At 44.7% G+C, this 72,089-nt stretch overlaps 1 protein-coding gene and 1 pseudogene across 1 annotated transcript; one reads left to right on the top strand and one right to left on the bottom strand.

Moving 5' to 3' along the window:
• Positions 1-61,546: 61,546 nt before the first annotated feature.
• On the top strand, positions 61,547-62,630 carry LOC123169982 (benzoate O-methyltransferase-like). Its single transcript, XM_044587831.1, has 4 exons — positions 61,547-61,691; positions 61,751-61,938; positions 62,108-62,380; positions 62,487-62,630. The coding sequence occupies exons 1-4, from the start codon at positions 61,547-61,549 to the stop codon at positions 62,628-62,630; spliced, it is 750 nt and encodes a 249-aa protein (XP_044443766.1).
• Positions 62,631-63,577: 947 nt separating this feature from the next.
• Positions 63,578-66,227, bottom strand: LOC123164133 (uncharacterized; annotated as a pseudogene).
• Positions 66,228-72,089: the final 5,862 nt, after the last annotated feature.

Here is a 72,089-nt window from a genome sequence, read left to right as displayed (position 1 = left end):
AGGCTCTACGTTCAAATACAACGGGTGCAAAACAGTTGCACACGCGGAATACTCAGGTTAAACTTGACGAGCCTAGCATATAACAGATATGGCCTCGGAACACTGAGACCGAAAGGTCGAGCGTGAATCATATAGTAGATTTGATCAACATAAATGATGTTCACCATTGAAACTACTCCATCTCACGTGATGATCGGACATGGTTTAGTTGATATGGATCACGTGATCACTTAGAGGATTAGAGGGATGTCTATCTAAGTGGGAGTTCTTAAGTAATATGATTAATTGAACTTTAATTTATCATGAACTTAGTCCTGGTAGTATTAGCATATCTATGTTGTAGATCAATAGCTCGCGATGTTGCTCCCCGTTTAATTTTATATGTTCCTAGAGAAAACTAAGTTGAAAGATGTTAGTAGCAATGATGCGGATTGGATCCGTGATCTGAGGTTTATCCTCATTGCTGCACAGAAGAATTATGTCCTTGATGCACCGCTAGGTGACAGACCTATTGCAGGAGCAGATGCAGACGTTATGAACGTTTGGCTAGCTCAATATGATGACTACTTGATAGTTTAGTGCACCATGCTTAACGGCTTAGAATCGGGACTTCAAAGATGTTTTGAACATCATGGACCATATGAGATGTTCCAGGAGTTGAAGTTAATATTTCAAGCAAATACCCGAGTTGAGAGATATGAAGTCTCCAACAAGTTCTATAGCTAAAAGATGGAGGAGAATAGCTCAAGCAGTGAGCATGTGCTCAGATTTTCTGGGTACTACAATCGCTTGAATCAAGTGGAGTTAATCTTCCAGATAAGATAGTGATTGACAGAATTCTCTAGTCACCATCACCAAGTTAGTAGAACTTCGTGATGAACTATAGTATGCAAGGGATAACGTAGACGATTCCCGAGCTTTTCATGATGATGAAATCAGAAATCAAGAAAGAGCATCAAGTGTTGATGATTAACAAGACCACTAGTTTCAAGAAAAGGGCAAAGGGAAAGAAAGGGAACTTCATGTAGAACAGCAAGCAAGTTGCTGCTCAAGTGAAGAAGCCCAAGTTTGGACCTAAGCCTGAGACTGAGTGCTTCTACTGCAAAAGGACTGGTCACTGGAAGCAGAACTACCCCAAATAATTGGCGGATAAGAAGGATGGCAAAGTGAACAAAAGTATATTTGATATACATGTTATTGATATGTACTTTACTAGTGTTTATAGCAACCCCTCAGTATTTGATACTGGTTTAGTTGCTAAGAGTAGTAACTTAAAACAGGAGTTGCAAAATGAACAGAGACTAGTTAAGGATGAAGTGACGATGTGTGTTGGAAGTAGTTCCAAGTTTGATGTGATCATCATCGCACAATCCATATAACTTTCGGGATTAGTGTTGAACCTAAATAAGTGTTATTTGGTGTTTGCGTTGAGCATGAATATATTGGATCATGTTTATTGCAAAACAGTTATTCATGTAAGTTGGAGAATAATTGTTGTTCTGTTTACATGAATAAAACCTTCTATGGTCATACACCCAATGAAAATGGTTTGTTGGATCTCGATCGTGGTGATACACATTTTCATAATATTGAAGCCAAAAGATGCAAAGTTAATAATGATAGTGCCACTTATTTGTGGCATTGCCGTTTAGGTCATATTGGTGTAAAGCGCGTTAAGAAACTCCATGTCGATGGACTTTTGGAATCACTTGATTATGAATCACTTGATGCTTGCGAACCATGCCTCATGGGCAAGATGACTAAGACTCCGTTCTCCAGAACAATGGAGCAAGCAACTGACTTATTGGAAATAATACATACTGATGTATGCGGTCCGATGAGTGTTAAGGCTCGCGGCAAGTATCGTTATTTTCTGACCTTCAGAGATGATTTGAGCAGATATGGGTATATCTACTTGGTGAAACACAAGTCTGAAACATTTGAAAAGTTCAAAGATTTTCAGAGTGAAGTGGAGAATCATCGTAACAAGAAAATAAAAGTTTCTACGATAAGATCGCAGAGATGAAATATTTGAGTTACGAGTTTGGCCTTCAGTTAAAACAATGTGAAATAGTTTCACTACTCACGCCACCTGGAACACCTCAGTGTAATGGTGTGTCCGAACGTCATAACCGTACTTTATTAGATATGGTGCGATCTGTGATGTCTCTTACTGATCTACCACTACCGTTTTGGGTTATGCATTAGAGACAGCTGCATTCACGTTAAATAGGGCACCATCTAAATCCGTTGAGACGACACCGTATGAACTATGCTTTGGCAAGAAACCTAAGCTGTCGTTTCTTAAAGATTGAGGTTGCAATGCTTATGTTAAAAAGTTTCAACCTTGTAAGCTCAAACCCAAATCGGAGAAGTGCGTCTTCATAGGGTACCCAAAAGAAAATGTTGGGTACACCTTCTATCACAGATCCGAAGGCAAGTTATTCGTTGCTGAGAATGGATCCTTTCTAGAGAAGGAGTTTTTGTCGAAAGAAGTGAGTGGGAGGAAAGTAGAACTTGATGAGGTAACTGTACCTACTCCCTTATTGGAAAGTAGTTCATCACAGAAATCTGTTCCTATGACTACTACACTAATTAGTGAGGAAGCTAATGATGATGATCATGTAACTTCAGATCAAGTTACTACCGAATCTCGTAGGTAAACCAGAGTGAGATCCGCACCAGAGTGGGACGGTAATCCTGTTCTGGAGGTCATGTTACTTGACGATGACGAACCTACGAACTATGAGGAAGCGATGATGAGCCCAGATTCCGCGAAATGGCTTGAGGCCATGAAATCTGAGATGAGATCCATGTATGAGAACAAATTATGGACTTTGATTGACTTGCCCAATGATCGGCGAGCCATTGAGATTAAATGGATCTTCAAGAGGAAGACGGACGCTGATAGTAGTGTTACTATCTACAAAGCTAGAATTGTCGCAAAAGGTTTTCGACAAGTTCAAAGTGTTGACTACGATGAGAGTTTCTCACTCGTATCTATGCTTAAGTCTGTCCGAATCATGTTAGAAATTGCCGCATTTTATGAAATCTGGCAAATGGATAAACAAAACTACATTCCTTAATGGATTTATTAAAGAAGAGTTGTATATGATGCACCCAGAAGGTTTTGTCAATCCTAAAGGTGCTAACAAAATATGCAAGCTCCAGCGATCCATCTATGGACAGGTGCAAGCATCTCGGAGTTGGAATATACGCTTTGATAAGTTGATCAAAGGATATAGTTTTATACAGACTTGTGGTGAAGCCTGTATTTACAAGAAAGTGAGTGGGAGCACTACATAATTTCTGATAAGTATATGTGAATGACATATTGTTGATCAGAAATAATATAGAATTATTCTGCAAAGCATAAAGGAGTGTTTGAAAGGAGTTTTTCAAAGAAAGACCTCGAAGAAGCTACTTACATATTGAGCATCAAGATCCATAGAGATAGATCAAGACGCTTGATAAGTTTTTTCAATCAGTACATACCTTGACAAAATTTTGAAGAAGTTCAAAATGGAACAGTCAAAGAAAGAGTTATTGCCTGTGTTACAAGGTGTGAAATTGAGTAAGACTCAAATCCCGACCACGGCAGAAGATAGAAAGAGAATGAAAGTCATTCCCTATGCCTTGGCCATAGGTTCTATAAAGTATGCCATGCTGTGTACCAGATCTATTGTATACCCTACACTGATTTTGTCAAGGGAGTACAATAGTGATCTAGGAGTAGATCACTGGACAGCGGTCAAAATTATCCTTAGTGGAATAAGGATATGTTTCTCGATTATGGAGGTAACAAAAAGGTTCGTCGTAAAGGATTACGTCGATGCAAATTTTGACACTGATCCAGATGACTCTAAGTCTTAATCTGGATACATATTGAAAGTGGGAGCAATTAGCTAGAGTACCTCCGTGTAGAGCATTGTTGACATAGAAATTTGCAAAATACATACGGATCTGAATGTGGCAGACCCGTTGACTAAACTTATCTCACAAGGAAAACATGATCACACCTTAGTACTCTTTGGGTTTTAACCACATAGCGATGTGAAGTAGATTATTGACTCTAGTAAACCCTTTGGGTGTTGGTCACATGACGATGTGAACTATGGGTGTTAATCACATGGTGATGTGAACTATTGGTATTAAATAACATGGTGATGTGAACTAGATTATTGACTCTAGTGCAAGTGGGAGACTGAAGGAAATATGCCCTAGAGGCAATAATAAAGTTATTATTTATTTCCTTATATCATAATAAATGTTTATTATTCATGCTAGAATTGTATTAACCGGAAACATAATACATGTGTGAATACATAGACAAACAGAGTGTCACTAGTATGCCTCTACTTGACTAGCTCGGTGATCAAAGATGATTATGTTTCCTAGCCATAGACATGAGTTATCATTTGATTAACGGGATCACATCATTAGGAGAATGATGTGATTGACTTGACCCATTCCGTTAGCTTAGCACTCGATCGTTTCGTATGTTGCTATTGCTTTCTTCATGACTTATACGTGTTCCTATGACTATGAGATTATGCAACTCCCGTTTACCGGAGGAACACTTTGTGTGCTACCAAACGTCACAACGTAACTGGGTGATTATAAAGGTGCTCTACAGGTGTCTCCGAAGGTACTTGTTGGGTTGGCGTATTTCGAGATTAGGATTTGTCACTCCGATTGTCGTAGGGGTATCTCTGGGCCCTCTCGGTAATGCACATCACATATGCCTTGCAAGAATTGCAACTAATGAGTTAGTTGTGGGACGATGTATTACGGAACGAGTAAAGAGACTTGCCGGTAACGAGATTGAACTAGGTATTGAGATACCGACGATCGAATCTCGGGCAAGTAACATACCGATGACAAAGGGAACAACGTATGTTGTTATGCGGTCTGACCGATAAAGATCTTCGTAGAATATGTGGGAGCCAATATGAGGATCCAGTTTCTTCTATTGGTTATTGACCGGAGACGTGTCTCGGTCATGTCTACATAGTTCTTGAACCCGTAGGGTCCGCACGCTTAACGTTTCGATGACAGTTATATTATGAGTTTATATATATTGATGTACCGAAGGTTGTTCGGAGTCCCGGATGTGATCACGGACATGACGAGAAGTCTCGAAATGGTCGAGACATGAAGATTGATATATTGGAAGCCTATATTTGGATATCGGAAGTGTTCCGGGTGAAATCGGGATTTTACTGGAGTACCGAGGGGTTACTGGAACCCCCGGGGGGCTTAATGGGCCATAGTGGGCCTTTGTGGAAAAGAGGAGAGGCAGCCAGGGCAGGGCCGCGCGCCCCTCCCCCCTAGTCCGAATAGGACAAGGAGAGGGGGCGGCGCCCCCCCCCCCTTTCCTTCCTCTTTCCCTCCTCTTTCCCCCTCCACTCCTAATCCAACTAGGAAAAGGGAGGGAGTCCTACTCCCGGTGGGAGTAGGACTCCACCTGGCGCGCCCCTCCTGGCCGGCCGCACCTCCCCCCTTGCTCCTTTATATAAGGGGGCAGGGGGCACCCTAGAGACACAACAATTGATCATTTGATCTTTTAGCCGTGTTCGTGCCCCCCGCCACCATAGTCCACCTCGATAATACTGTAGCGGTGCTTAGGCGAAGCCCTGCGTCGGTAGAACATCATCATCGTCACCACGCCATCGTGCTGACGAAACTCTCCCTCAACACTCGGCTGGGTCGGAGTTTGAGGGACGTCATCGGGCTGAACCTGTGCTGAACTCGGAGGTGCCGTGCGTTCGGTATTTGATCGGTCGGATCGTGAAGATGTACGACTACATCAACCGTGTTGTGCTAATGCTTCCGCTTTCCGTCTACGAGGGTACGTGGACAACACTCTCCCCTCCCGTTGCTATGCATCACCATGATCCTGCGTGTGTGTAGGAAATTTTTTGAAATTACTGCGTTCCCCAACAGAAAATCGCAATCCGATTCGGCGGATCAAAGGGGTCCGGAATACTGTCGCCATCGGAACAGCCCCCAATCCGGCCATCTTACAACTGGTACAATAACTCGGTCTCCTCGGTCGATGACTCGTCGCCGGAATAAACGACGGTTTCACCACCAGATTCCGATCTATCCTCAGATTCCACTCCGTGGATGACTCCCACGAAGGCACGCTTCATGACAGGCTTAACCCAGGAAGATCTCGCACGCTGAGCCATTTCGACAAGGTCGGTGCAGATGTACAGCTCAGGGCCCGGTTCGCCGATCTTGCCAATGAAAACGTGTATGCCGCCAAAGGGGAACCGGTACCCGTACTCGATTGAGCCGGCCTCAGGGCCCCAGCCTACATCGTCGATGTAGAGCTTGCCACGACGACTCTTGGTCATCCGGCCCACAACGTAGCCCTTAAGTCCTTCAAAGCTGCCCTCTAAGAACTCGAAACCATCGTGTGATAGCCCCACGGTGGGCGCCAACTGTCGTGGTTTTGTCACGGCAGATGTCCTAAGGAAAGGACTTAGTCGTGGAGCCATTGCTACGGGTTAGCTTAAAGGAGTTAAAGCAGACAAGGGACGCAGAGAATTTCTACTGGTTCGGCCCCTTGCGGTGAAGGTAAAAGCCTAATCCAGTTGTTGTGGAATTGCTAGGGTTTCGATGACCAGGGAGCGAATACGCTTTTCCTGAGTCTCGAGTTGTTGTCTGTTCTAAACCGCCGCCGGGTTGTCCCCTTATATACATGGGTTGACGCCCGTCGGTTTACAGAATCCCGAGGTCGGCTCATAAACGTGTCCGGCTCAGTCTCTGGTCTTTCTATCTTACAACACAAGTTTACATGTCAATGCCGGTTTATGTCTACAGGCCTTAAACCGGCTTTGGGCCCTGGGCCTTCATAAATCCTCACCGTCTTTGTCTTCATGGGCTTTAGATACAGTGAACCATTATGGGGTTAAACTGGCCTCTCCTGGCCGGTTTACGCCCAGTAGTAATATCCCCAACATGATCAGAGCCGACAGCTACTGCAGAATGGAAGAGGCTCCAAAAAAACTAAACTTCGTATTGGAAGTGCATATGATAGAGTAATTGGAAGTCATTGTGTCAAACCCATACATGACTCGTCAGCGGCTGATCCCTTTGCAGAAATGACGAGGTTTCGAAAGCGGCCTTACTATTTTTATTTTTAGTTTGAACCTCTCTTATATCCATGTTCAGCTGGTCAGCACGGGCATTTGCAGCTGAATGAGCTGAATTTCATTTCTAATATCAGTTTGAACCTTGTAATATTATAATTTGAGCCATGTATCTCTGGAATTTGAAGCTTGTAATATTTCGGGCTTTTGTGGTACAATCGTTGAAATGGCATCGTATGAGACTCATAGATTGGTAGTACTATTTTGACCTCAATATGCAATAGACTTAGATTTTATTAACCATTCACGAGCAGGGATCCAACCGAAAGGAGAGGAATGGCAAACATCGTCGCAACAAGATGTAGATGATTAGATGCTCGTTTCTCCTAGTTTAGTATGCATGTAATTGCTTACTTTGGTGTGTGGAAATGTTATGTGTGTAGTCACTTATGTAATTGTATGCTTAATTTGGTCATGCAATGTTGTGCTTATAAGTATATATGTTGATGTTCTGTAGATAAAGCATATCACATCGCACACGGACCACACTAGGGAACTCGTCGGTCATGAATTCATCAATCGCAGGCGGTTGCATACAAGCAAGCGTTTACCCACAACACACACGGCTTATTCCATCACAAACAACTCGGATGGATCAACTGTATGCCATGTATCGCACACGCAACTCTAATCTGATTCGTGCTTGATGTCTCCGCCATTCCTCGCACAGTTCATCTTATTTGCCACGTATCACTGTGTCGGCCTCTGCTCGCGTCCCTCAGCGCGCTGTGCTTGCCGTTAGGCGCCACGGCGCGCTCTGCTCGTGTACCTCCACGCGCTCGGCTTGTGGACATCTTTCCCTTGCGTGTTCAACTGCTATACGCATTGTAACACCCCAAGTGTCATGCTACAGCAATCCCCTATTAATGGTGCCATGTCATCATGTTACTGTTGCTAATCTTCACTTGATCCAAATCACAATTCAAATTCAAATCCAATCTAAAGTCAGAAATTCATATTTGTCAGACATGAAATCTAAAATGTTCATCTTATGCCAAATAATTCATAGCAAATATTGGTGGTGAACCAACATTTTGCATAATGTCTAAGTGCCCTAAACTGGATAAACAATGGCTAAAACAAATGGATTAAATGCCTTTTATTTATAAAAATTGTAAACTATTTCAAAAGCCTCACAATCTTTTTATGGCAGTGCCCAATAATTCTTTGAAATTGTTTTGGCCAGTGGCATATTTTTGCAAAATCAATTGTGGCTAAAAGGAAAGGCAAAAGCTGCTGGAAAAAGAAAAACAAAAGGAAAAGTAGAGGGGAGAGAGAGAAATCCCCTGTCCCACTTGGGCTTCAGCCCGCCCGAGCCACCTGGCCCAGCTAGGCCGGCCCACGCCCCCCTCCCCGGTCGCTCTCCCCTCCCTCCTGTTCCACCGACCTAGTGCACGGTCGAGCGCGCGCAGCCGCACCAGCTCGCCGGCGTCGAGGGGATAAGACCGCCCCGGATGCCTCGAGTTCCCCCCTCACCTACCGCCACTCCCACTCCTCCCACTCGTCTGCCCTCCTCCCAGATCCATCCCCCTCGCTCTCCCTCTCCCTCGCTCTTGCTTCCCCTCTGCCAGAGCTCCTCCGAGCAGGCTCGTCGCCGTCGATCCCGCGGCCACCGGCCGCCCCGCGCAAAGCTGGCATGTCCACGAGCTCCGCCACGTTTGTCCTCATCGCATGGGGCCAGCCGTAGCTGCGGGGGAGCACCGCAGGCCGTGGATCGAGCCGCCCCCCTTCCGCCTTGGTCGCCGGCGATCTTCCTCCTCTCCGGGGACACCTGCCGCTACTAAGCCTATCACCGGCCTCTGTGTGCCGCTCGGTGAGCCCCTCATCCTTCTTCCTCTCTCTGGGTGCTCTTGCGCATCCCCTAGCTACCTTTTCCCCGAGCACCCAAACGCAGCGCCGCGGAGCTCGTCACCGGCGTGTCTCTGGTGACCAAATGGTAACGGGCCAGTGCCCGTTGCACTCACCGCACCCCGCAGATACTCCCCAGCCTCTTCCTTTGCTCGCTAGCGCATCGTAGCTCCGTTTTCGTCGAGCACACGTGCACGCCGCCTCCACTCGCCGGTGCCGATTCCGGCCAAGTCAGGCGATGCTACGACCACCACTGGACGCGGCGCTGACGGCTCGTTCGAATGAGCCTAGCCCCGCTCCTCCACGAGCCCTGTACGCGTTTTTCGACGAGGGCAGAGCCGCGCCGCCGCGTATCAGCGTCGCCGGCGTTAAGCCGCTGGCCACCGCCGACGGGGCTGGCCTGGGGCCACCCTTGGGTCACTGCCACCAGGCCCCGCATGCCCCGTTGACTGGGTCAACCCAGTCAACGTGCTGACTGGGCAGCCCAGTGCCACTGACATGTGGGCCCCGCGCTAATTAATAGGTTTTATAAATAATTAAAATGTTAATTAATCTATTAACTAGAGTTAATCACTAAATACTCACTCACGCATGGGGCCCACATCCCTAATTAGTACGGTTAGTCAAATTAATCCACTGTTAGAGCCACAGTCACTGACATATGGGTCCCACTGGACCCACAGGTCATGTTTGACCTGGTCAGCGAGTTTGTTGGCTGCTGACATCACCCCACGCAATGCTCACGTCATATTCCTTTTCTATTAATTCTTTTAATTTAAATAATTTCAAAAAACTGATAAAATTTGCAAAAATCGTAGTAATTAAACTGTAACTCCGACGAAAATGTTTTCTACATGAAAGTTGCTCAGAAAAATCCAACTAATTCGAATACGCGGTCCGTTCATCTGTCCCATGCCTGGAAAATGCTGGGAAAAATGTCAAACGTTGTCCGAAAAATGTCAAACGCAGGGAAAACCGTCCCCTCTCTTTCATCTGTCCAAAAAATGTCAAACGCTGGGAAAACATTCCCGGATGTTTTCCCTCTTCGTCTGTATCACCTAGCACTACGTTAGTTCACCCCTAGCACCGCGTATTACCATGTTATGCATTATGATGCTTTGTTTGCTTTCTATTTATTGTTTCTTCCCCCTCTTCTCTCCGGTAGACCCCGAGACCGATGCTGCCCCTGTGATCGACTACGTCGACGACGACACTTGTTCCTTTTTAGCAGAGCTTCCATGCAAGCCCCTTTGATCATCCCGATACGCCCATTCCATTCTCTCATGCTTGCATTAGATTTTGCTGTTGTAATTGTTTGCTCCTATTCTGATGCATAGCCTGCTTTTGTATCTGCTGTTGTACCTTACCTGCTTATCCTAAACTGCTTAGTATAGGTTGGTTAGTGATCCATCAGTGACCCCCCACCTTGTCCTTGTTGCCCCTGCTTCATCATCGAAGACCCGATCAACGGGATTGATGTGACAGCCTGGATTTTACCTTCTCTCTTTTTCCGGACTTGCCTTCTCTCTGTTTCCGGAGTTGGTTTTTGCCTTGTTTTGATTTGGGTTTTGGAATCATTTCAAATGGACTTGTCACTTGGGCATATCCTTGAATTTCACCCAAGTGACCTATCTACTTTATTCCTCTGATAAATCCCCAAAACAATCAAATGAATATTTTTCATAAAAGAAAAATATTCATTTTCTCTCTGAAATTCAATTCAGAAACTTGTGCTCCAAAGCAACCCCAATTTTTCTTGCTCCTAAAAATCTGAAATAATTCCTGAATATTCTTTGAACCTTGGCACACCTTCCCAAGCAAAACTATTGCATGACATTTTGTAATATTTTTGCTATAGAAAATCATTTATATTTCTGGACCAGAAATGCACTTTGTACAGCAAGTGCATTTTTCCTTGATCTTTTGCCCCTGATCTTTCTTGAGCTTAAACACCCTCCTAAGAAAACCTAAACCCCAGGAGATCAGCTCTTATGGCCTTCTAGAAGATTGCTTAACTTGGCGACCAAGTTTCTGGTCAGAAACTTGCCAGCTTAGTTGAGTCAAATCTGGTCGGCCTAGGTATGAGCTATCAACTTTCCTAGAACTAGCACTGCATGGACGAGAGTGTAGACAAGGTTTGGCAGAGTTTGGGCATCGTCTTGACCATGCCAGCGTGGTGACCGCGTGAACACACAGTGCCTGGCAGCGTCTCGACGCACTCTGGATGGCGCCTTCCTCTCTCTTCCGCGCGTGCTCATTCCAGTGCTCGCCGACGCCTTCCTCGCCGCGCCACCAGCCCCGACCCATCACCCCTAACCTCTCCCTGGCGCTCGCCGATGCTGGAGCCGTCGCAGCAAGCATGGGCACATCGTGGCCAAAAGCCACAGTGCGTGCGTGCACTTGTCCGCTTCTTCCACCGCCTCCTGTGCTCGTCCGCGAGCGTGGGCAGCTCCTATGTTGACACTGCGCGCTTGCCCCCTCGCACTAGAGCTTTTTGTCGCCGTTCGCCGCACGTCCAGAGAGCTCCGGTGGCGACACGTCCCACCCCCCTCGCTTCGGGTATTTATAGCGCCCCCCTCCTCCATTCCTAGCCATGCACCACCCCACACCACCTCCACGAACACGTAGACGGGCCACAGCTCGGTCGGGCAGGCCACTGGCCGTCGCCCCGAATAGAGAACTCCGGCGACCCCCGCAGCAGGGCCACGGCTCTCCGGTGCCTCCCGAGCTCAAGCAGCTGCTTGGGCGGGGCATTGGGGGTCTATTGGTGATGCCTGGATGCGCTGAGCCCTCGGAGCCGCCCCTAGCCGTCGTCTTCAACCACTCCGGTGAATCCCGTCCGCCGCCGAGGCTTGCGAGCTCGACCGCGAGCAGCTCCGTCCACCCCACGCCAAGCCACGGGTACGGGCAGGTGCGCCACGAGCCCCGCTTCAATCCTATCCCTCTAGCTTAGCCCCAAATCCCCTCGTCGCCGGCGTGAGCTCCGGCGAAGCGCCGCCCCTCTCTGATCTCCCTGTCCCCCTCTCTCTCCTGACGTGCGGGACCCACCCGTCAGCCTCACCACTCGCGCCCGAAGCGGTACGAGTGGAGGCGCACTCTCGCTTTACGCCTTCAACGTCACCCCCCCCCCCCAGGATTTCTGTTTAATTCAAATTTATTCAGAAATTTGACTAAACTTTGACCAGCCACCATTTCTAAACCATAAGTCCAAATGATTTGATTCTTTTTGCATTGTCTTTGTTTCAGAAAGCTCTAGCAGCACACCAAAAGGTGGATTTTTCCTTACCGTCCAGAATTTCTGGCAAATTTTAGAATGGTTTTTGATAAAAAAAAATTGTGGTTTTTAATTATTTTTAGAAGGAGAAGCTTCTCTTGAAGCAAACCAAGAGGGGTGTGATCCTACTCAACACTAAGGCAAGCCACACGGGCATTTGCATGGTGTCATTTCAATATCTATGATTTTCTACTTGAATATGATTCTTTATTTGCATTTAAAATTTGATATATAAATATGTTGTTGATTGCTAGTTAGTTTACCATGCTTGATATGCTTGATTTAGTTACTGGTTAAATGCATGAACTTGTTTGGCCAAGTGGAATAAGATTTTGCACTAGTTATTTTGCTATGGTAAATAATGATAGTTCTTTTATGAAGTGATATTTTCATTTAAATGATGAACTAATAAAAAAATATTGCTTGGTAGTAAAAAAATGAGTTATAACCATAGAAGTTTTGATCTTGAGTAATGCAAGATAATTATATTGATCCATGTCTATGGTGTGTTTGCGTTGCATGATGATTAGATGCATGGTTATGGCATAGTATCATTGTTATTTTATAAAAAGTTTTTTGTCAAAGTTAAATTTGATTAAGTTCAACTTGAATATGATGTTGATCACATCATGGTGCCACTAAACCGGGTTTTTATTCAGTGCGACCACATTTACCTTGTGGGAAGGTCTTGATTCGGTCCTTTGTTGTGCCTCTCACCGGTGCCTCCCGCGAGGGAAGGTTATGGGCGTGCATACCCTGGCCCGGTAAGCAAACATAACCTTGTGTGCTCGTTTTTGTTTTTATGGTACCTTGTCCCCGTTTGGGACCGTTTTGCCACGACGGTGGCCGTTGGTGTCTTTGGTAGACACGGGGCCACCCAAAACCTAGCCCCTGAGAGGGAGTTGGTCGGAGTGGCCGGGAGAGTGCCATGACAAAGGGAGGGTTTCGTCGGAATGCTTTGGTCCACCCGAATGGGAATGCGAGGCCAGGGTTCCGTAGCGTGGGTAAAGTGTGCTACCTCTGCAGAGTGTATTTAATCTATCGATAGCCGCGTCCTCGGTCATGGGCATAGCTCGGAAGTAAGTCACACCATGGATCAACTTTTAAAATTTATATTGCAAACTAAATGATTGTTGTGACGCATTGTTGTTCGTGCAATTCATGAACACGGGAGTTGTTCATGCGTTGTTAGTTTCAGTTGTGACCCAGGTATGGTCACCGCTTGGTTACGAGGTAACCGTCTGGTAAGCGAGTCCGTGAGACTCGGTGCACGTATTGGTTTTCTTTGTATCTGTTGTAGTTCTTGCATTGCATTAACCTGATTAATTGTCATGATATTGTCTGTCATCGTGCTTATGTTAGTTGTGAGCTTGCAAGTACATTCAATGTATTGACCTGGCATGTCATGCCAGCTTTCATGCAAGTCGGTTCGCATTGGAGCGCATTTCGCGTCTAGGTCGTGTCCACGTCGGTGTCCCTGTGCTATGGAGTTCCACTTCATCGTTCTTCCACTGCCGTGTAGTTCGCGTGATCGAGGCCCCGTCATGTTCATTAAATAATGTACATACTGTTCAGTAGCACCGTGTGTGCTGCTTGGCCTCGTATCTTGATGTATAGTCAGACTTATGTAATCCGCTAGCATCAATAAAGCGGTTGTTTATGTACCATGTTGTTGTGTGTTACCAGAAGACTAGATCTCTGGGCTGGCAATGCAAGGTAAACCGGTTGCTCTGAGCCGGGGTGCCACAACTCTTGTTATCAGAGCCGCACTGATTGTAGGACACGCTAGACCGTTAGTGCGTTAGTGAAACGGTAGATAGCTTCGTTTGAGTCCCGGTAGTCATAGAAATTGGTTGTTGCATTGCATGCATGTTTATTTGTTGTTATTACTAACCGTATGGTTTGTGAGTGTAGATGGCTCCAGTACCGATCTTGTACCATCCTGAGCCAGCTCCGTACACATCGCCGCACCTGCTTCAGCACGTGTGGCGACAACTCTACCCAGAGGGTGCTGATCCAGAGTATCGGGTGTATCGAGAACATCTGGCCGGTGCATTGTATGAGTATTATTCTGAGGTCACTCTACACCACAGTTCCCCTTTCGGCGCTTACACTCATTCTACTAAGGGTGGTCTTGCTTCTATGCCATCTCCGGCGGCTCAGTTTGCTGCTATCGAGGCTCTTGTAGACTTGCGCTACAACGAGGTTCGCATGCACACCCACCCAGGTTTCTTCTACTACCCATCTCTGCACGAGAATGGGCGTATCCGCTTTCCTTTGATTAATTCGGCGTGCGATCGTCCCACTAGCCACCTTTCTCGCTATATCACTGCTAGTTATCTCCTTAACTACGAGTTAACTTAGGAGCTTTCACGTGCCCGGACAGCTCTCGCGGCTGCTCGTATTAGGAACCCTCTTCCCACTGTCATCTACACTACTCCAGTTCCTCCCGCCTCCGTTCCCCCGGTGACTTCGCAGGGTACCGTTAACCCTCTGACGGTGACCCCTCGCAGTGCTCCTGCTGCGTGGGCTTCCCTTGTCGCTACTCCTGCCGCTCCTATGCTTACATCCCATCCCGCGCCTGCCCCTGAGGGAGAGTCCTCGAGGTAGCGCCGTCGTGTTTCTCTTAACCCGGAGGTCTCTACTATCAGTTCAGGATCTGGGTCCGGCTCAGGAGAGGAGCCCGCGGCAGTGCAGTCCGAGCAGTAGACCGCTAGAGTATCGCTTTCGTCATGAGTATGATGTATGGGTGTAGTCGCACGTGTCATGATGCTTAGAGGGTAGTAGACCCGTTGTGATGTTTTCTTTCATGTTAAGTCTATGTATAATTATGTTGGAACTTTTTATTCGCTTTGGTTTTCTTTCGCTGTTTTTCTTCTAGGATTTGTCAATGGCTTTCCTCCCACGTTGGATTTTTCTCATCACGGTTGCTATGCATTGGAAAAATAAATAATAGGATTACACGTGGAGGCAGCAGCAGTCAAGCTTGCGAGGATGTCCCTGTCCGTCGCTCCGCAAGACAGGCATGACATTCCCCCGAGCCATACCAGCCACCTCCGTCTCCACCGCCACATCCGCCTTCCACTGAGCAAATTTTGCGGATGTTTGAAGAAAGAAGGAGCAACGATCTGCTGGAAATATTGAAAAGTGTGCAAGTTATGGTTTGGCAGAATGGAAACCAGAATGGCCATCACTCCAAACTGTTAGATTTTCAGCGAACCAAGCCTCCCAGCTTCAGTCAAGCTATTGATCCATTGGACGCCAATGATTGGTTAAGAACCATTGAAAGGAAACTAGAGATTGCTCGCACTGAAGAAGGAGACACGGTTCCCTTTGCAACGCGTTATCTCGAAGGAGCTGCCGCTATATGGTGGGATAATGCCAAGGCAATCTAGCCTGCGAACAAGGAAATTACTTGGACAAAATTCAAGGATCATTTCCGCAAGTATCATATTCCCACCGGAATAATGAAAATCAAGCAGCGCGAATTCCTCGCATTCACTCAAGGCAGCATGACAGTCAACGAGTATCTGAATAAATTCAACCATTTGGCCCGCTATTCTCTCCATGATGTGGCCACAGAAGAACGGAAGATCGACAGGTTTCTTGGAGGACTGAATCAACATCTCAGGTGCACTCTCAGCATGTTTGATTTCCCGGACTTCCTGACTCTGGTGAACAAGGCCCTCATCACAGAAAGGGAACACAAGCTCCTCCACGACAACAAGCCTGCTGTTAACGACCACAAGCGCAAATTCGAGCCGAAGAAGGATATGCAACCAGTGCAAAAGGCTCATACTTGGCAACAAACTTAGCTGGAGTATAAACCCAACTGGCAGCAGAATGTCAACAAGACTACCACTCAAGTCAAGAATGTCATGACCAGCCCGGTGCACGAAGATTGTCAGCGCAAAAATTCATGCTTCAGCTGTGGTCAAACCGGACACTACGCCAGGCAGTGTCCCAAGAACAACAAACAAGCAGCCCCATTCCATCTGCAAGTCAACTACATGGAGCCGTATTCCGCCCCAGATATGATCCAAGGGCAAATCCATCATATCTCCGCAGACGAAGCCCAAGAGGACCCGGAAGTCGTCATTGGTATGTTCCTTGTTAATGACATACCCGTCGTAATTTTATTTGACTCTGGGGCTTCCCACTCTTTTATTTTGCGGAGTTTTGCTTCCCAAAACAATTTTCCTTGCTCGATTTTGGGAAAACACATGCTGGTACAATCCCCGGGATCCCTACTCAGAAGCAATCTCGTCTGCCATAATTTGGAAATTGACATCAAGGGCGTCAAGTTTCCAACATCGTTGATAATCATCGACTCCAACAAATTGGATATTATTCTGGGCATGAATTGGTTAACCCAATACCAAGTATGCATCAACTGTGCGACCAGAGAAGTTACCCTGAAAAATATGGAAGGTCGCACCACAAGTTTTTATGCCCGCAAGCGCATACCCCACGAAAGATATGGTTTTCACAGCCGTGGCAGAAGAAGTGGAATTAATTCCAGTGGTCAGTGAGTATCCAGATGTATTTCCTGAAGAATTATCAGGCATGCCACCGGACAAAGAATTGGAGTTTGCAATTGACTTGGTGCCTGGAACCACCCCGATACACAAGAAATATTATCGGATGCCTTCATCAGAATTGGTGGAATTGAAGAAACAAACTGGATGAGATGCTGCAGAAAGGATACATCCGTCCCAGCTCTTCACCATGGGGGTCACCAGCGATATTCGTGGACAAAAAGGATGGCAGTCTACGAATGTGCGTAGACTACCGACGGCTGAATGACGTCACCATCAAGAACAAGTATCCACTGCCAAGGATTGACGATCTGTTTGATCAACTCAGCGGGGCCAAAGTATTCTCCAAAATTGATTTGAGGACCGGATATCATCAGCTCAAGATAAAGAAGGAGGATATTCCTAAGACCGCGTTCACCACTCGGTACGGTCTTTATGAGTATACCGTTATGTCCTTTGGCCTCACCAACGCACCCGCCTTCTTCATGCATATGATGAATAAGGTGTTTATGGATTTCTTGGACAAATTTGTGGTGGTGTTCATTGACGACATACTCATTTACTCCAAGAGCAAAAATGAAAACAAGGAGCATCTCCGAGCAGTTTTACAAAGGCTTCGTGACCATCAACTTTATGCCAAATTCAGTAAATGTGAGTTTTGGCTCCAGCAAGTGGGATTTCTCGGGCATGTCCTCTCGGCAGAAGGAATCTCAGTGGATCCAAGCAAGGTGAAGGATGTACTTGGTTGGTCCGCACCCACAACAGTCTCAGAAATTCGGAGTTTCCTTGGACTAGCCGGATATTATCGCCGTTTTATTGAAGGATTCTCCAAGATCGCCAATGACTGAGCTCCTAAAGAAGGATAAGACGTTTGAATGGACTGAGGACTGCGAACGGAGTTTCAATGAGTTAAAAATCAGGCCGACATCGGCACCAGTATTAACTCTTCCAGACATCTACCGCAGTTCTGATGTCTACTGCGACGCATCCAGAAAAGGGCTTGGATGTGTACTCATGCAAGATGGCAAAGTTGTGGCTTATGCATCCCGACAACTGCGGCAACACGAAGGAAATTACCCCACTCATGATTTGGAATTGGCCACGGTGGTGCACGCTTTGAAGATCTGGACACACTATCTGATTGGAAAGAAGTGCCAGATATTTACTGACCACAAGAGTCTCAAGTATATATTCACTCAGCCCGATTTGAACCTTCGACAACGAAGATGGCTCGAGTTGGTTAAGGACTACGACCTCGGAATAAATTATCACCCGGGCAAAGCTAATGTAGTGGCTGATGCCCTCACCCGCAAACCAATCAACCTTAATGTTCTAATGAATTCCTTGCCTCCTGAGCTTTATGAAGAAATCACGCAGCTAAATTTGGTGATCATCGATGGCCGTCTTGCCAACATATTAGAAGTTGCCCCCACTCTCGAAGAAGAAATCCGCAGTGCTCAAGCAGATGATAAGTTATTCAAAATATATGTCCAGAAGATGCACCAAGGGCATGCACCGGATTTCTCTAAGGATCAACGAGGTTCACTAAGGTTCCGAGGAAGACTTTGCGTACCCAATCAAGAAAGTCTGAAAAGGAAGATATTGGCAGAAGCACATGAAGTGCCATACTCAATTCACCCAGGTGGTACCAAAATGTATGAGGACCTTCGTCAGATATTCTGGTGGGATGGAATGAAGAAAGATATCGCATACTTTGTGGCCTGTTGTGATATATGCAACAAGGTAAAGGCGGAACACCAAAAACCCGCCGGACTCCTCCGACCCCTACCAGTATCCCAATGGAAATGGGATGATATCTGCATGGATTTCATCACCGCATTACCAAGGTCTCACCGAGGAAACGACGCAATATGGGTCATAGTGGACACCTTAACAAAGGTGGCACATCTCCTTCCCATCCGGACCACATACCGTGCAAATCAACTCGCACAGCTGTATGTGTCCCGAATCGTTAGTCTGCATGGAGTACCCAAGACTATCACCTCCGACAGGGGATCTCTCTTCACCTCCACATTTTGGTCCCGACTACATCAAGCCTTGGGGACCGCTCTGAAGTACAGCACGGCTTATCATCCCCAGACAGATGGACAGATATGAATACGACTGAAATAAACTACTAGAATCTAAGTATAAGGAAAGGATCAGAATAAGTACTAATGCTCTGTATAATACTTTTCCCCGAGCGATGGTTTAGCGGATTCGGAATTGTAACCAAGCATCCTGGGTTCTATACCCGATTCAACACTAGAGCATGCAGCCGATCCTGGATACATAACTATATAAAGTGTGCGAGTAAATCAAATACTCGAAGATATGCTACGGGCATGTGCATTGGCCCAAGGAACCAAGTGGGAAGACTGTCTGCCCTACGCCGGGTTTTCCTACAACAACAGTTTCCAGGCCAGCTTAAAGATGTCACCCTATGAAGCTCTGTATGGCCGGAAATGCCGCACTCCATTGAACTTGTCTCAAACCGGAGACAGCCGCATTTTCGGGACTAATTTAATGCTCGAAGCAGAGAAGCAAGTCAAGGAAATCCGAGACAGACTGCAGCTGGCCAAATCTCGACAAAAGAGCTACTATGATGCCAAACACCGTCAGATCAGCTTCGAACCCAGAGAACACATATATCTCCGAGTCACCCCTATGAAAGGAGTCAAGAGGTTTCAGACCCGCGGAAAATTGGCACCCAGATACATAGGTCCGTTTCTAGTCATGGCCATATCAGTTGGAATTACCACCGGAACTGTCAGAAGTACACAATGTGTTTCATATCTCGCAGCTGAGAAGATGCATCTCGCCACCGGAGAAAAGGACTGATATGGCAGAGATAGAATTGGCTAAGGATTTGACTATGAGGAAAAGCCAATCAGAATATTGGACCAGACAGAAAGGGTCACTCACAGCAAAGAAATAAGGTTTTACAAGGTTCAGTGGGAGCATCACACCGAAGAGGAAGCAACCTGGGAAAGAGAGGAATTTTTAAGGACTGCATACCCAGAATTGTTTTCCCAAGCAAACGAATCTCGAGGACGAGATTCATCCTAAGTGGGGGAGGTTTGTGACAGCCTGGATTTTACCTTCTCTCTTTTTCCGGACTTGCCTTCTCTCTGTTTCCGGACTTGGTTTTTGCCTTGTTTTGATTTGGTTTTGGAATCATTTCAAATGGACTTGTCACTTGGGCATATCCTTGACTTTCACCCAAGTGACCTATCTAATTTATTCCTCTGATAAATCCCCAAAACATTCAAATGAATATTTTTCATAAAAGAAAAATATTCATTTTTCTCTCTGAAATTCAATTCAGAAACTTATGCTCCAAAGCAACCCCAATTTTTCCTTCTCTTAAAAATCTGAAATAATTCCTGAATATTCTTTGAACCTTGGCACATCTTCCCAAGCAAAAGTGTTGCATGACTTTTTGTAATATTTTTTCTATAGGAAATAATTTCTATTCTGGACCAGAAATGCACTTTGTACAGCAAGTGCATTTTTCCTTGACCTTTTGGCCCTGATCTTTCTTGAGCTTAAACACCCTCCTAAGAAAACCTAAACACCAGGAGATCAGCCCTAATGGCCTTCTAGAAGATTGCTTAACTTGGCGACCAAGTTTCTGGTCAGAAACTTGCCAGCTTAGTTGAGTCAAATCTGGTCGGCCAGGGTATGAGCTATCAACTTTCCTGGACCTAACACTGCGTGGACGAGAGTGTAGACAAGGTTTGGCAGCGTTTGGGTGTCGTCTTGACCATGCTAGTGTGGTGACCGCATGAAGACACGGTGCCTGGCAGCGTCTCGACGCACTCTGGATGGCGCCTTCCTCTCTGTTCCGCGCGTGCTCGTTCCAGCGCTCGCCGACGCCTGCCGCGCCGCGCCACCAGCCCCGACCCATCACCCTTCACCTCTCCCTGGCGCTAGCCGATGCCGGAGCTGTCGCAGCAAGCACGGGCACGTCATGGCCAAAAGTCACAGTGCGCGCGTGCAGTTGTCCGCTTCTTCCACTGCCTCCTGTGCTCGTCCGCGAGCGTGGGCATCTCCTGCCTTGACACTGCGCTTTCCCCCTCGCACTGGAGCTTTTCGTCGCCGTTCGCCGCGCGTCCAGAGAGCTCCGGCGGCGACACGCCCCCCCCCCCCCCCCCCCGTGCCCGCTCCAGCTATTTATAGCGCCCCCTCCTCCATACCTAGCCACGCACCACTCCACACCACCTCCACGAACATGTAGACGGGCCACAGCTCGGTCGGGCAGGCCTCTGGCCGTCGCCCCGACCAGAGAACTCCGGCGACCCCCGCAGCAGGGCCACCGCTCTCCGGTGCCTCTCGAGCTCAAGCAGCTCCTTGGGCGGGGCATTGGGGGTCTGTTCGTGCTGCCTGGACACCGCTGAGCCCTCGGAGCCGCCCCTAGCCCTCGTCTTCAACCACTCCGGCGAACCCCGTCCGCCACCGAGGCTTGCGAGCTTGACGGCGAGCAGCTCCGTCCACCCCAGGCCAAGCCACTTGTACGGGCAAGTGCGCCACGAGCCCAGCTTCAATCCTATCCCTCTAGCTTAGCCCCAAACCCCATCGTCGCCGGCGTGAGCTCCGGCGAAGCACCGCCCCTCTCTGATCTCGCTATCCCCCTCTCTCTCCTGACGTGCAGGACCCACCCGTCAGCCTCACCACTCGCGCCTGAAGCGGTACGAGTGGAGGCGCACTCTCGCTTTACGCCTTCGACGTCACCCCCCCCAGGATTTCTGTTTAATTAAAATTTATTCAGAAATTTGACTAAACTTTGACCAGCTGCCATTTCTAAATCGTAAGTCCAAATGATTTGATTCTTTTTGCATTGTCTTTGTTTCAGAAAGCTCTAGCAGCACACCAAAAGGTGGATTTTTCCTTGCTATCTAGAATTTCTGGTAAATTTCAAAATGGTTTTTGATAATTGTTTTTATGGTTTTTAATTATTTTTGGAAGGAGAAGCTTGAATTGAAGCAAACCAAGAGGGGTGTCATCCTCCTCTACACTAAGGCAAGCCACACGAGCATTTGGATGGTGTCATTTCAATATCTATGATTTTCTACTTGAATATGAGTCTTTATTTGCATTTAAAATTTGATATATAAATATGTTGTTGATTGCTATTTAGTTTACCATGCTTTATATGCTTGATTTAGTTACTGGTTAAATGCATGAACTTGTTTGGTCAAGTGGAATAAGATTTTGCACTAGTTATTTTGCTATGGTAAATAATGATAGTTCTTTTATGAAGTGATATTTTCATTTAAATGATGAACTAATAAAAAATATTGCTTGGTAGTAAAAAAATGAGTTATAACCAAAGAAGTTTTGATCTTGAGTAATGCAAGATAATTATATTGATCCATGTCTATGGTTTGTTTGCGTTGCATGATGATTAGATGCATGGTTATGGCATAGTATCATTGTTATTTTATAAAAAGTTTGTGTCAAAGTTAAATTTGATTAAGTTCAACTTGAATATGATGTTGATCACATCATGGTGCCACTGAATCGGGTTTTATTAAGTGCGACCACATTTACCTTGTGGGAAGGTCTTGATTCGGTCCTTTGTTGTGCCTCTCACCGGTGCCTCCCGCGAGGGAAGGTTATGGGCGTGCATACCCTGGCCCGGTAAGCAGACATAACCTTGTGTGCTCGTTTTTGTTTTTATGGTACCTTGTCCCCGTTTGGGACCGTTTTGCCATGACGGTGGCCGTTGGTGTCTTTGGTAGACACGGGGCCACCCAAGACCTAGCCCCTGAGAGGGAGTTGGTCGGAGTGGCCGGGAGAGTGCCATGACAAAGGGAGGGTTTCGTCGGAATGCTTTGGTCCACCCGAATGGGAATGCGAGGCCAGGGTTTCGTAGCGTGGGTAAAGTGCGCCACCTCTGTAGAGTGTATTTAATCTATCGATAGCCGCGTCCTCGGTCATGGGCATAGCTCGGAAGTAAGTCACACCATGGATCAACTTTTAAAATTTATCTTGCAAACTAAATGATTGTTGTGACGGATTGTTGTTCGTGCGATTCATGAACTCGGGAGTTGTTCATGCGTTGTTGGTTTCAGTTGTGACCCAGGTATGGTCACCGCTTGGGTACGAGGTAACCGTCTGGTAAGCGAGTCCATGAGACTTGATGCACGTATTGGTTTTCTTTGTATCCCCCTCTCGATGAGAGGATCGATGGTGATGACGATGGCGACGATTTCCCCTTCCTGGAGTGATGTTTCCCCGGCAGAACAGCTCCGCCGGAGCCCTAGATTGGTTCTGCCCAAGTTCTGCCTCGAGACGGTGGTGCTTCGTCCCGAAAAGCTTCTCTTCATTTTTTTCAGGGTAAAAGGCACCATATAGTAGAAGATGGGCACCGGAGGCCTGCGAGAGGGCCCACAAGGTCGGGGGCATGCCCACCACCCTTGTGGCTGGCTGGTTGCCCCCCTCTGGTACTTTCTTTGCCCAATAATTTTTATATATTCCAAAAACATGCTCCGTGAAGTTTCAGGACTTTTGGAGTTGCGCAGAATAGGTCTCTATTATTTGCTCCTTTTCCAGTCCAGAATTCCAGCTGCCGGTATTCTCCCTCTTCAGGTAAACCTTATAAAATAAGAGAGAATAGGCATAAGTATTGTGATATAATGTGTAATAAGAGCCCATAATGCAATAAATATCAATATAAAAGCATGATTCAAAATGGACGTATCAACTCCCCCAAGCTTAGACCTCGCTTGTCCTCAAGCAAAAACCGATATCGATAAATATGTCCACATGTTTAGAGATAGAGGTGTTGATAAAATAAAATACGGACATGAGGGCATCATGATTGTCTTTAGAACATCAACATATATTGTCATATAGTTTCTTATGTTAAAGTAACAATTCTTTCACAAGGTAGAGTATATATGAATCAGAAATTTCATTGAAAACTAACAAACTATGATCTCAGTCATTGAAGCAATTGCAATTTATCATAACATTAGAAAGAGTCAATATAAGAGCTTTTCAGCCAGTCCACATACTCAACTATCATTTAGTCTTTCACAATTGCTAACACTCATGTGATACTTATGGGTACAAAGTTTCAATCGGAGACAGAGAAAGATAGGGGCTTATAGTTTCGCCTCCCAACCTTTTACCTCAAGGGTAACGTCAAGAATAATACTTCATGAAAACCTACATCCGGGTGGATATATATATATATATATATATATATATATATATATATATATATATATATATATATATATATCCATGTCTCTCCAACACATAGAGCTTGCCAAAGGAACAAGTGTAAAAAGGAAACGTGAAGATCACCATGACTCTTGTATAAGGGTAGAGTATAAAAGTAAAAGATAGGCCCTTCGCAGAGGGAAGCAGAGGTTGTCATGCGCTTTTATGGGTGGGTGCACAAAATCTTAATGCAAAAGAACGTCACTTTATATTGCCGCTTCTGATAAAGACCTTTATTATGCAGTCCGTCGCTTTTATTTCTTCCATATCACAAATTTGTATAAAGCTTATTTTCTTCACACTAGTAGATCATGCATATTTAGAGGAGCAATTTTTATTGCTTGCACCGATGACTACTTACTTGAAGGATCTTACTCAATCCGTAGGTAGGTATGGTGGACTCTCATGGCAAAACTGGGTTTAGGGATGTTTGGAAGCACAAGTAGTATCTGTACTTGGTGCAAAGAATTTGGCTAGCATGAGAGGGAAAGGCAAGCTCAACATGTTGGATGATCCATGACAATATAACTTCTATTCGGATATAAGAAAACATAACCCATTATGTTGTCTTCCTTGTCCAACATCAACTTTTTAGCATGTCATATTTTAATGAGTGCTCACAATTACAAAAGATGTCAAAGATAGTATATTTATATGTGAAACCTCTCTTTCTTTATTACTTCCTATTAATTGCAACAATGACCAAAACTATGCCTGTCAACTCTCAACAACTTTTATTCATCATACTCTTTATATGTGAAGTCATTACTCTCCATAAGATCAATGTATGAACTTTTTATTTCTTTTTATTCTTTCTTTTGTTTAGTTCCCTCAAGATCATAGCAAGAAAGCAAAGCCCTTAACTCAAAACTTCTCTTTATTATATATCTCACAGACTCAATTACAAAGATAGAGATCAAAGCAAAACTCAAAGCTAGATTATACTAAAACTTTATTCTACTAGATTAAGATATAACCAAAAGGATCAAACTAAGAAAAACGATAAAGATAGAGGTGTGATGGTGATACGATACCAGGGCACCTCCCCCAAGCTCGGCAGTTTCCAAGGGGAGTGCCCATTGCCATGTATTTAAGTCTCTTTCTTCGGAGGTGGTGATGATGGAGTTGTTGATGAAGCAGGTTTCTTCCTCAGCTTCCGCTTGAGGATAGAATTTTCCTCCTTTAAGTCATCGATCTCCTGCTCAAGACCTTGTATCTTTTTACATAGTTCCTGTTTGTTTTCCTGCATGAGACTAAAAGGGATAAAGTCGATCTTAGGTTTCTTTGCTTTATTAAGGAGACTTGACTTTTTGAACTCCACGTGCATGTCCCCCGGTTGAGGTAGTGGGACTTCATCTTCATCTGAGCTTGTCTCCTCCTTTCCCTTAGGATCATAGTCTTCTTCTTCCTCCGTGGTCCAACCACAACGGTCCAAATCCCTGTAGACTTTGGGGTCTGCAATGTAATCAGCTACATAGCTTTCTCCCTTCAAATCCTGGGACGACATATTGCTCTAAATCTGCTGCAGAAATAGCTCAAAACAAAAACATGAGATTTTGTCGTGGTACGGTGGCCAAAACCTTCGGGGGATTATATAATGTTTTTTTATCGACCAAAAGAAGTATCGTGCAAGAAAACGGAGTCTGGAGGGCACACGAGGTGGCTACAAGGTAGGGGGCGTGTCCAGGGGGTAGGGCGCGCCATCCACCCTTGTGGACGCCTCATGTCTCTTTCAGACTACTTTTAGTTTTCCTAATTTTTTAAATATTCCAAAATGGAGAAAATTTATCATTGGAAATGTTTTGGAGTCGGTTTACTTACCGTACCATATACCTATTCCTTTCGGAGTCTAAAACATTGTGGAAAGTGTCCCTTATGTACTCCTCCGGTGTTACGGTGTCAATTATATTGGTCTCAACATTTATGGGAGTACCTGAGATATAATGTTTCATTCTTTGACCGTTTACCACCTTTGGATTTGTGCCTTCGGCGTTGTTCATTTTGATGGCACCAGAACAATAGAGCTCCTCAATAATGTATGGGCCTTCCCATTTGGAGAGATGCTTTCCTGTAAAAAAATCTTAAACGATAGTTGTACAGCAAAACATGATCACCTACATTAAACTCACGCTTTTGTATCCTTTTGTCATGCCATCTTTTAACTTTTTCTTTAAACAACTTGGCATTCTCATAGGCTTGAGTTCTCCATTCATCAAGTGAGCTAATGTCAAATAACCTCTTCTCACCGTCAAGTTTGAAATCATAATTGAGCTCTTTAATAGCCCAATATGCCTTATGTTCTAGTTCAAGAGGTAAGTGACATCCTTTTCCATAAACCATTTTATACGGAGACATACCCATAGGATTTAAGAACGATGACATGATGTAGACAAGATCCATTTATCTATTGCGGCAGATATGGATCCCATCTTTTTATCCTTAGTAGCAACGATACATACGTGTCGGTTCCCTTTCTGTCACTGGGATCAAGCACCATAAGATCGAACCCACTACCGGACATCTCTTCCCATTGCAAGATAAATAGATCAAGTTGGCCAAACAAAACCCAAATATCGGAGAAGAAATACGAGGCTATAAGAGATCATGCATATAAGAGATCAAAGAAACTCAAATAAATTTCATGTATATAAAAAAGATATAACTGATCATAAACTCGAAGTTCATCGGATCCCAACAAACACACCGCAAAAAGAGTTACATCATATGGATCTCCAAGAGACCATTGTATTGAGAATTCAGCGAGAGAGAGGAAGCCATCTAGCTACTAACTACGGACCCGAAGGTCTACAAAGAACTACTCATGCATCATCGAAGAGGCACCAATGGAAGTGGTGAACCCCTCCGTGATGGTGTCTAGATTGGATCTGGTGGTTCTAGACTCTGCAGTGGCTGGATGAATATTTCATCGACGCTTCTCGGGTTTTTGGATTTTTGGGGCATTTATAGAGCAAAGAGGCAGTCCGGGGGCACCCGAAGTGGGCACAACCCACCAGGGCGCGCCTGGGCCTCCTGGCGCGCCCTAGTGGGTTGTCCCCTCCTCGGGACTCCCCCAGGTGCAACCAGGGCCCAACTTCTTCCTTTTGGTCCATAAAAAATCATCATAAAGTTTTGTGGCATTTGGACTCCGTCTGATATTGATTTCCTGCGATGTAAAAAATATGGAAAAAACAGAAACTGGCACTTGGCACTATGTCAATATGTTATTACCAAAAAATGATATAAAATGACTATAAATGATTATAAAACATCCAAGATTGATAATGAAACAGCATGGAACAATCAAAAATTATATACGTTGGAGACGTATCAGCATCCCCAAGCTTAACTCCTACTCGCCCTCGAGTAGGTAAGTGATAAAAACAGAATTTTTGATGTGGAGTGATGTTTATCATGTCATAACATATTCTTTTCCTTATAGCACGGGCATTTGGACTTTTATGTGATTCAAAGAAATAGTCTAGTTTTGACATAATAATTTAGATACTCAAGCATATCAACAAGCAACCATGTCTTTCAAAATATCAATGCTAAAACAAGTTATCCCTAGCCCATCAAGCTCAAACATTGATCCATTCATGAAACACACTTGAATATTAGCTACACCCAATACTTAAGCATGATCATATTGCCTCTTAGATGGTGCTTTTATAAGAGAAGATGGAGACTCAAATTCAAAATAAAAATTGAATAAAGTAAAAGAAAGGCCCTTCGTAGAGGGAAGTAGGGATTTGTAGAGGTGCCAGAGTTCAAAGCGAAAAATAGAGATAAAAAGATTTTGGGAGGTGTATCCATCCCACCAAGGAAAATGATGCAGAGTTCCGAACACTTTCCATGCTAGATATGCCATAGGCGGTTCCCAAATAGAAAATAAAGTTTATTCCTTTTTCCACCATACTTTCACTTTCCATGGCTAGCCGAATCCATGGTTGCCGTCCATACCAACACTTTCCAAGGAATTTATTATTTGACAGCATAAAGTAAATTCATTTTTTGCATTTCGGGATTGGGCATCCCTAAAACCTTTGCTTACTCTCGTGCAATGACAAGTGAATAAACACTCATCGTGAGAATAACACATCCAGCATGGAAAATATTAGCCACCCGTTACCGTTTCGCGAGTGAAACTAACACACAAAAGAGAAGTTTATTTTGAAAATTAGAGATGGCACATGCAAATTTCTTAGAACGGCAAAAGAATACCTCATATAGGTAGATATAGTGGACTCATGTGGCAAAACTGGTTTAAAGGATTTTGGATGCACAAGTAGAGGTCATACTTAGTGCAAAATGAAGGCTAGCAAAAAGATGTGGAAGCGACCAACCAAGAAACGAATAATCTCATAAGCAAGCATTAAGCATAATTAACAGCAAATAATGCACCATAAGTAGGATATAATTTTCATTGCATGATTATTGACTTTCGTGCATGCATAGGGAATCACAAACCTTAACACCAATATTCTTACTAGAGCATAATTACTCATCAACATAACTCACATATCACATCATCATATCTCAAAACTATTACTAAGAATCAAGTTTATTTTGTCCAATGATCTTCATGACATTTTTACTTTATCCTTCTTGGATATCTATCACTTTGGTACTAATTTTCATGTGTTGCTTTTCATAAGCTCAAACAAATATAAGTGAAGATCATGAGCATAAAACTTTTCTTTCTCTCAAAATAATTTAAGTGAAGCAAGAGAGAATTTCTTCAAAATTTTACTAACTCTCAAATAAATCTAAGTGAAGCAAGAAAGCATTTCTTCAAAAATACTAAGCACACCGTGCTCAAAAAGATATAAGTGAAGCACTAGATCAAGTCCTAGCTCATAAAAGATTTAAGTGAAGCACAGAGAGCAATTTTAACAAGTCATGATATAATTTTGGCTCTCTCAAATAGGTGTGTCCAGCAAGGATTGATGAATTTAAAACACAAAATAAAACAAGCAAAGACACATATCATACAAGACGCTCCAAGCAAAAAACATATCATGTGACGAATAAAAATATAGTTTCGAGTAAAATACCAATGGTCGTTAGAAGAAAGAGGGGATGCCACTCGGGGGCATCCCCAAGCTTAGTTGGTTGCTCATTCTTGGATAATAGCTTGGGATGCTGGGGCATCCCCAAGCTTAGGCTCTTCTATCCTTGTTTCATCCATCGTAAGATAACCCAAAACTCGAAAACTACAATCACACAAAACTCAACAAAACCTTTGTGAGATCCGTTAGTAAAAGACAGCAAACCACTAATATAAGTGTTGTGTCAAACCAATTCATATTTTCTTTTGTATTATGTCTACTGCATTCCAACTTTTCTATGGCAAAAACTCATCAAAGAAAACCATAGAGCCATCAAAATAATCACACAACACAAAGAAAACAGAATCTGTCAAACCAGAACAGTCTCTAGTAATATGACACTTTCGAATACTTCTGTAACTCCAAAAATTCTGAAAAATTAGGACGACCAGGAAAAAATTTATATTGATCTTCTTCAAAAATAATCAGGGCAAAAGCTCTTTTTTGTGATTTACTAAAATTATTTTCGTGAGCGCAAAGTTTCAGTCTTTTTCAGCAAGATCAAACAACTATCACCATAGAAGATCCTAAAGAATTTACTTGGCACAAATACTAATTAAAACACAAAAAACAAAATCATACCAGTAGCATAATTGTGCTAACACACAAGAACAGAAAGCAAAAAGCAAAAATAAATTTTATTCATTGGGTTGCCTCCCAACAAGTGCTATAGTTTTACGCCCTTAGATAGGTGTAAGGCAAGGATCTATGTTTTGTCATCTTTGGTTTGAGATCCATAAGATGCCCTCATGATTGACTCATAAGGTGGCTTAATTCTTGTTCTAGGTAAGTTTTTCGTACCTTTCCTCAAAGGAAATTAGAACTTAATATTACCTTCTTTCATATCAATCACGGCGCCGATAGTCCGTAAAAACAGTCTACCAAGAATAATTGGACAAGACGGATTGCAATCAATATCAAGAAAAATAAAATCTATGGGCACATAATTTCTATTTGCAAGAATAAGAACATCATTAATTCTTCCCATAGGCTTTTTAATAGTAGAATCCGCCAAGTGCAAATTCAAGGAACATTCTTCAAGATTGGTAAGACCGAGCACATCACATAAAGATTTAGGAATTGTAGAAACACTAGCACCCAAGTCACACAAAGCAAAACACTCATAATTTTTAATCTTGACTTTGATAGTAGGTTCCAACTCATCATGAAATTTTCTAGGAATTGAAACATCCAATTCCAATTTTTCTTCCAAAGCTTTCATCATCGCATCAACAATATGTTTAGTAAAAGCTTTGTTTTGTTCATAAGCATGGGGTGAATTCAACATGGATTGAAACAAAGAAATACAATCAATCAAAGAGCAACTATCATAATTAAAGTCTTTGTAATCCAAAATAGTGGCTGCATCACTAACTAAAGTTTTGACCTCTTGAAACCACTTTTAACAATTTTCTCAACGAGATTTTCACCCTCCGAAATATTGGGACGCCTTCTACCTAAAGTTGACTCTTCTCGAGTCCCTTTTTCATCAATCTTATCTTTTCTAAACAAGTAATCAATAGAAGAAACACCAATCATTTTAAGATCTTCATCATTTTTATCTTCTAACGAGATTGGTTTAGCGGCCATTTGATTTACTAAGGTAGCTTGTGCATCGGATATTTTTCCTAGAAAACTTTCAGCAATAGCATACTTAGATTGGAGATTGCACACTTCTCTACTAATATCATCAAGTTGTTTTGTGATAGCATCAAGCACAACGGAGTGCTCCTTAAGTTCTTCAGTAAAATACTTATTATGCTCAAATTTTGTAGTCATATATTCCTTGGTAATTTTCTCAATTTCAAGCAAAATATTCGGGTAAGGAACCTCATAATATTTTCTTTGAGGTATCATGACTACGCAAGCAAGAACGCACACAAAAACAGATCTGGCAAGAAAACGGCGAATGGAAAAAGAGAGGCGAATAAAACGGCAGATTTTTGTGAAGTGGGGGAGAGGAAAACGAGAGGCAAATAATGTAAATTGCGAGGAGATGATATTTGAGATTAGGAACCTGGTTATGTTGAAGATCCTCCCCGGCAACGGCGCCAGAAATTCCTTTTTATGTCGCTTGAAGCTACGTCGGTATTTCCCCAAAGAGGAAGGGATGATGCAGCACAACGGCGGTAGGTATTTCCCTCAGATATGAAACCAAGGTTATCGAACCAGTAGGAGAACCAAGCAACACAACGTAAACAGCCCCTGCACACAAATAACAGCCACTCGCAACCCGGCGTGTTAAAGGGGTTGTCAATCCCTTTCGGGGTACGGCGCCGGAAACAGCGTGCGGACAGGAGAAAGTTGTAATAGATTGAAATAATAGACCGCAAATACAATAAAGTGCAGCAAAGTATTTTTGTATTTTTGGTTTAATAGATCTGAACAAAAGTGCAAAGGAAAAATAGATTGCAAGCAAATATATGAGAAAGAAGACCCGGGGGCCGTAGGTTTCACTAGTGGCTTCTCTCGAGAAAAATAGCAAACGGTGGGTAAACAAATTACTGTTGGGCAATTGATAGAACTTCAAATAATTATGATGATATCCAGGCAATGATCAATACATAGGCATCATGTCCAAGATTAGTAGACCGACTCCTGCCTGCATCTACTACTATTACTCCACCATCGACGCTATCCAGCATGCATCTAGTGTATTAAGTTCATGAAAAAATAGAGTAATGCAATAAGAATGATGACATGATGTAGACAAGATCCGTTTATCTATTGCGGTAGATATGGATCCCATCTTTTTATCCTTAGTAGCAATGATACATACGTGTCGGTTCCCTTTCTGTCACTGGGATCAAGCACTGTAAGATCGAACCTACTACGGGGCACCTCTTCCCATTGCAAGATAAATAGATCAAGTTGGCCAAACAAAACCCAAATATCGGAGAAGAAATATGAGGCTATAAGAGAGCATGCATATAAGAGATCAAAGAAACTCAAATAACTTTCATGGATATAAACAGATATAACTGATCATAAAATCGAAGTTCATCGGATCCCAACAAACACACCGCAAAAAGAGTTACATCATATGGATCTCCAAGAGACCATTGTATTGAGAATTCAGCGAGAGAGAGGAAGCCATCTAGCTACTAACTACGGACCCGAAGGTCTAAAACGAACTACTCACGCATCATCGGAGAGGCACCAATGGAAGTGGTGAACCCCTCTGTGATGGTGTCTAGATTGGATCTGGTGGTTCTGGACTCTGCGGCGGCTGGATGAATATTTCATCGATGCTTTTAGGGTTTCTGGATTTTTGGGTATTTGTAGAGCAAAGAGGCGGTCCGGGGGGCACCCGAGGTGGGCACAACCCACTAGGGCGCGCCTGGGCCTCCTGGCACGCCCTGGTGGGTTGTCCCCTCCTCAAGACTCCCCCAGGTGCAACCAGGGCCCAACTTCTTCCTTTTGGTCCATAAAAAATCATCGTAAAGTTTCGTGGCATTTGGACTCCGTCTGATATTGATTTCCTGCGATGTAAAAAACATGAAAAAACACCAACTGGCACTTGGCACTATGTCAATAGGTTAGTACCAAAAAATGATATAAAATAACTATAAAATGATTATAAAACATCCAAGATTGATAATAAAATAGCATGGAACAATGAAAAATTATAGATACGTTGGAGACGTATCAGGTGCATATCAGGATGTAATGTTCCATCTCCTGCATAAGGATTAGCTAGCAGTTTCTCTATCATACCCGATGGAATTTCATAATAACTATTTTCAGTAGGTGCAGTAGGTTGAGGAGCAACTCTTTACTCTTCCGGTCGAGGTGAATATACCCCGAACAAGCCCCTCAAAGGATTATTTTCCATAGTAACAAGTGACAGTAAATTTCAGCACACTATATAAATGTTTCCTTACCAAAGGCGCTTCACTCCCCGGCAACGGCGCCAGAAAAGAGTCTTGATGACCCACAAGTATAGGGGATCTATCGTAGTCCTTTCGATAAGTAAGATTGTCGAACCCAACGAGGAGCGGAAGGAAATGACAAGTGGTTTTCAGCAAGGTATTCTCTGCAAGCACTGAAATTATCGGTAACAGATAGTTTTATGATATGACAAATCGTAACGGGTAACAAGTAATAAAAGTAAACAAGGTGCAGCAAGGTGGCCTAATCCTTTTTCTAGCAAAGGACAAACCTGGACGAACTCTTATATAAAGCAAAGCGCTCCTGAGGACACATGGGAATTATCGTCAAGTTAGTTTTCATCATGCTCATATGATTCACGTTCGTTACTTTAATAACTTTATATGTCGGTGGACCGGTGCTTGGGTGCTGCCCTTTCTTGGACAAGCCTCCCACTTATGATTAACCCCTCTCGCAAGCATCCGCAACTACGAAAGAATAATTAAGGTAAACCAAACCATACAATGAAACATATGGATCCAAATCAGCCCCTTACGAAGTAACGCATAAACTAGGGTTTAAGCTTCTGTCACTCTAGCAACCCATCATCTACTTATTACTTCCCAATGCCTTCCCCTAGGCACAAATAATGGTGAAGTGTAATGTAGTTGACATTCACATAACACCACTAGAGGAAAGACAACATGCATCTCATCAAAATATCGAACGAATACCAAATTCACATGATTACTTATAACAAGACTTCTCACATGTCCTTAGGAAAAAATGTAACTACTCACAAAGCATATTCATAATCATAATCAGAGGAGTATTAATTATCATTAAGGATCTGAAAATATAATCTTCCACCGAATAAACCAACTAGCATTAACTACAAGGAGTAATCAACACTACTAGCAACCCACAGGTACCAATCTGAGGTTTTGGGACCAAGATTGAATACAAGAGATGAACTAGGGTTTGAGAGGAGATGGTGCTGGTGAGGATGTTGAAGGAGATTGACCCCCTCTTGATGAGAGGATCGATGGTGATGACGATGGCGACGATTTCCCCCTCCTGGAGGGATGTTTCCCTAGCAGAACAGCTCCGCCGGAGCCCTAGATTGGTTCTGCCCAGGTTCTGCCTCGAGACGGTGGCGCTTCATCCCGAAAAGCTTCTCTTCATTTTTTTTCCAGGGTAAAAGACACCATATAGTAGAAGATGGGCACCGGAGGCTTGCCAGGGGGCCCACAAGGTGGGGGCGCCCAGGGGGGTAGGGCGCGCCTCCACCCTTGTGGCTGGCTGGTGGCCCCCCTCTGGTACTTTCTTCGCCCAATATTTTTTATATATTCCAAAAACATGCTCCATGAAGTTTCAAGACTTTTGGAGTTCCGCAGAATAGGTCTCTAATATTTTTCTCCTTTTCCAGTCCAGAATTCCAGCTGTCGGTATTCTCCCTCTTCATGTAAACCTTATAAAATAAGAGAGAATAGGCATAAGTATTGTGATATAATGTGTAATAATAGCCCATAATGCAATAAATATCAATATAAAAGCATGATGCAAAATGGACGTATCAAGTGGCGAATGAACTCGGAAACGTAGTATCCACATAAATTATTCCCGCCTACCTGCCACAAGCACTTTACGAGAATAGAGTTCAATCAAACTGATAATCAAGCATGATAATGGTATTGATGAAAGATGTGCGGAACTAGCTAGTACTACTTACTTTGGGGTGTGTAAATCGCAGCTCGTTCTTCAGACCCGAAACCATTCCGGTGAACTTTTTCCAAACCCTGCCAGGTAAAGGAAATGATTACTTGATACCAGGAAATGAACGAAAGTTGCTGATATGGTGCGATAATGATTGAACTTACTTCTGGAGCATTGCAGTCATGTCCGCATAATCCTTGGGATCTTTACATCTCGAGTCTAAGACAGTTACTACTCCCCCGTCAAGCTTAATGGATAGCAGCACAATAAAGTGGAACTTGCGCACGCATAACTCATCAAATAAATTACTTAACTTCGATTAAGCGAAACCGAATATGCACAAGATAGTAGCACTCACTCGAAGTTGTAAGGAAAGAGTATTTCCCTTTTGTTTTGATGTCGGAGGGACGCTTTTAGCAAGTTTTCCTCAGTATCTTCAACTCTATTTTCTACCATCCGTTCATTTACGGTATTTGGGCTAATGAACCCAATGTCATATATTTGTCCTCTTTTGCATTCAACGATCTTCAATCTGCATAATATAGTGAGGATAATTATATATACATGCAATGAACGAGCTGAGCTAGAGACATAATTACAGAAGTAATACTTACAGACAGTAGCAAGTCATGAGTTGTTTGTCAAGGGCCTCTTGATTGAATAACTGAAATAATTCCACAAATTCAACACGCATCGGGTCGATTCCAATGAGGTCGTGCTCATCTTTAATTCTCACCATCAAACTATCGGTCCCATTCTTCCTGCAGCTTTCCAAATACCAGTCATGCAATCTTCGGATCATCGTTGTTAGATGAGGGAGCTGATCAGGTTTGACGAGAGGCTTCCCGTGCTCGTATCTAAAGATCTCTACTACCTCAGCCGTTTCAAACTGTACATCATCGCCCACGTAATCACCAAGAGTGGTACTGGGCAGTAGCCCCGGATGATTAGCGATATCGCTAGACACCTTGAGCGGGGGGCACGATTGCTTCTCCTGTTCGCCGAGCTGGGGAATTGTTTTCCCACTTCTTCGTCTTACAGCACTGGTAGTACTTCCCGACCGCTGCGCTTCATTATATGTCTTTTTAATACAACAGTCATAGTGGGATTGCGGTGGAGGCGGTGGTGGTCGCTTAAGGGCATCCAGAGTGCGCTTCGCTTTCACCGGATCTATTGTTTCCTTCGGAGGTGGAGGTTTCCGTTCAAAATGGGCCTGCACTTCGACATCCATGATGTCCTTGGTTTCCTCGTCAGTCCTCTCATATGGTAACTTTGGAGGAACCTTGAGGCTTGGACCAACTCTGTATTTCTTCCCGCCTTTTGTACTGCTAGCCGCCGGAGCGGCGGCGGCTCTCTTCCGCCGTTGCTAAGGCGGCGGAGTCCGCTGACGCGCCGGAGGAAGCGGAGGAGGAGGCAGAGTCCGTTGACGTGCTGGAGGAGGCGGAGTCCGCTGACGCGCCGGAGACAGCTAAGGCAGAAGAGGACTCTACTGAAGGGCCTCATCCGCCTAAGTCTGCTGAGGGGCCTCATCCAGCTGAGTCTGCTGAGGGGGCGTCCAGTTTGGAAGCTTAATGTTCTCCTTTCTCCATAGACAGGTACTCCTTAAAGCATTTTCCTGAAGAATATCCCCTTCACCTGTAGGGTAGTCAAGCTCCAGCCCCTCAAATCCCTCCCTTATTTCATCCACCACGACAATAGCATAGCCATGTGGAATTGGACAGCAATGGAAATTTCCCTCAGATCGAGGAGGTAAAACGGAGCCGACCGCCGCCTTCAAGGTCAGGTTCTGGCATTTTGCCATTAGCACACAATGTTCATTCTCCGTGATACTATCAACGGGGTAGCGAGGAGCCGTGAAATCAGGCTGAACGAGCTCTGTGGAAGCCACACTAGTTCTTCCCTGAGATGGTGGGGTAGCTTCGGGGGCACTGTCGAAGGAAGGGTCTTCGTGCCGCTGATATGGTTGGCCGGTAGCTCGCTGGCTCTCAAGTTCCTCTAGTTTCGCTAATCTTGCACTTATCTTGTGCATTTTGCTTGCTTCCTCTTTCTTCTTTCAATCTCGGCTTCTATAACCACCGCTATCGAGAAACCCATGCACCAACGGAACGGAGCCTCATGTGCCTCGTCTTCGTCCAGGGTGTTCAGGACTCCCGACGGCCTCTGTCAGCTTGTCCTTCTCTCTGTCGAGAATGAACATCCCTTCCTATGCTTCCTTGATTGCTTCCTCAAGCTTCGTGATGGGTATTGCAAGTTGATCATTCATCCAAACACACTTCCCTGATTCTGGGTCAAAAGTTCCCCCAACCCTGAAGAACCAAGTCCTTGCCCGATCTGGCCAGTGCAATGTTGCTGGTTGGACCCCTTTAGCAAGCAGGTCTTTCTCAGTTTATCCCATGTAGGCTGGGCTTTGCTGTAGCCACCTGACCCCGTAGTATGTTGATACTTCTTCTTTGTAGAATTTTGCTTGTTTTTTAGTGACCTTTGCTTAGCCTTCTCCGATTTCTTGTAGGCCACAAATGCGGGCCAGTGATCTCTTATCTTCTCATATTGATCGATGAATTCTGGAGTCTCGTATTTGTCGACAAACTTTTTCTTCAAATCTTTCTTCCACTTCTTGAATAGTTCTGCCATCTTCTTAAGAGCAAACGCCTTGACCTTTCGCTCTATAACTGGGTTATTCGGATTCTCCTCTGGCGGTAGGCTGAAATTTGTCATCAGCGAGGTCCAAAGATCATCTTTCAGTCTATCTTGCACATAAGAAACTTCAGGATCCTTCTTATTCCATTCTTGGATGCTGATCGGGACGTTGTCCCTAACAATAACTCTGCACTGATGTATAAAGTTGGTCTTGGTCCGCTTGGGAGCAATCGGTTGGCCATCTCAGGCGACTTCTTCCATAATGAACCTTTCATCCTATACCAACTTTTTCTTCGGGCCTCATCTCCTTACCGAAGTTTGGCTTGATCCGGAGGGCTAAAAGAAGAAAGAAGCATCAATATATCTACATAGAAAACAATTAATGCATCTGGTTAGCAGAGGCTTAATATATATATATATATATATATATATATATACCTCGCCGGAATTTGCAACAGTTAAGGCTCCCTTCTCTGTTCGATCACCGGAGCCGTCATGATCTCCTTCCTCCTCCATTGGATCACCGGAGCCGTCGTGATCTCCTTCCTCCTCCACTGTTGGATCACTGGAGCTGTCATGATTGACGGAGTCCTGGATTATGGGGTCCTCGGGTGTCCGGGCTATACGATATGGGCCGGACTGATGGGCCGCGAAGATACAAGATAGAAGGCCTTCCCCCGTGTCTGGATGGGACTCTCCTTTGCGTGGATGGCAAGCTTGGCGTCCGGATTTGTAGTTTCATTTCTCTGAAAACCGACTCTGTACAACCCTAGGTCCCTCCGGTGTCTATATAAACTGGGGGTTTAGTCCATAGAGGCTATAACAAAAATCATACAGGCTAGACATCTAGGGTTTAGCCATTACGATCTCAAGGTAGATCAACTCTTGTAACCCCTATACTCATCAAAGTCAATCAAGCAGGAAGTAGGGTATTACCTCCATCAAGAGGGCCCGAACCTGGGTAAACATCATGTCCCCCGCCTCCTGTTACCTTTGATCCTCAGACGCACAGTTCGGGACCCCCTACCTGAGATCGGCCGGTTTTGACACCGATATTGGTGCTTTCATTGAGAGTTCCTTTGTGCCGTCGTCGGAAGGATCGATGGCTCATCTTGTCATCAATGACAGCGTCACCTCTGGAGGAGCCCTGGCTCGGACAGATCCTCCAACTCGGCGGTTTTACCATGGGCACTTGCTCGGCCTTTAAGCCAGAGGCGGCCCCTCAAATCGCCAAACATCATCTCTGCATCGGCCTCAAACACTCCAAAAAGATGGATCCGCAGATGTTTCATCCTTGAACGAACTGGTAGATAGCGTCGCCGCCCTCGGAGTCGCCACAGACTATGATCGGATTGGGCTTAAACCCGATCAAAGGGAAATCAAGTCCCCGCCGATCACCCATCTGGTAGCGGTCGTGGAGGAACAAGCCGGGAATACTTCTCCCCCTAAGCTGATAACAAAATATGTTTGGATTTCCGAGCCCTGCAAGCCGGATACCCACCTTCGGGAAGAGACCACAGGTCCTCCGAACCTAGAATCAGGCTTTGAGCCTGAGTCACCAGGACTCTACTGGTCCTGGCCTAGTGACCTCGGACATTCTTCAAACTCCGAATCCAATAATGGGTCGGGGTTCGAATTTTAGCCCACCCACCCACCACAAGCAATATTCTCCAAGCAATTTAGGTCCTCCAGACTTATATGACCTAATGTATGTACAACAGCAACCTCAGGAAACGGTCCATCACTTTTGGGCCAGATTCCTCCTTGTTAAAAACAAGATTAAAGATTGTTGCGACGAGGATGTGGTTTCAGTTTTTTGCCGCAATTGTATGGACAAGGGAATCCTCAATGCCCTCAACCATCACCGCATACTACACTTAGCAGATCTGGAATACATAGTACAGAAGTACTGCGCAATGGAAAGTGCCTGGAAAGCCCAGATAGCCCAGTGGGAACATCCTGCTTTTCAGCAGCCCACCGGACGGGCAAAAAGGATGCACCCTTACGGGGCATCTGATCATCATCTCATTGACAAAAAAAACCAAACCCTTCACGAGACATAGGACTGTCCTTGACGAACTGCTCAACAAGCCCTGTCAGATACAAACGACGTCGGATACCGAACCAGCACACAGCCTTCGGGCATATTGGGTACTCCGGCAGGTGGCTAGGAGCGGCGAGGCTATCCTCACCAACACTACCCCGAAGAAACACTCTTCGGAGGATAACGACCTCAATGTCTTTACGGTCTTTGAGACCTTTTCTTCAAATAATCGGCGCAAAAGGGCATTACGCGACCTTGTCGAAGTCAACCAGGTAGCCGCAATAAATCCTTGGAACGACATGGCGATAACTTTCAACGCCGAAGACGAGCCGAGGGCCAAGTCCGTCCGAGCACCAGCCGCCTTGGTCCTAAACCCAATAATGGATGGCTTTCGGCTCACAAAAGTGCTCATGGACGGCGGCAGCAGGCTGAACCTCATCTATGAAGATACTCTCCATAAAATGCAGATGGACAAAAGCCGCTTTGAACAAAGCGACACCACTTTCCGAGGTATCATCCCCAGTCGAGAAGCCCAAAGCTCGGGAAAAATCAAACTCGACGTCGTATTCGGCACGCCGGAGAACTACAGGTCCAAAAAGTTGCTCTTCCACGTGGCACCCTTCAAGAGTGGATATCACGCCATGTTAGGGCGAGATGCATTCTCACGCTTTCAAGCCATACCCCATTACGGGTACAGGAAGCTCAATATGCCAGGGCCCAACAGAGTTATCACTCTCGCCAGTGATCCGGATATAGCACTCCGCGCCGAAAACAAAACTGCATCACTGGCCCTCGATAAGAGGCCCAAATCCACTTCTTTCAAGCCAGCAGACGAAATAGTCAAGTTTCAAGTACACCCAACGGATCCCAACAAGACAGCCTCCATTGGAGCACAGCTGGATCCAGCGATCGACGCTGCACTAAGAGCTTTCCTGCACGAAAATTGGGATATCTGCGCCTGGCACCCTTCAGACATGCCCGGGATCCCATGCAGACTAGCTGAACATAGCCTCAATATCATAAAGGGGTTCAAACCAGTCAAGCAAACGCTGTGGCGATTTTCCGAACCCAAACGACAAGCTATGGGGGAGGAGCTAGCTAAACTTCTTGAAGCAGGGTTCATCAGGGAGATCAAACACCCGGACTGGCTAGCAAACCTGGTAATGGTGCCAAAGAAGGATAAATCCTGGCGCCTTTGTGTCGATTTCAAAGACCTCAATAAAGCCTGCCCTAAGGACCCCTTCCCGTTGCCCCGCATCGACCAAATCATTGACGCGACTGCAGGGCATGATTCACTGTGTTTCCTCGACGCATACTCCGGATACCATCAGATTAAGATGAAGGAGTCCGACCAGTCCGCAACGGCGTTCATTACCCCGTATGGGCCCTTCTGCTTCAACACCATGCCATTCGGACTCAAAAACGTCGGCGCCACTTACCAACGCATGATTAAAACATGTCTGGAAAAACAAATCGGCAAGACAGTGGAGGCATACATAGATGATGTGGTCATCAAGACTAAACATGTCGAATCATTGGTGGACGATCTACGCCTCACATTCGACAACCTCCGAACATACACATACGGCTCAATTCGGAAAAATGTGTCTTCGGCGTTCCAGTCGGAAAACTACTCGGGTTCATTGTTTCCAATAGAGGAATTGAAGCAAACCCAGCCAAAATTCGATCCCTGTCACAATTGGCAACTCCAACAGACCTAAAACAGGTCCAAAAACTGGCTGGATGTGTGGCAGCTTTGAGCCGCTTTATCTCCAGATTGGGAGAAAAGGCATTGCCACTTTATCGCTTACTCCGACGAACCGACCACTTTGAGTGGACGGATGCGGTAACAGCCGAACTGGAAGAAATAAAAACCTTGTTGGCAAGCAACCCAATCCTTGCCGCACCAAGCGTTAGTGAACCCATGTTACTCTACATATCTGCAACTCACCAGGTGGTGAGCGCAGTACTCGTTGTCGAACGAGAGGAAGAGGGACATAAATTCCCACTCCAAAAACCAGTATACTATGTATCGGAGGTCCTTACACCATGCAAATCCCGATATCCGCACTATCAAAAGGTAGCCTATGCGGCATTCATGGCATCTCGCAAGCTGCGGCACTACTTTCAAGAGTGCTCCATCACGGTGGCTTCCGAAGTACCACTCAATGACATCATAAACAATCGAGACGCCACCGGCCGCATTGCCAAATGGGCTATCGAGCTCTTGCCATTTGAAATAATATACAAGCCACGCCGAGCTATTAAATCTCAGGTGTTGGCCGACTTCATCGCCGAATGGACAGAAGCCGAACTCCCTAAAGAGTACAGCACATATTCCAACTGGGTGATGTACTTCGATGGCTCCAAAATTTTGGCCGGATTGGGGGCTGGTGTCATCCTAACATCCCCTACAGGGGACACAGTCCGGTACGTATTACAAATAATGTATACCGACTCCAACAACGCAGCTGAATATGAGGCACTACTACACGGTCTCCGGATAGCCGTCTCTATGGGCATTCAACACCTAGAGGTGCGTGGGGATTCAAACCTCGAAATATCCCAAATAAATGGAGATTTCGATGCAAAAGATCCAAAGATGACGGCATACCGCGACGCCGTACTCAAAATATCACCTCGGTTTGAGGGCCTCGAGTTTCATCATGTTGCTCGAGAGAGTAATCAGGCAGCAGACATCCTTGCTCGAATGGGCGCTAAACGTGAACCCGTCCCACCTAACACCTTTGTGGAAAGGCTCTTCAAGCCATCCGTGGTATGGCAGGATGAGAGCGGCAATGCTAGCCCAGATCCAATCATACCCTCAGATGCTGAACACAATTCGGATATCGTTGGGGGCTCGGGCACCGAAATGACACCTTCCGCCCATGTAATCATGGTTGTCATTGCTCCATCGACCGAACCCTTCCTGGCCTACCTTAATAGGCAGGAGCTCCCTGATGACCAGAATGAGGCCCGTCGAATAGTGAGACGCTCAAAAGCCTACAAGGTTCATGAAGGAGAACTCTACAAGAGAAGTACTACCGGAGTTCTTCAAAGATGTATCTCCGAAGAGGAGGGACGACAGATCTTGGCTGAAATACATGCTGGTCTCGATGGCCATCACGCCGCAGCTCGGACCCTTGTAAGTAAGGCCTTCTGTACAGGTTTCTTTTAGCCTACGGCCCGAGCAGATGCACAAGCTCTGGTGCAGTGCTATGTTGGATGCCAGCTTTTCGCCAATCAAAGTCACATGCCACCCACCGCCTTGAAAACAATCCCCATTACTTGGCCTTTTGCGGTCTGGGGGCTAGATATGGTCGGACCCCTTAAAGGGGGAAGCCACAAGAAGAAATATTTGCTCGTTATGGTAGACAAATTCACTAAGTGGATAGAGGCCAAACCAGTCAAAACAGCCGAAGCCGGACCGATGATCGACTTTATATCCGGTGTTGTACACCGTTATGGTGTCCCTCATAGTATCATTACTGACAATGGCTCTAACTTCACAGCCGATGAGGTGAAAACTTGGTGTGCTAACTTGGGCATCAAGCTCGACTATGCCTCCATATATCACCCTTAAACAAACGGTCAGGTCGAATAGGCTAATGGCCTGATAACGAGCGGCATCAAACCCGGACTAGTGCGCTCCCCAAAGGAGTCAGATAAACACTGGGTCGAGGAACTCGATTCCGTGCTTTGGGGGCTGCGGACCACGCCCAACCGCACGACTGGATATACACCATTCTTCATGGTGTACGGCGCAGAGGCTGTCTTGCCCTGCGACATTATTCATGACTCACCTAGAGTGCAAATGTATGAAGAGAGAGAAGCCGAGCTTGATCGGCAGGACGATCTAGATGGCCTGGAGGAGGAGTGTGATGTTGCAAAGGCCCGTTCCGCACTCTATCAACAACAAGCTCGCAGATACCAAAGCAGAGAAGTGCGGGCAAAGACTTATAACGTCGGTGAGCTCGTTCTACACTTTCCAGAGAAGAAGAAAGGACAAACTCAAACCAAAATGGGAGGGTCCCTTCATTATCGATGAAGTTCTCACTGGAGGAGCATACCGCCTTCGCAATGCATCGGACAATCGCCTGGAGCTGAACCATTGGAACGCGGCAAGGCTCCGAAGATTCTATGCATAAATCCGGTCATTCGTTCTATTTTTCTCCCTTTCAATCTTTTCCTTTTTCATATATATACGTTTCCCATGGTGTGTTCAGGTTAGCCGAACACCTGAGGGGTGCACATCCTTAAATGTACACACCCCACCATGACTGGGGGCTTCTGTAAAGCTTATTATTATACCAAGCCTAGAGCTCACAATATATGTGTCGTTTGCGGATATACATCCTTTTTGCCATTATATGCACCTCTATGACTTAAGTTTTTGCCAAGCTGGGTTGCCTTGCTCCTGTGCTTATGCCCTACGTTCCCGATTGTTCGGCTAGGGCATAAAGGGAGCACCTCTACGATTGTAACATCCGGGTCATCCGGACATGTACCTTAGACGGGTGAAGCCGAAAGCTAGCGTTCTTAAGGGAATAATTAGTCGACACTCAAACGACAGATTGTTGCCATATTGCAACCATTTTAATCACTGCGAGACAGTTCTTCCGTATTGCGGATCACACGCCCTGGAACGTGTAAACATAATAATGCCGACCCAAGGAAAGGAACCCTTAACGGAACTATTTTCCCTGGAAGATGTTTCTTACATATGTAATATAACATATCTCCCGAACTCGAATTTTTTGTCTGTTTGAGCACGATGACTGGGTTTCCTGGTTTCTGGATATATGTTTACTTCTTAAGTATCCGGAAACACTCCACCATTTTGGTTTGGAGGTTAAAGCCGAAGGCCTGCGATGACAAATTCATTTCAATGTTCAGATTTAAGTAAAGGTTGATCATAAATGTGCATTGATACATTAAGTCAAAAACATATTCCTCCTCTATTCCATCTATAAGGCTGTCTAACTTATAGTCTTCCTGTGAATTTTTTGCCGCGATCATTACTTGATCATAGACTATATTTACAGGGATTTCCTTCCCATCTGGTCCCTTTGTTCCTACCCAGGACATATGATTTGGGTCTAGTTTCATGAAGCGTGTTTTCACCATGGCCCAGGCTTCTCGTGCGCCTTCACGGCAGGCGGACGTCTTCCATAGCTCGAACCGGCGCTGGGCACCTTTGAATAGGTTTGCCAGGCCCTCCATACTTTCTGGCGGGGTATCAGACGGCCATAACGCCTTCACCATATTCCTCATGTCCTTCCAGGCTCGAGCATGCATGGCGGACAACTCCTTTAGCATGTCACCTTGAAATCCGGATACTTCCTCTTCTAGCCGACCAGTTAATAGGCCTGCAACAACATAGCCATGATATTCCATATTAAGGACTACACATGAGCACCTATGCAATTCGGAATAAGAGGAGAGGACATACCGAATATGCCGCCCTTCAGCTTTTCATTCTCCTTCTGAACGGTCGATAACTGAGCCTTTAAGCTCTCTATCTCTTCGGACTGTTTGTCCTTCTCCTCCTCCAGTTTTCTTCCCCTATATGCGCCCGTTGCGGCCTCTTTCAATTCCGCTAGTTCGGCGGTGACTGCATTCAGCTGCGTCTGGCTTGTGCTTAACTCCTGGGCTAGCATAGTGTTCTTTTCTTTCAGAACCTGCATAAGTTATCGATCCTTAAATCTGTCTGCTTTACCGCTTTAGGTCTCGGGGGCTACTGGCACATGACTATGCAAATTGCATCAAAATTTTACCTGTATGTCCTTCGAGAACAGCTGAATGACTCTGGCAAATCCGTCTCGAGCGGCCCGGAAATATGCATCCACCGAACTTAGTGCGGCAAACTCCTCTCCGGAAAAAGCCGGAGCCCGCATACCCTCTTGTAACCGGCGGTGATTCATCACGCTCTCCACTTTGGAATTCGTGACTGATACGTCATCTAAATCCTCTTGGGGAGGCAGAACGGGTGTTGCGTTGGCTCGCGTCCTAGTTGACGAATCCTGCATCGGATTAGTGGACATTTGGCTAATCGAGCGTTTTCCCACCGTTTGCCGCGTACTTCTCCTAATGCCAAGGATAAAAAGGGAGACTTTCAATAATCCGAACTCATGCTTAGGCATGTATTAAGGCATACGTACCGCTTGGGAGCCTGTGAGTTCTCTGTAGTGCTCCCGGTCCTTTTTCATTTCGAACGACGACCTTGTGTAGAGGCCGCCCTTGTGGAGGTACGGTCCCGAGAGCGCTGATCCTGTTAAAATCCAGGTCAGGACATCGGATAAGAATGCAGATATGGATCTTTTTTTAAGAAGCCGCGGGATACTCACGATGCAGAAGGGATAGAGGCGAGGGTAGTCAGCGGTCATAGCCACTTCCGAACCGTCAAGGATCGCCTGGTAGAATACCCCATCATCAAACTCTATATACAAGTCTGGATCCTCGCAAAAGCCAAGATCCTCCTCACGATTGTGATCCTCTGGCTGGGGAGCGGGACAGTGGACGTCTTCGGTCATCTTCCTCCATGACTGTTGAGATCGATAAAGGGAAAATTGGATTAATGTCTGTAAACGCAATAAAATAAGCGCAGACGATTGAAATCTTACCCATTCGACAGGAGTGTTCATGGAATAACCCTCCCGGCAGCTCAAACAAAAAAATCTTCTTTCTCGCCCTTATACAGCTCGGCCAATATTGCGGCCAGTTCGGCTGGGGTATCCGGACCCTTCCTCCCGCACTGGGTCGCGTCGTCTTCTCCGTTATAACACCATAAGGAGGTTACCATTGGAGAGGCTGAACACACCTCTTTATTGCAATCGCCATCACTTTGACTATCGAGAGTTCGGAATGGGCAAGCAACCGGACCTTGCTGACCAACCTCTTTATCTCCACATTGTCCTCTTCCTTAGGACACCGGGGACGCCAGTTGAGGCGCTTCTTTAAAGGGGCATTGGAAAATTCAGGAAGGCCGTGTCGGACTGGGTCCGGTAGTGGGACGTCCTCCATGTAGAACCATTCCGAAGACCACTACGGGTATACCTTCTTGGGAGTCGCGATGAGGTATCCGGAGCCGGCTATACGCCATACTTCGGCGCCGCCCACTTCAAATATGGAACCTCCTTGATGACGGGCAACAAGGCAAAAGAATTTCCTCCATATCTCAAAATGAGCCTCGATGCCTAAGAATAGCTCGCGGAGGGCAACAAAACCTGAGATGTGCAGGATTGAACCTGGGGTGAGGTTGTGCAGTTGGATGCCGTAAAATTCCAACAGGCCCCGGAGGAAGGGGTGGATTGGAAATCCCAGGCCTCACATCAGAAATGGGATGAAGCACACCCTCTCCTCCTTGTTGGGGTTGGGGAAATTCTAAGCCATCGCATCATGGCCGGTTGAGTACAAGCCCGCCCGAACGGAGACTAGATCCGTGGGGGCATATAGCCATGCATACGAAGTCGACTCAGTTGAAGATAGGGCATAGAGAAGCTTTGCCAATAGCCCTCCTGAGGGCCGTGGGGACGTGAAGAGGAGGCTGGAGCACCGTCCATGTCTGGAGATTTTGTTGGTGGCTAACTTTGGCGGTTTTTCCTCTGCGCGATGGGAGACGACATTTGGGATCTTAGTCCCCTTATATATATGCCGTTCGAGCGTAATGAGGGGCCTATTTGCAAAGGGCCATGGACCATTCACATTCGCCTAGAGCACGGAAATCGAGGCATCCACAAAAAGGAATCATAAAGGCAGCACATCGAGGTCAGAGCCCAACTTTTGTCAAATCCGAAGTATAATAAAGAACCCGCCTTGCAAAGCCGAAGACACAAGCCGGACACTGTGTCATCATTGAAGGCAAGTTCGGGGGCTACTGAGGGAGTCCTGGATTATGGGGTCCTCTGGTGTCCGGGCTATACGATATGGGCCGGACAGATGGGCCGCGAAGATACAAGATAGAAGGCCTTCCCCCGTGTCTGGATGGGACTCTCCTTTGCATGGATGGCAAGCTTGGCGTCCGGATGTGTAGTTTCCTTTCTCTGAAAACCGACTTTGTACAACCCCAGGTCCCTCCGGTGTCTATATAAACTGGGGGGTTTAGTCCGTAGAGGCTATCACAAAAATCATACAGGCTAGACATCTAGGGTTTAGCCATTACGATCTCGAGGTAGATCAACTCTTTTAACCCCTATACTCATCAAAGTCAACCAAGCAGGAAGTAGGGTATTACCTCCATGAAGAGGGCCCGAACCTGGGTAAATATCGTGTCCCCCGCCTCCTGTTACCTTCGATCCTCAGACGCACAGTTCGGGACACCCTACCCAAGATCGGCCGGTTTTGACACCGATAGTGATCTCCTTCCTCACCATCGGTGTCGTTGAGAAATGACAAGGTGATATCACCTCCGTCGCGGATTATATCCCCCAACAACTCTTCTTTTTCTAAGTCTTTGTACATAGTTTCTGCAAATATTACAACATGAGAGATGGATTAGTGTCAAACATGGACTTAATCACAACAAGGAATCATATGCATATGGGCAATTGATTAGTGGCAAACATCATGCAAAGTTCACAAGTTTTATAACAGTCAGCTTCAGACGATCGTCGAGGACTCCTCCCCCCTCATGTCTGAGTTATCAGGGATATGTTGAATTCCCGAGAGAGTTAGGGGTGTTCTAACGCGACACTACATGATATAGGTGAAGGGGGATAACATCCGGGAATTTTTTCCCGAAGTCTGCATTTTTGGACAGATAAACCGGAGGGGGACAGTTCCAGGTTCGCGATGCTAGCTACTTGTGCCAGTCAGTTTCAAACGATCGTCGAGGACTGCTCCCCCTCATGTCTGATGAGTCGTCCTATCTTTTGAGATAGGATACTTTGCGGACCGCCTCTCTCATGGTCGTCAAGGATTTGCGGACCCCCTCATGTCAAAGTTATCGGGATATGTTGAATTCCCGAGAGAGTTAGGGGTGTTCTAACGCGGCGCACTACACGATATAGGTGAAGGGGGATAACATCCGACAATGTTTTCCCGAAGTCTGCATTTTCGGACAGATAAAACGGAGGGGGGCGGTTAGGGGACATACTTGCGGACTCCTCCCCCTCATTTTCATGAAGCATGCCACATCATCGCATAACATGCATGAGAAAAGGCCCATCCCCCACTACCACATGTCTCTCAACATCCAAGCATGCCACTTCATCATGAATAGGAAAAAGACCCATCTCAACATGCAAAATATTTTACAACTATATGGTAATCAAACATAATAAATTTTACAACTATATGGTAATCAAACATTATATAACAAAACACATTGAAATATGTTGCAAAATATTCCCCCCACAATGTGCATATGAACATATGAAATTATTAGAAAAAAAATGAACATATGAACATTTTCAACATATGAACATATGAAATTATACATCAAGCCATCCATATCAATCCATCCATATGAACATATTCCCGCAACAATGTAATAAAAAAATTTAAGAAAAAAATGAACATATGAACATTTTCAACATATGAACATATGAAATTATACATCAATCCATCCATATGAACATATTCCCGCAACAATGTTATAAAAAAATTAAGAAAAAAATGAACATATGAACATTTTCAACATATGAACATATGAAATTATACATGAATACATCCATCCATATGAACATATGAACATACAAAAAAATTAAGAAAAAAAATGTAGGGCGCTAAGCAGCAGGGCAGGGGCGGCGGCGTCAGGGCAGCGGCGGCGGCGGCGGAAGCGCAGGGGAAGGGGGGCTAAGCTCACTGCTGGGGGTGGCGTCGGGGCAGGGGCGGCGACGGCGACGGCGTCGGGGCAGGGCGCGGCTAGGGGAGTGGGCCGGGGACGGCGTCGAGGAGAGGAGAAGGGAAGAAACTCCAATGTTTGGAAAATTTTCTAAGTCCCCACTTATATAGTCACACCTTTGGTCCTTGGCTCGAACCGGGACGAAAGGCCATTGGTCCCGGTTGGTGGCACGAACCGGGACGAAAGGGGGGCCTTTTGTCTCGGTTCGAGCCACCAACCGGGACCAAAGGCATGTGCCTGGCACAGCCGCGGTGCGATGGATGTTTAGTCCCACCTCGCCAAACGAAGGGTGCCCGGGCCTGTTTATAAGCCCCGCCGCGGCTGCAACATCGAGCTCCTCTCTAAAGCAGGCCTATGGGCCTAACGAACCACTTTCTGCCATGTGGGGCCTACTTGTCCGGCGAGCCTGCGTCCTGGCCGAGCTAGTAGTTGGGTTTCTAGTCGTATGCAGGCCGTTGTGGCCTAGTAGGTGGGCATTTTTTCTGTTATTTTACTTTGCTATTAAAGTTTTTAACAAAAAATACTTTATGAAAATTCTTTTTGCTATTAAAGTTTTTAACAAAAAATACTTTGATAATTTTAGTTGCATAAATTTTATATAATTTTAAGTCAATATTATTTTCATAATAACTAGAGGTTTATAAAAGCTTTTTAGTTGATTCTTTTTTCTATTGAAGAATATTATAGTTTTGTTTTAGTTGATCATAACAAAATATTTTAATTGATTCTTTTTGCTATTAGAGTTTTATAAAAGCTTTTTAGTTCATTCTTTTTGCTATTAGTTCATTCTTTAAGCTAAATGACCCTAAAATTGAAAAGCACTACAAATGAACTCTCAAAAGGTTGAAAGTTGGCATGGTATCATCATTCACCCACATAGCATGTGCTAAAAAGTTGAGAGGGTTATGGCAAAAACTGGATGCAGTTCGTGTACAAAATGGACAATCTCTTTCGAAGTATCACGGTTTCGGATGAAAACTCATCTGTTACAATGGCATTTCATTTTTTAAACTTATTTCAACTCCATACTTTTTGTGTGTTCAATATGCACCATTCAAAGACACATCATCAATTTTCAACCCTTTCTGACTTCATTTGCTATTTTTCATGCATTTACATATTTTTTTTAGCTAAATGACCCTGAAATTGAAAAGCACTACAAATGAAATCTAAAAAGATTGAAACTGGGCATGGTATCATCATTTCACCCACATAGCATGTGCTAAAAAGTTGAGAGGGTTACGGCAAAAATTGGATGCACTTCGTGTACAAAATGGACAATCTCTTTCGAAGTATTATGGTTTCGGATGAAAACTCATGTGTTACAAAGGCATCTCATTTTTTAACTTATTTCAACTCCAGACTTTTTGTGCGTTCAACATGCACCATTCAAAGCCACATCATCAATTTTCAACCCTTTGTGACTTCATTTGCTATTTTTCATGCATTTACTGTTTTTTCTTAGCTAAATGACCCTGAAATTGAAAAGCACTACAAATGAACTCTAAAAAGGTTGAAAGTTGGCATGGTATCATCATTTCACCCACATAGCATGTGCTAAAGAGTTGAGAGGGTTACGGCAAAAACTGGATGCACTTCGTGTACAAAATGGACAATCTCTTTCGAAGTATCACGGTTTCGGACGAAAACTCATATGTTACAAAAGGCATTTCATTTCTTGACATGTAACTGCAGTGATATTCTAGATCAAAGCCATCATCAGAATAGTTGTGGAGAGAGAGTCTTCACTTTTCTTCGCGTGTGTCCCTTGCTTATTGCGTCGTAACCATGGATAATCTTCATCGTTTAACAGGGTGCTTGGGTCAGCCTTCACTTTGAAGGGAGGAATTTCATGAAACTTTTCATAATCTTCAGACATGTCTGTCTTGCCCTCCACTCCCATGATGTCTCTTTTCCGTGAAAGAACTATGTGGCGCTTTGGCTCATCGTATCATGTATTCACTTCCTTATCTTTTCTTTTTCTCGGTTTGGTAGACATGTCCTTCACATAGAAAACCCGCGCCACATCATTGGCTAGGATGAATGGTTCGTTTGTGTACCCAAGATTGTTCAGATCTACTATTGTCATTCCGTACTATGGGTCTACCTGTACCCCGCCTCCTGACAGATTGACCCATTTGCACCGAAACAAAGGGACCTTAAAATCATGTCCATAGTCAAGTTCCCATATGTCCACTATGTAACCATAATATGTGTCCTTTCCCCTCTTGGTTGCTGCATCAAAGCGGACACCACTGTTTTGGTTGGTGCTCTTTTGATCTTGGGCGATCGTGTAAAATGTATTCCCATTTATCTCGTACCCTTTGTAAGTCAATACAGTCGAAGATGGTGTCCTGGCCAACGAGTACAGCTCATCTCCAACAGTTGTGTTACCCATGAGATGTGTTTGCAATCAACTACTGAAAGTCCTGATGTGTTCACATGTAATCAAGTCGTCACACGGCTCTGGGTGTTTGGAGCGCAGAATATTCTTGTGTTCATTGACATACGGGGTCATCAAGGTAGAATTCTGTAGAACTGTGTAGTGTGCTTGAGTCCAAGAATGCACGTCCCTACATATTATTGAGTCCGCTCCTAGCATGCCTTTTCCAGTCAGTCTCCCCTCATACCGCGATTGAGGGACACCAATAGGCTTAAGGTCAGGAATGAAGTCAGCACAAAACCCAATGATCTCCTCTGTTTGCGGGCCCATGGAGATGCTTCCTTCCGGCCTAGCACGGTTACGAACATATTTCTTTAAGACTCCCATGAACCTCTCAAAGGGGAACATATTGTGTAGAAATACAGGACCCAAAATGGCAATCTCGTCGACTAGATGAACTAGGACGTGTGTCATGATATTGAAGAAGGATGGTGGGAACACCAGCTCGAAACTGACAAGACATTGCACCAAATCATTCTTTAACCTTGGTAGGATTTCTGGATCGATTACCTTCCGAGAGATTGCATTGAGGAATGCACATAGCTTCACAATGTCTAATCGAACATTTTCCGGTAAAAGACCACTCAATGCAACCGGAAGCAGTTGCGTCATAATCACATGGCAGTTATGAGACTTTAGGTTCTGGAACTTTTTCTCTGCATATTCATTATTCCCTTTATATTGGACGAGAAGCCAGACGGGGCCTTGATACTGAGCATGCATTCAAATAAGATTTCCTTCTCTTCTTTGGTAAGAGCGTAGCTGGCAGGACCTTGATACTGCTTTGGATGCATGCCTCTTTTTCGTGCACATGTTGCTGGTCCTCCCGTGCCTCCGGTGTATCTTTTGTCTTCCCATACATGCCCAAGAAGCCTAGTAGGTTCATGCAAAGATTCTTCATCACGTGCATCATGTCAATTGCAGAGCGGACCTCTAGGTATTTCCAATAGGGTAGGTCCCAAAATATAGATTCCTTCTTCCACATGGGTGCGCGTCCCTCAGCGTCATTCAGAATAGATTGTCCGCCGGGACCATTTCCAAAGATTACTTGTAAATTCTTGACCATATCAAGTATGTGATCACCAGTACGAAGGGCGGGCTTCTTCCAGTGATCCGCCTCACCTTTGAAATGCTTGCCTTTCTTTCGACATTGATGGTTGGTCGGAAGAAATCGACGATATCCCAGGTACACATTCTTCCTGCATTTGTCCAAATATATACTTTCGGTATCATCTAAATAGTGCGTGCATGCGTGGTATCCCTTGTTTGTCTGTCCTGAAAGGTTACTGAGAGGAGGCCAATCATTGATGGTTACAAAAAGCAACACATGTAGGTCAAATTCCTCCTGTTTGTGCTCATCTCACACACGTACATCTTTTCCATTCCACAGCTATAAAAGTTATTCAACTAATGGCCTTAGGTACACATCAATGTCATTGTCGGGTTGTTTAGGGCCTTGGATGAGCACTAGCATCATAATGAACTTCCGCTTCATGTACAACCAAGGAGGAAGGTTATACATACATAGAGTCACGGGGCAGGTGCTATGATTGCTACTCTACTCGCCAAAAGTATTAATGCCATCTTCACTTAAACCAAACCATACGTTTCTTGCGTCACCTGCAAAGTCCCCCCACCTTCTCTCAATTTTTCTCCACTATGACCCGTCAGCGGGTGCTCTCAACTTCCCGTCTTTCTTACGGTCTTCTTTGTGCCATCGCATTAACTTGGCATGCTCTTTGTTTCTGAACAGACGTTTCAACCATGGTATTATAGGAGCATACCACATCACCTTGGCAGGAACCCTCTTCCTAGGCGCTCGCCCTCAAAATCACCAGGGTCATCTCGTCTGATCTTATAATTAATGCAATGTACCGCATACCAGGCATGCGTTCAAATCCTCGTACTCACCACGGTAGAAGATGCGGTCACTAGGGCATGCATGTATCTTCTGCACCTCCAATCCTAGAGGGCATAGAACCTTCTTTGCTTCGTACATACTGTCGGGCAATTCGTTATCCTTTGGAAGCTTCTTCTTCATTATTTTCAGTAGCTTCCCAAATCCGTTGTCAGATACACCATTCTCTGCCTTCCATTGCAGCAATTTCAGTGTGGTACCGAGCTTTGTGTTGTCATATTAGCAATTTGGGTACAACCCTTTTTTATGATCCTCTAACATGCGATCGAACTTCCCTTTGGCATTCTCTCTTTGCATCAACAATGACCCAGCGAAGATTATCATCGGGCACATCGTCTGGTTCCTCTTGATCTTCAGCTCCCCCCGTTGCAGTATCACCGTATTCAGGGGGATAGTTGTCATCATCCTCTTCTTCTTCGTTGTCTTCCATCATAACCCCTCTTTCTTCGTGTTTGGTCCAAACATTATAGTGTGGCATGAAACCATTCTCAAGCAGGTGGATGTGAAGGGTTTTCGAGTCATAGTAATCCTTCGTATTCCCACAAACAGGGCATGGACAAGACATAAAACCATTCTGCTTGTTTGCCTCAGCCACTTTGAGAAAATTATGCATGCCATCAATGTACTCGGAGGTGCGTCTGTCACCGTACATCCATTGTCGGTTCATCTGCATGCATTATATAATTAAGTGTATCAAAAACAATCACTGGACATCATGAATAGAGAAGTGACCAAATTAATACAAGTTCATCATCACATTAAAACCAAAGTACAATAGTGATCAAATGTTATTACTGAAAAAATAAATACATAAAGTTCATACATAGTTCTCATTGAACAACATATAGCTCTCTAGAGCATCTAATTAAAACATACATTGAAACTAACATACAACTATGTAAAACATTTAAATGCAACAACAAATGTGATCATAATCACAACTAAGGTAACAATTGATCCAACGGCATAATGATATCAAGCCTCATTATGAATGGCATATTTTTTAATCTTTCTAATCTTCAAGCGCATTGCATCCATCTTGATCTTGTGATCATGGACGACATCCGCAACATGCAACTCTAGTTCCATCTTCTCCTCCTCAATTCTTTTCAATTGTTTCTTCAAGTAATTGTTTTCTTTTTCAACTAATTTAACCTCTCGACAAGAGGGTCGGTTGGAATTTCTGGTTCACATACCTCCTAGATAAAAACATCTATGTCACGTTGGTCGGCATAATTGTCATAAACACTAAATGAAACTAATAATAATAAAAGATAATATACCACATCTAAATCATATACAGGACGAGCGCCGACGGGGTCGGATACCAAAACCATGGCACTATGTAATAACAAACAATAATAAAAGTAAGAAAATTATACAAGCATCTACCTAAATCATACAAGTAAGAATTTGTTTTCTTTTAAAAAGAAGATAAGAACAAAAGGCTCACCACGGTGGTGTCGGCGACGAGATTGGCGTGGGCGATCGACGACGGTGAGGATGGCGGCGGGACGGGACGAACCGCCAAACCTAGACAAATCTTGGGGAAAATGAAGCTTGGAGGTCGAGCTTGGAGAGGAGAAAGCTTAAGTGTGGCTCGAGCATTTCATCGAACACCTCATGTGCATGCATAGAAGGAGAACAGAGCAGCACATGCACACACCTCCCACATGGCCAAAAACAGAGGAGAGGGTGGGCAAGGCGAGGGTATATATAGGCATCTCTGTAGTCCCGGTTGGTGGCTAGAACCGGGACAGTAGCCCGCTCTTTGGTCTCGGTTCCAGCCACCAACCGGGACTAAAGGGGTTGCGCCAGGAGCGAGGCCCTTTGGTCCCGATTCGTGTTTGGAACCGGGACCAAAGGGGTCAGACGAACCGGGACCTATGGCCCCCGAGGCCCGGCCGGCGCCCTGGCCTCATGAACCGGACTGATGCACCCATTGGTCCCAGTTCGTAAGAGAACCGAGATTAATGCTCTTATCTGGCCTGGACCAAAGCCCTATTTTCTACTAGTGCCGAGAGGCTCTTGCTAATGTCCGAAGCAAGACAGTGGCCAGATTTCCTGGGATCTCTTGGCTACATGCATTGGCGATGGAAGACTTGTCCAGAATCTCTACAAAGGCAATATCAGGGCCATGTTAAGAAGTTCACCATGAGTTTTTTCAAATGCATCAACAAATTCGGTATCGAGCAACTCATGAGTAACTCAAGGAAGATTTGATTGAGCACATGTGGGATGTTAAAGGGACAACTAGAACATATGGACTAGTTGATTTCAAGTTTGAACTACGTTTATTTGAAAACTTTGTTTGATTGTGATATTTCAATTAGAACTATGATTTGATATACGGTCATTTTGAGCTTGGGGACTTGAAAAAAAGGCAGGCAAAAGTTTTGTAGTTAGTTTTGGATGACCAGCTTTCGCGTCACTTTAGGCGGATCGGTCCTCACTGACCCACGAACAGATACGGCATCCGATTTGAAGGTCGGCAAAGAAGATCGCCTAAAAGGAGAGCGTTGCATGAACAATATACAAAGAAGCATCGAGAGCACTACCTCGAGTACCTAGAAAAAGTGGTTACATTCTCAAGCACCGTGGAGGCTGTCCAAACACCTAAATTCTTTTCTAAGCACCGGATGAGTGTAATGTGGCAAAATAAACGGTTTCATCTTTAGAGCATCTCCAACAGCCGTGCTATATAAGCGCCGTGCTGGAAATTTATGGTTTTTAGCGCGCGCGTAATCGCTAAGTGAGCTCCAGGGGAGGCGCAATAACCGCGCATGGCATAAAGAGTTCAGTGCGCGGTCCGAAACGCCATCGCGCGCTATTTATTTGCAGTGGCCGCTACCACACTCCGCACACTAGAACGCCCGCTCGCGACTTCCACCTACCCCGACCCAGGCGCTGCCGCCGCCGCCCGCACCACCCCATTTGTTCCGGCGACCATTACGCCGCTTCCCCGGCTTATCCCCACGCCACCGCCGCTTCCTCCTTCTCCCTCCAGTCGTCGCCGCCCCTCGCGAGCGCCATTCCTCCGACGAACAGCACCCGGCCGCCCACTGCCGCTCGGCGCCCACTGCCGTTCGACAAAATGCTTGCAAGGTATGTATTGCTTCAACTTCACATTTTTTACATGAATTTGGTGCATGTTGTTTGTAGTTTTTATAGCCTAGTTTAAATTGAACATTGTAGATGAGTTCATCATATGATTCTTGCGAAGAAGAATTTGATATTGAAGAGGAGGAGGATCTTGCAATGATCCTAGCTATGCACATCAATAAAAAACCAAAGCACGGTGGTTCGGTTATGGGTCGGCAGAAAATTTGGAGGGATATGATCGATGCCCACAACAGATTGATGAGGCACTATTTTGCGGATAATCCCATGTACCTCGAGTCGTACTTCCGGCGCCGGTTTAGGATGAGCATCGAGTTGTTCAGGCGCATTGCAGAGAAACTAGCGAGCCATGACCGGTTTTTTCAGCAAAGGAGGAATGTTGCCGGAGAGCTCGGGCATAGCACCTTTCATAAGATGACAGCCGCTTTGCGTATGTTGGCATATGGTATTCCCGCTGATCTAGTTGATGACCACTTGGCCATGGGTGAGAGTCAAGCCATCATGTGGGTCAAGCGCTTTGCAGTCGGAATTGTGCAAGTGTTTGGCCAGGATTATTTGAGATCTTCCAATGCTGAAGACGCCGCAAGGCTATTGAAGATGAACAAAGCTCGCGGCTTCCCGGGTATGCTTGGCTCGATAGATTGCATGCACTGGAGTTGGAAGAATTGTCCTAAGGCATGGCATGGGCAATTCCACGGCCAAAAAAAAGGGTTCCACTATAATCCTTGAAGCGGTGGTCGATCAAGAGACTTGGATTTGGCATGTTTTTTTGCAATGCCTGGATTTTTGAATGACATCAACTTTGTTAATCGGTCACCACTGATGAATAAGATTGCAAATGGTGAACTACCACCGGTGCAGTTTGTAGCAAATGGCCATACATACAACTATGGCTACTATCTTGCGGATGGCATCTACCCAAAGTGGCAAAATTTTGTGAAGCCGTTGAAAAAGCCGGAAGGTAAGAAAAATCTTGATTTCCACAATGCTCAAGCGGCGGTTAGAAAATATGTGGAGAGAGCTTTTGTGAGAGGACCGGCTAGATTTTGGGATCAAAAGATGCTTTGGTGCATCATGCATGCTTGTGTGATCATGCACAACATGATCATCGAGAATGAGCATGGACAAGATTTAGACTACTCTCAGTATGAGCTCTTGGGACATCCCGTGCGAGTGCGGCAGAGGGCTGCCAGGGTGGCCCGCTTTGTTGCCTCCTATCATGCCATTCGATCGACGTGCCAAAACGCATGATGATCTTCAGAAGGATCACATCGAGGAGTGGTGGGCATGGAATGGCCGACAAAGAGCATCATGATTTGTGCGTTTGATGTTGTATTGTTGAACTATTTGTTCTGTTGCAAGATAAACTATTTGTTTGAGTTGTAATAATAAAATTGAACTATTTATTGTTGATTTATTTTGTTTGTGTTTGATCTTCTTGGTTGTGTTTGGAGTGCATATGTTGTTTGTACGAGAGCGCATGCGCAGTTTTTTGCAGCGGCTGCTGGAGTGGCTCGCGCGCGGTAAACTTTGCAACGGCCGCTGGAGCAAGCGCTCCGCGCAGCTCCGCGCCGTGCAAAATCTCACGAACAGCACGCTGCAAACGCTTTTTTACATGTGGCTGTTGAAGATGCTCTTAAGCACGCATCTTTGCGGCAATGTCGGCCTAACAAGGCCAGACTTCTCGTCGAATTTATTGACGCCTTCCAAAATGTCATTTTCCGGATATGAAAAGCTACATTTTCAGAACGTGGAGCCAGGCCAATTTTGCAGTGCGAATCAGAAGAAACCAGAGTTGGACCAACACTGAAATACAAAACTATCGCCCACCTTGCACAGTTCACTTGGGAATGCCAACCGATGGTTTGGGGATAAGAATACTGCAGGCAACAGAGCTGGAGGCTTTATAAAGGAAAAAAAAAACCCATATAATTGTTAGCAATCCTAGAATGAATAACGATTGGAACATGCATGGTCCATCTCCGACTCAACACATGGGAGTTGGAAAAGTCTACTACCTTAGATGAGAGAATGAGATCGCCAATCAAAGACCAAAGCCACATGTTCTTTAGATAATCTCCTTGTTGCCACCAAAAAGCATCACGCATTGTGTGGACAACATATAGTATCCCGGCTAGAGGGGGGGGGGGGGGGGGGTCGTTTGCCTGCTCCTATAAATTAGTGGCACCTCGCGTAAAGAGATCACGGAACATAGTGAAGGATCTGTTGACAACATCAGAAACTAGATAATGAATATGGAACGTGATTTTTATATGTCCAAAGGGGGAGGAGAAAGTAGCTACGCCAAGAATTCTAGGCGACCAGTAAGTTTCCATCTTATTTTTTACCATGCACAGATATCCTTTACGCATAGCATTTCTCTACTTGCAGCCAAGGTTACATTAAAAGTTAAGAAATTGCTATCTCTCCTATTTGAAAAGAACGTAAAGTTCCGTTGTCCGCCCGTCCTTCATCCAGCCTTACGTATCTCCCATCTTCCTTTCTGTTCTGTTTCTTTTCTTCTTATCTCTGAGTTTCACACCGGTTTTCCTGAAAACCACATAAACTTTTGCGTCTCTTATTGACTTACCATTTCTTGGGTAAATCTATAGGTGATTGCCAAATACAGTAAGGGTTTAGCAAATAAAATCTTATTCTTTTACACAATCACACTAATATAGACACGTAAATCACGGGCTAGCCAACTAGAAAATGTAAGTCCGCGTTGCAATGCACGGAAAATTATCTAGTAACTTAAATTTACCTTGCATCATGTTGAGATTTTTTATCATTCCCGCACGAGCAATATTACAATCATATCAGGAGTAATGGAATTATATGCTATAACTATTACCTTTTACTACTCTGTCTATTTCTTTCATATAGCATAAGTTTTCATGCATTATTTAGAATACAAGGGCTTCCATTCGAATTTCATTGTTGCTTTTCCTTCTGATTGTATTTGTGGCAAATGTTGCATATTATCTTATACTAGGAACACATATTTAAGTGGGGATAACATAGGTATTATGACACTTGGGAATAACCCCTACCTCCTCATCGATTGATGCACACATCTGTAACTTATTACAAAATATTCAATCACGCAAGGAAGATAAACGAACAACCTGTCGGGCAAAGGCAATTTGTAATTGATTTTTTTGTGAGAAGGTACTCCCTCTGTCCAGGGTGCCTAATTGAAACTAGGTTCTCCAAAAGTATCGATCATGATTGTAATTACTTCTTCCCTTTCGGTTTATATGGCTCAATTTCAAAATCTCATTAACCAAGGTAAATAGTGAGTGGTGGATAATTTTTGTACTTTACGAAAGTATACAATTAATGCACTTGTTTTTCTTTAAAAACGTGTTTACAAATGCATTAACTGCAATGCATGCATGACCAGAAAATTACATTCATTTGTGAGTTTTCTCTTAGGCTGGTTACAATGGGCAGGAACTTAGGAGTAACATCACACACTCCAATACAAGTTTGCTTATGTGGCACATATTTAATGAAGAGAGAGGTGCTTGTGGTAACTAGCTAAGTTACCGGAACATCACACACTCCAAGAAACAATGAGTCTATATCCTAATAAATACACCACTGCATGACACTACATACATGTTCCTACCCACTATGGAGGTAGTAACATAGTCTAGGAAACTGTGTAGGTTACTAGCTTATGTTCATGCCCATTGTGACCAGCCTTAATCATTGCATGCGGCGATTTAATGCATCTTAAAATCTGAACATGTAATGAAGAGCCATACTATTGTGACTTATAAAATGAAAAAAAAAAAACTTTAAGATAAGTCCTATAAACAGGAAGGGAGGTTGTAATATCCCTCTAACCCACATAGCCTTTTGGCTTCCCATGCAGACTCCTTAACTTCTCGGCTACCCTTTCCACGCAAACCTCAAACCTTTCATCCACATGCACGAGGGCGAGTGACCCGTTCGGTGGCGTTCCTTCGATTTGGAGGTACGAGTGGATTCCGCATATCAAGCGAGTATTCGGTTTTTGGGAACGAGTTGGTTCTCCTTCCTCGACCCAACCAAACACGCGAATGAGTCCTGGGTGCAGGTCAGACCCATTACATTCCACCTGGTGATACAAACCAAACACAGCCTTAGGGCATGCCATAAGCTCGTTTCCACAGTATCAAACATAACGCTGGCCTATGTTCGTGCATCTTGGTCGTGGTGCAGCTCATAAGGCTGGTCATAGTGGGGAGTAACTTAGACTAGTGTCATGCATATGAGACTAGTCTAAGTTACTACCTTCATAATGCAAAATAACATAATAGAAGTAATATAGATGGTTTCATTTATTAACTCGTAGACTCATCTTGTCTTGGAAAGCGCTATGTTACAGTAACATATTATGTTACCATCTCTCATTAATTACTTGCCATATAAGCAGAATTTTCTCGAAGTGCGCTATGTTACTAGCTAAGTTACTCCCACTATGACTAGTCTAAAAAAATCCTATGCGCCTGGACGGAGGGAGTAATAAATATTGCAGGACACAGTTCTGAAGCAAAGGCCATGCATCGAATCCATTGTGTACCCAAGTGAATAACATGGAAGAAATTGGGAACTCTTTAATTGTTAAAAACATATTGTAGCGGCGCTTCTAAATAGATAAAACTAAAGGGAACACATACTCCCATCAGAATTTGAGCCTTTAAAGTTGAACAAACTATTTACCTTTTACTCACCAGAAGTCATTTCAAGTACTGTACTAAAATGTGTGGGTGTGGTGCCAGGTGATTGTTATTTCAGAGACAATGCCGGTCACTGAGAAGTCTGTAAAAGAAGTGTACACGGCTCTTCTCCCCCAAACTATGGTTGTCGCCGATCTCGGTTGTTCCTCAGGACCAAACGCGTTGGTCTTCGTCTCAAATGTGATCAATGCCATAGCTGAACATAGCAGTAGGCTCGGTGCCAGGGTGATCATGTGGAGGTTCAGTTCTTCCTGAATGACCTGCCAGGAAACGACTTCAACCAGCTCTTTCGGTCACTCGAACAGTTCAAGAGGTCAGCTGAAATGGATCGGAATGGAGATACGCTACCTCCGTATTACGTTTCCGGGCTGCCAGACTCGTACTACGTCAGGCTTTTTCCTCGTCAAAGTGTTCATCTCTTCCACTCCTCCTACTGCCTGCATTGGCGCTCTCAGGTACCTTGAAATACACAAGTGTTTTTTCTTTTGAAAAGGGGATAACCCCAGCCTCTGCATCATACGATGCACACTAAATTTTATTAAACTTAAAATAAGTCCGAGTCACCGAGAGATACATCATTTGATACCTATGAAATTCTACTCGTGTTGACATGTGTGTACATAGGTGCCGGAGGGTCTTGAGGGCAAACGAGAAGTGTATCTAAATGGAGAGAACATGTACATCGCCAAAAATACCCCACCGTCGGTGGTGAAGCTATTCCAAGAGCAGTTCAGGAAGGATTTCTCTCTGTTCCTGAGGCTTCGCCACGAAGAACTTGCGTTCGGCGGTCAAATGGTGCTAACATTTCTTGGGAGAAAGGACGAGGATGTATATAGTGGAGATCTCAACCATCTCTTTGGCTTGCTTTCGCAGTCTCTACAGTCTCTTGTTGTGGAGGTAAATAAGAGTAGAGCATATCAAATTATACTAATTCCTAATTAACATTCAGTTTTACAGCAAGTGAATTTAAATCAGTTTGCTCATAAAGTCATAATGCATATAGGGCCTTGTGGAGGAGGAGAAAGTAAGCTCCTTCAATTTACCGGCCTATGGGCCGTCGGTCGGCGATGTGACGGCATTGGTGAAGGAAAGCGGCGCCTTCGAGATAGCTCACATCAAGCTGTTCGAGCAGAACTGGGACCCCTAGGACGACTCGGAAGGCAACGGCGTGCTCGACAGCGCCTGCAGCAGCGTCAACGCTGCCAAGTGCATCAGATCGGTTATGGAATCCCTGGTCGCGAGCCATTTCGGAGAAGACATACTCGACGCGCTGTTTGAGGAGTACACATGTCGCGTCGCCGGGCACCTCAAGAAGGAGAAGACCAAGTTCACCGTCGTCGTCCTTGCCTTGAAGAAAATATAGCAGGGCAGGTCCTTGAGTGTGTGCTCTGCAAACTGAGGCCTTATCTTCATCTTGCAGATGGAGCAGGGGATCCGAAGTAATTAACTCCACTTTGCTTGTGCAGATGGAGTCATGTTCTAAAGTCAATACTATTACTCCCTTCGTAGATAAATATAAGAGCATTTAGATCACTAAATGTTTAGATCATTAACGCTCTAATATTTCTTTATAGAGGGAGTACATCATTAATCTGTTCTGCTACTCCATCCACCTGTCCTCTAGTAGTTGGTTTTCTGCATTGTGTTGTAAATATGTTTGTGGTGTTTTTGTGTTACCCTTATTATTGCTTTGGCAGAATTTATTGCCCCTTGGCCTATATGGTCTTCGACCCGGTTTTCCTCATGGAAGGGACCAAGGTTTTCGATCCGGTTTTCCTTACTGTCTGAATGTGATCAATTTAGGTGGTCACCCCAACGGTTCAAGAAAAGGTCAGTCTTTTCTTCTGGGAAACAAAGCAATTACTATTTGTAGTTACACTCGCTTGATTTGGCAATGCCCTTGTCAATATTCCCAAATAAAAATAATAATTATCTCTGATATTTTCACGTAACTCCAGTAACCTCATAGTTATTGTACGGCTTCTCTTCAGTAGCATGGCAAATTATCTCTGATATTTTCACGTAACTCTAGTAACCTCATACTTTTCCTCATAGAGCTATAGGCCGGCTTCCCACATCAAAGGGTATGAGCTTTATTCAATATATGGGTAATACATGTACATGGGTTTGCTTCCTTGTAATCTTACACTGCGCATATAGACAAGGTAAACACGTAAAACAAGTGAGGAACAACAACAACAACAACAACAACAACAACAACAACAACAACAACAACAACAACTGCCAGTTGTATGTATTGATCAATTCAGACGCGCATTAGCACTAAGTACTCTTGAACGCTCTCTATCAAGGATAGGCTTCTCCTTGGACTCTTTGTTGCCTTTGTAATGCCATTTCCGGGATGTGTCTTCAGCCTACAATTTCAGTATGTGGAAATTACATATCAATTTTGTAACAGGAATCAGAAGAAACTAGAGTTAGATCAACGCTCAAATAGAATCGCCTCAAAGTCAAACGCAGGAAGGTTCCGCAGTTTTGTTACCCATTTCCTTAGTGGAGCTAGTTGTACTTTGACCATGTCAGCATGTTCTTTTCCTTTAGCTCTGACATCGTCGACCTGAAAGGGGATATCCGTGTTGTTTTAGAGAGGATATTTGCCAACTAGATGTCATGACTTCCATCTCTTTTCTTGCTCATTGTCTTTTAAAAGGATGCTCACATGATCACATCAAATACATGACATCCTATCATATTGAATCACCACAAATCATGTCTCGTGGCTACTAGATTGCATTGTTATCTTGATTGTTTGAACGTTGTGAGATGGAGCAGGTCGAACAAAAACATTTATATATATCATGTCGTTGCATCTTAAGAAAAACTACTCCCTCCGTCTAGGTGTGTAAGTCACCTTACGAAAACCAAATAATCCCAAAATACTTAGGCACGGTACATTAACTCCCTCCTCGTTTCTTGTTTTGTGACATATCAACCAATAAGAGATGTGGGCCATGCATGCTTTCAATGACTTGAGACTACCAAACATGACATGCAGTGGTTAGTTCATTGCATGCAATGCTAATTCTGATCTCTTAGATATCACCAAACTAGATCTAAACCCACATCACTTGAGCTTTTTTTTTTCATTTATCATATGGTCGCAACTGGCAAGCAAGTAATGTTAAAGAAATCTCTGCTTCGTCAGAGTGTGAACAATGATGACATATGGCCCATGGTCAGGAAGAGAAGTGTGGGCAGAGCTTTCTTGGACAACTATGCCAATGACTAAAATACTGTGATTAATTAAGAACAATGAGATATTATAAACAGCATAACAGTAAACAATTGAAGACCACATTTTTCTGGAATTATAACCAATGAAAAACTGAAGACAGGCGGACAATAAAATTACAAAACTCAAATACAAATCATAAATCTCAAACAAGACAGGTAAAGTTCACGCTGCAACCAAGCAACCTAGAATTTGTATATGCAATCTAATATGGCATATTTTCCTTTTCTTGAAGGTGGAAAGTATACTTTTGTCCATACATCAAAAGTATATTTACTGTTTTATATTTTTTTAGTCTAGAGCTAGTCCCATGACTTACAGAATGCAACTGAAGCTTATTCGCCGAATACAACAGCTCAGCTGTTGCTTCTCCAATCACCAATATAGTCCCAGCAATTCTAAGGAGCGCCTTTCCAACTGCATCCATGAAAGGTGAGAACAACATGTCTTTAACGGCACTAGTACAACACAAAAATCTCTGGCAAGTTACATACCCTGTGAGTATCTAGCAATTACGGCCTTCAACTTCTCAGGGTCCATGGCAGGAGGATTCATATCATGCCGCCGCTCATTGGTGCTTGATGATGAATAGTAAGGCCTATCAGTTGGAAGTTCCCATCTGTAAATAAATCCACATGAAACCTAGAAAAAAATGAAAATGAATCACCAGTTATGTTTTACAGTATTAACTTAATTACCTCACGAATGGCTGAGGGGCTAAGAACATAGAACATGCTATGCAAGCAGCTTTAAATAGAAAATCTATGCAACCTTCCACCGTTCTAAATTCTGACGCTACAATCCAAAGCATCCGTTCTTCATCTGAGAGTCGATCATCTTTTTAAATTTCAGAAGTAGTACCCCCTCGATGAATCAAATGGTACCATTCATCACTAAATCTATATATTGTAGAACTAAGTGTTGATCAAACGTTGCAAAGTTTAATCTTAATCCGTGTGGAAGTTTTATCACATAATCCCTTCCTCTAGTATCAAGGTGAGTTCTCCAACCCACTAGTACGACGAGTGCTTCTGCACACGTTAAAAAATCGATGAACTATCTAGTGACGCATACACATAGTAAGAGCGCCCGAGTTCAAAACTACCTTGAGTGAAAACATTAGATCAATACCGAAGGCGCCAGAGGCGCACCTTTTGGGGCCGAGGCCGAAGGTGGCCTGCGGCAGCGCGACGTACGACCGGAGCGGGTTGAGCACGTCGGGGGACACGCCGGCAGCCTCGGCGCCGCCCGATGGGAGGGCCCAGCGGGTGGGACCGTACAGGGTTGAGTTGGGCGGAGGCAGCGTGGGCCTTAAAGGCATGGTGTGGCGGAGGATCTCTGGGAGCACGTCGGGCGAGGGAGCCGGGGGTGCCGGCCTGGGCCCATGTTCGGACGCGGGGAGCTTCTGCGCGAGGCGGCCGGCGGCGTTCCTGGACTCCTGAGGAAGTATGCACCCTCCTGTGCAGCGAGGCGCCCGGCGAGAAAGCTCATCGGCAGGGGCGGAGGTGAGCGGGGGCGCGGGGTAATTGATCGAGCAGGTGGTGTGCGGCTGTTTGCACAAAGATCGGAGGCGGCGAGTTCTTTTGTAGCCGCGGCCGTGCAGAACGAGTGACGTGGACGGCAGTGAGTAAACGAGTGACGAGGCGCCCTTCTTATTTGTTTTGTCAAACAACATGTTTGTGTAAAATTACACCTTATTTTTCTTAGGAAAGACAATACAACCGTAGACATCACATACATGCACATACATTTATATATATGAAGACATGCGTGCATATCTTACCCATATGAGCACCTGTGTGAGATTAAGTCAACAGACCTTGAGATTGGTGAAGACACCATGAACACTGGGTATCGATGAAAACATCTTATCACATTAAAAGAATATTACGTCTTTATAAGACACATAGATGACAAATCTATGATTTGATCCTTGGTGGGGTGGGCTGAGGGTACAAACACCCTCCTCACCATCCAATCATAGGTTAGTTCTCAAATTGCTTCTTTTTACATACAAACAACTGGCTAAAAGGAATTTAGAAGCAATCGTTAACTGCTTGTCTCAAATGGAGGAAGGGCTTGACAAATTCTCTAAAAGAGACGATGGCATTCGTAGGATATCGACATACAATGCATCCTATTTTCATCCATCTTATGAACCAGATCAAGTCGATTTCGTATTCTCCGACTCGGATTCTCTATGTTTGCATATCATTATTGATGATGCTTCTCTTAGGGGCGATGTCCATTTTATTAAGAGAAATAAACAACGATTTTCTTATACATGATAGACGGTGTGCCTCCTTTAAGACATATAGTGTTTGATTAAAAAAAATGCTCTCCATCTCATCTTGATAATATTAAAATGATAATATACAATGGATTGTATGTTAGTATTATTATCTCTAGCAATTCCTTTCTAGGTGTCGTTAATCATGGGGTGATCGAAATTGAAACAAAAAATGTAACTAAGAGAAAACACCTCCTGCAATTGCAGAAATGACATATCTTTTATTTTAATATATTATCTTTTAGCTAAGAGAAGGCAAACCTTTTTTTTTCTATGTCTCTCTTCCAACTCAACAATCATCCTTTGTGGCATTAGCATCGTTGAGATTATACTATATGTCTTTAGGCGTTACTAACAAACATGGGTATAAGAATATACAAAAACAAGGGTAACATGAATTTTCTATATCTAAATAGAACTCCACTATTAAATTTCTTTATATATTTGCGCTTTCACATCACCTCAATTATTTACAGTCGTCCGGTCGAAATTGTGTGGCATCAACAAGTCATCCATGTGCTCATCAATTACTTTTTTACATTAATTTATCCATCCAAACTTTCCCACCCCAAGTCGTACATGCCTTTTTTTCTTCAAGTAATGCATTTATTCATTTACATTTCCGCATTAATCTATCAATTCAAATCGGCACTTCATCAAGTCAATCATGTCTTTTTTTCTCTTTGTATACATCATTTTGTGGCATACTTCTTAGGGTTTATTATCTTTAAAATGTAAAATAAAAACACTCTTGCATTTGCTTTCCATTAGTTTTAATTAATATTAGTCATCTATTAATGCATTTGTTTTAACACGATCCCTACTGCAAAATGTGAAGCATCATCTTGTAAAAGTTAAAAGCACACCTCATACCTGTAGTGACTAACCATTTTTCGTTGATTGCTACGTGCAACGGTGCACGCCTCTACCAACTCTCCTTTTGTTGACTTTGGACCCATAGTTGGCTTTTTTATCAAGTCAAACTTAAGAGAAGTAGTAGTACACTGTAAATATACTAATGAAACACCTTTTTTAACGTAATGAAACACCTTCTTGGAAAGCAAGTAGTAAAACAAGTCTTTTTTCTGGACACACCTTCCGTAAGGCGACACTACCCCGATTTCTTTGCCTTGATCACTACCTTTTTTAACATTAGTCAGCTATAATTGCACTCCAACATTTCTTATCACAAGTTGAAAAAAAAAATCTTATCACAAGCAGATTAGAGCCGATAGACACGAAACATATAAAATGTTGAGAAACCCCGCTACAAGTCAATGCAGAGGAAGAAGCGCTTGTACTCCAAGTAGCCGACAAAGAGTAGTTACAAATTCAATACTATCATTCTACCAACACTCACGGTGGCTGGTTATCACCCATGTAGGCTTGGTCCGAAAATTTGCATACCAAGTACCATAACTGTTGTGACTCCCACTTCCAATTTGGGATTTCGGTCTGATTTTAGTTTTTTTAGACAAATCTGATTTTAGTAGGGCTGGGCTAGGGGGCATAATTTTTGGTCTTGTGCTGGGCTTAGGCTTGGCAATTGAAGGGCAGGCTTTTGCAAGCCCAGCCCAAAAGTCAATTTCCATTTACTTTTGATCTATTTTAAAAAGAAACCTTTCTCATGAGAGGAATAGATTCATCCAATCTGTTAAGAAAAAGTTGATAAAATCCATATATGAAGGCACGAAACACCCATTAAACTGATCGTCAAGGTCACAGAAGATGAAGAAAAAATGAACCACCAAATGCACCGACAGTCCATGTGGATATCAACAAAGAAATATAACCACCGATCCCCAATGAGCGGAGAAGACGCTTTGTGCAGCAGCACAACACCACACCATATTAACCATCGCTGCCAAAAAGGGGAGATAAACCAAACTTGCAAAGAGAAGCGGTTTGGGACGCACCAAGAACCTGGCATTCACGGCGAAGAGTATGTGCCTCCGGACCATACATCATCCAAATTAGGGCACTAGGGATCTTGGACCTCTTTTATTAGCTCCAAGTGGCTCTGGGGTCAAGTTTGAGGAGTCGCATTATGACTACGGCCAACCTTGAATATGAGTTCGGGTGAGGGTTCAAAGTGTAGGGGATCGTAGCAGAAATTTAAAATTTTCTACGCATCACCAAGATCAATCTATGAAGTTTACTAGCAACGAGAGGGAAGGAGTGCATCTACATACCCTTGTAGATCGCGAGCGGAAGCGTTCAAGAGAACGGGGTTGATGGAGTCGTACTCGTCGTGATCCAAATCACCGATGATCCTAGCGCCGAACGGACGGCACCTCCGCGTTCAACACACGTACAGTTGGGAGAGACGTCTCCTACTTCTTGATCCAGCAAGGGGGAAGGAGAGGTTGATGGAGATCCAGCAGCACGACGGTGTGGTGGTGGAAGCAGCGGGGATCTCGGCAGGGCTTCGCCAAGCTCAGCGAGAGGGAGAGGTGTTACGGGGGGGGAGAGGGAGGCGCCAGGGGCTTAGGTGCGCAGCCCTCCCTCCCCCCCTTTATATAGGGGCCCTGGGGGGCGCCGGCCCCTGGAGATCCCATCTCAAGGGGGGCGGCGGCCAAGGGGGGAACTTGCCCCCCAAGTCAGGTGGGGCGCCCCCCACCCCCAGGGTTTCCAACCCTAGGCGCAGGGGGAGGCCCATGGGGGGCACACCAGCCCACCAGGGGCTAGTTCCCTTCCCACTTCAGCCCATGGGGCCCTCCGGGATAGGTGGCCCCACCTGGTGGACCCCCGGAACCCTTCCGGTGGTCCCGGTACAATACCGGTGACCCCCGAAACTTTCCCGGTGGCCGAAACTGGACTTTCTATATACAAATATTTACCTCCGGACCATTCCGGAACTCCTCGAAATGTCCGGGATCTCATCCCGGACTCCGAACAACTTTCGGGTTACCGCATACTAATATCTCTACAACCCTAGCGTCACCGAACCTTAAGTGTGTAGACCCTACGGGTTCGGGAGACACGCAGACATGACCGAGACGACTCTCCGGTCAATAACCAACAGCGGGATCTGGATACCCATGTTGGCTCCCACATGCTCCTCGATGATCTCATCGGATGAACCACGATGTCGAGGATTCATGTAATCCCGTATACAATTCCCTTTGTCAATCGGTACGTTACTTGCCCGAGATTCGATCGTCGGTATCCCAATACCTCGTTCAATCTCGTTACCGACAGGTCACTTTACTCGTACCGTAATGCATGATCCCGTGACCAATAACTTGGTCACATTGAGCTCATTATGATGATGCATTACCGAGTGGGCCCAGAGATACCTCTCCGTCATACGGAGTGACAAATCCCAGTCTCGATCTGTGCCAACCCAACAGACACTTTCGGAGATACCTGTAGTGCACCTTTATGGCCACCCAGTTACGTTGTGACGTTTGGTACACCCAAAGCATTCCTACGGTATCCGGGAGTTGCACGATCTCATGGTCTAAGGAAATGATACATGACATTAGAAAAGCCTCAGCAAACGAACTACACGATCTAGTGCTATGCTTAGGATTGGGTCTTGTCCATCACATCATTCTCCTAATGATGTGATCCCGTTATCAATGACATCCAATGTCCATGGTCAGGAAACCGTAACCATCTATTGATCAACGAGCTAGTCAACTAGAGGCTCACTAGGGACATGTTATGGTCTATGTGTTCACACATGTATTACGATTTCCGGATAACACAATTATAGCATGAACAATAGACAATTATCATGAACAAGGAAATATAATAATAACCATTTTTATTATTGCCTCTAGGGCATATTTCCAACAGTCTCCCACTTGCACTAGAGTCAATAATCTAGTTACATTGTGATGAATCATACACCCATAGAGTTCTGGTGTTGATCATGTTTTGCCCGTGGAAGAGGTTTAGTCAACGGATCTGCGACATTCAAATCCGTATGTACTTTACAAATATCTATGTCTCCATTTTGAACATTTTCACGAATGGAGTTGAAGCGATGCTTGATGTGCCTGGTCTTCTTGTGAAACCTAGGCTCCTTGGCAAGGGCAATAGCTCCAGTGTTGTCACAGAAGAGAGTCATCGGCCCCGATGCATTGGGAATAACTCCTAGGTCGGCAATGAACTCCTTCATCCAGATTGCTTCATGTGCTGCCTCCGAGGCTGCCATGTACTCCGCTTCACATGTAGATCTCGCCACGACGCTTTGCTTGCAACTGCACCAGCTGACTGCCCCATCATTCAAAATATACACGTACCCGGTTTGTGACTTAGAGTCATCCAGATATGTGTCGAAGCTAGCATCGACGTAACCCTTTACATCGAGCTCTTCGTCACCTCCATAAACGAGAAACATATCCTTAGTCCTTTTTAGGTACTTCAGGATGTTCTTGACCGCTGTCCAGTGTTCCATGCCGGGATTACTTTGGTACCTTCCTACCAAACTCACGGCAAGGTTTACATCAGGTCTGGTACACAGCATGGCATACATAATAGACCCTATGGCCGAGGCATAGGGGGCGACACTCATCTTTTCTCTATCTTCTGCCGTGGTCGGGCATTGAGCCGTGCTCAAGCTCACACCTTGCAATACAGGCAAGAACCCCTTCTTGGACTGATCCATATTGAACTTCTTCAATATCTTGTCAAGGTATGTGCTTTGTGAAAGACCTATGAGGCGTCTCGATCTATCTCTATAGATCTTGATGCCTAATATGTAAGCAGCTTCTCCAAGGTCCTTCATTGAAAAACACTTATTCAAGTAGGCCTTTATACTTTCCAAGAATTCTATATCATTTCCCATCAATAGTATGTCATCCACATATAATATGAGAAATGCTACAGAGCTCCCACTCACTTTCTTGTAAACACAGGCTTCTCCATAAGTCTGTGTAAACCCAAACGCTTTGATCATCTCATCAAAGCGAATGTTCCAACTCCGAGATGCCTGCACCAACCCATAGATTGAGCGCTGGAGCTTGCATACTTTGTCAGCATTCTTAGGATCGACAAAACCTTCCGGCTGCATCATATACAATTCTTCCTTAAGGAAGCCGTTAAGGAATGCC

Source organism: Triticum aestivum, chromosome 7D (assembly GCF_018294505.1).
Source record: "Triticum aestivum cultivar Chinese Spring chromosome 7D, IWGSC CS RefSeq v2.1, whole genome shotgun sequence".
In the NCBI taxonomy this organism is placed as follows: Eukaryota; Viridiplantae; Streptophyta; class Magnoliopsida; order Poales; family Poaceae; genus Triticum; species Triticum aestivum.
Note: the sequence above shows the minus strand (reverse complement) of the source record. Positions and strands in the feature narration are given on the sequence as shown.

Coding starts and splice junctions, on each gene's coding strand:
- LOC123169982 (XM_044587831.1), top strand. CDS start 61,547: ATGCCGGTCACTGAGAAGTCTGTAAAAGAAGTGTACACGGCTCTTCTC. Junction 61,692..61,750: donor TGCCATAGCTGAACATAGCA/GTAGGCTCGGTG, acceptor ATGACCTGCCAG/GAAACGACTTCAACCAGCTC. Junction 61,939..62,107: donor GCCTGCATTGGCGCTCTCAG/GTACCTTGAAAT, acceptor GTGTGTACATAG/GTGCCGGAGGGTCTTGAGGG.